The sequence below is a fragment of the Periplaneta americana genome, unplaced genomic scaffold (assembly GCF_040183065.1).
Source record: "Periplaneta americana isolate PAMFEO1 unplaced genomic scaffold, P.americana_PAMFEO1_priV1 scaffold_23, whole genome shotgun sequence".
In the NCBI taxonomy this organism is placed as follows: Eukaryota; Metazoa; Arthropoda; class Insecta; order Blattodea; family Blattidae; genus Periplaneta; species Periplaneta americana.
In genome coordinates this window covers 946,859-1,018,947 of record NW_027185504.1, presented here as the reverse complement: position 1 = coordinate 1,018,947, position 72,089 = coordinate 946,859, and positions in this window count along the sequence as shown.

The following is a 72,089-nucleotide window of genomic DNA, read 5'->3' as shown; positions in this document are numbered from 1 at the left end:
TGGCGCGTGACGTCACCTGTCCGTCGTGGCTCCTGTTGCTTACATGCGGTTCACGTTTCGCCACCGAAGAATGTCTTGAATTCTCGTAGCCTAGGGCACATACAGTACATGAGTTCAAGTACCACAATGATTAAATTAAGATAATAGTTTACACACTCACAAAAGAGTTTTCAGTTACGACATCTCTAACTTCAATTTTCATATCAACTTTGCTTTCCTTTTTAATCATCACTTGAGATACGTTTGAATGTGACTATTTACATATCTGCGTTAGGCAGAGTAACCTTCAAAACTATATTAAATGCTATTATTACTCTGTATCAAATTAATTCTAAGCTTAGTGATATGTTTTATCTCATTATTCAAAATGTTTCAAAATCTATATACATGTTACAGTTAACTCGAGCAACAAATACAAATAAATTTTACAAGTGCCATTTTCAGCTTTGGCATCTTCAGACGAGCTTTATGCTCTACTTAATATTATACAGTATACTTAGAGTTTTTCGTGGAATGAGCGATATCACGTCGAAGGTCGCTCAGATCCGATGACACAAGCTTCCTCAGCTTCCTCTGGCTAGACAGTCCGGCTGAGAAGCTGAAAACATCATTACATGTGGGGAACGAGAGTGTAAATCTCGTCCCCATATTTCATTAGGTCACTTCCTTATGACAACAATAACACAATCTGCTATCAAATAGGTTAACAAATGTTTCTATTTCGCAATCCATAGCGAGGTGAAGTTGGTTGGTTTCTCTGTTCGACTGTTTCATTACTCACACTGGGAGCATTAACTGAGTTTGGGTCGAACTCGTGGTCTGGTTCAGTAGAACTGTGTGCCTGGGGAGGATCACGTGATCTCGCAAGAGGGATTTCGTCCTCGGACTCAAAGTCTTCATCTCTCCCTACTCTACCTCTTAACTCGCTCAGTGGCATCTCATCTTCCGACGCCCACGCGTTTTCTGCCATCGATCCTGGCGTTTCACTAACTATCTCTTCACCTTGGGGTTCGCTGTTCGATTCCACTGACAGGGGTTCTTCATAATTCTCCCAATAATGCGTGTACATACTTTCAGTATTACTTTCGGTAGGGTGACTGTCGTCATCCTGCTCATCTATTCTACCAGGACACAACTTTAACCTATTCACATGAACTACCTGTGTTCTACCGTCTCCGTATCGAATGCGGTAATTGACTTCATTTAGTCTTTCTACTATCTCAACGGGGCCTGTCCACGGTTTAGCTAGTTTCTTTGTTACTCCTTTCTTCAATACTGTGCTATGTATGAATACTTTGTCTCCTACTTCGAATGTTTGTCTTGTTGTACTGCCTCGCTTGCGTTGTCTTACTCTGCTTTAGTCGATCTCTAATCACTTTATAGGCCCTCTCTAGCTTCTTGGCTAGGCCAACTACAGGGTCGGATTCTATAGTTTCTCTCGGAAATTTTGGACTGATATCGACTGGGAATGGCAGAGGCATTTCCCTGCCATACAAGAGAAAGAAAGGGGAGTAGCCGGTCACTGAGTGAGGTGTACTTCTGTACGCCATTTGTACAATGGCTATCCATTTATCCCAGTCTCTTTGGTCTTTACGCACAAAGTGCGACTTCATGGCCGTGAACGTTTGATGACTACGTTCAACTAGTCCATTCGCTATGGGGTGATACGGACTTGTCTGTATTTTCTTTATGCGTAGCAATTTGCAAACTTCCTTGAACAATGTACGTATGTATTTATTCACACTGCAATGGGTATATACCCGGTGGTAGTGGTAACTAATTACACTCAATAATGACAATAATAAACTTATTAATTAAAAATACAATTAATAATTCTAATAATTAATAATAATAATAACAACAACAGGGAATATACTAAATTAAATGAAACGATCACTTAATATAACATTTGAAATATTCTAATTTGTATCTGAAAACTAAGATCGAACTAAAACCCACGAGTATGATATGTTCATATCTGCACAAGTACCTTTCAACATTACACTCATTTCGCTGTCAACTCACTCACTGCACTGCAACTACGGCACATACATTTCACTGATTCTATCCTGATTTCACTAACACTTCAAAAACATTTCACTGTTCAAATTCTTTGCACTGCCACTATAAACTATAAAGCTTCAATGACAGGAACACGTTTCACTTACACAGCACACTTCACTGACACGACATACTTCTTCACTGATACAACACACTTCACTGACACGACATACTTTTTCACTGATACAACACTTCAATAACAACATATCATTTACACCCTTTAACTACTGTGTATAATTACCGTCAATAACAACATATCATTTACACCCTTTATCTACTGTGTATAATTACCGTCTATTAGTAAGGTCCTTAAGCCTATTTTTAAATGCATTTTTGGTTGTTGGTAAAGCCTTTAGTAAGTCTGCAGGTAAAGCATTCCAGTCCCTGATAGTACGATTGAGAAAAGAAAACTTTCCAGTGTCCGTCCTCTGCCTTCTTTCCCTCAATTTATATGAGTGGTCGTTCCTTGAAGAGTAATTTGGCGGCTGCAACCTATTTTTTATTTCTCACAAAATTTCTGCCTTGATCAGTTAATACTTGTTTAGGGGTTCCATGACGAGCAATTATTTTCGTAACAAATTCTGTAGCTACAGTTTCCGCAGATTGGTCCGGTATCGGAATAGCTTCACTCCAATTCGTGAAGGCATCCATGAAGGTCAATAGTGGTTTATGGAAATGGACCAAGGATGTCCATGCTAACGAATTCAAAGGGTTTCACCACTTCACCGAACTCCTGAAGAGGGCTACAGGGTGTTTTCCTGTTTTTCTTTCGCAACATGACATGCAATTCGCAACATAATTTTCCACGTCTGATCTCATACCTGGCCAATAGAAACGTCGACTTATTAGGTCATAGGTCTGCCTTTGACCTTTGTGTGCACCAATTGGTGAATCATGATATGTCTTTAGTATAGTCGATCTCATTGGTTTAGGTACTACCAAACAAGGTTCACGGTCGTTTTAGATTCGAAACAAAACCCCATTGTCATCTAATTTAAACTGATTTGTGTTATTCAACCATTGCGCGTATTGTGGTTCGGCAATCTGTAGATTTCGAACGGATTGAGGTCCCGTCTCGTCGACCTTAACAAAGGGTACTTCATGAATTCTAGACAGAGCATCAGCGTTCTGATGTTTCTTTCCTGGTTTGTACTGAACCTGAAAATTAAATTCAGACAATCTGAGAGTCCATCGGAGCAGTCTCGAACTCGGCTCCTTGAGACTCATTAACCAACGAAGAGCTGCATGATCGGTCACTGCGGTGAACTCGTGACCGTATAGGTAACACCTAAAGTACTTTGTAGCCCATACTAGAGCTAATAGCTCACGTCCTGTGGTGGAATAGTTCCTTTCAGATTTCTGTAGTACTCGTGAGGCATATGCAATTGGATGCTCTTCTCCTGTCTTTTGAGATAAAACGGCTCCTAGCGCAGTTCCTGATGCGTCTGTCGCTAGTATAAATGGTTTACTGAAATGGGGATATTTCAGGATCGGTTCACTACACAGTGCTTCTTTCAACGTTCTAAATGCATTTTCCTGTGTTATGGTCCAAACAAATGTAGCGTCCTTTCTTGTGAGATCTGACAAGGGTTTAGCAATTTCAGCAAAGTTAGCGACATGTCTACGGTAATAGCCTGCTAGACGAAGGAATGATCGTATTTGTTTCGCGTTTTTCGGAACTGGAAATGTTTTTACTGCTTGAATTTTCTCTGGATCGGGACGTACTCCTCTAGAGTCCACTACATGACCTAAGTACTCGATTTCGGGTACTGCAAAAGTACATTTTAGGGGATGTGCTTTCAGATTCGCGTCTCTTAAGCGCTGCAAAATTCCTTTCAATCTCTCTGCGTGTTCCTCTATTGTTGAACTGTAGACAATGACGTCATCAATATAAACAAATGCTGATACGCCTTTTAAGCCTGCTAAGTCTTTGAAAAGTACTCGGGGTTCCTACTAGACCAAACGCCATTATATTGTATTCAAACGTTCCCATCGGTGTACCGAAAGCAGTTTTCTCTTTATATTTTTTCTCAATTTCGACTTGCCAAAAGCCATCGAATATATCAATTTTGCTGAAGTACTTAGTACCAGATAAACTTTCAAGTGTTTCTACGATATTAGGGAGTGGATATGAATCGCCATGGGTAGCAGAATGTAGGCCTCTGAAATCAGTACAAAATCGCATTTGCTCGCTTCCATCAGGTGAGTTCTTTGGGACTAGAACTATGGGTGTGCTCCACGGGCTGGCAGACGGTCTGATTATGTTCTTATCTAGCATATCCTGTAACGTATCCTTGACTACCTTTTTATACTTGTGCGGCCACCTATAGGGCGTTTTCTTGATCGGTAGGGCATCTCCTACGTTAATCCTGTGTTTCACCTTACTGGTGCACCCTAATTCATTTTGTGTAGGATCCTGGAAAACATCTCTGTATTCGTGAAGAACTTCTCTTATTATTACTTGATCCGTTTCGCTCAAATGGTCTAAGCTGATAGATTCTACAATATTCTCTGAGTTTTCTCTTACTGCACTTACAACATCACGATGGGGACTTTTCGTCTGTTCTTGTGGTGAGGCATCACTAGTTGGGTACTCAATTTCTCCTAATATTAGTCTCTTATGCACTAGTATTTCTTCTCCCGTACAATTTATGACTTTCACAGGGACTGACTGACTCTCACTTGGCTCGATTTCATTAAGGGTTCTAGCAACATATACACCATTTATTCCGAAACTCGCCGGCTCGAGAATAATCGGAATTTTGTCTTCAAACGTCTTCGTATTTCTCTTATTGGAACCTACCCCTACTCTGGTGGTATTTCCATTGACTCGTCCTAAGAGCACTACTTCGCTTCTTGGCGGTATAATAGCTTCCTTGCTATTTCGAACAATCACGCCTCGGGATTTAGATTTAGGATTTGGGTCTGTCCTAAGACATTTTGACTTTTCCCCTCTCACAGTGTCCTACTTGATGCGACGGACTCAAATTCTGCGTCTGCTGCGCTCGAGTCATTGACATATTTTGGGCGGCCGTCCCAACGTCGATAACGCCTATCTTTTCGTGACATGCGGATTCGTTTGTCACATTTATAACCCAGCCTTCCTTCGTCTTCAACCTTCGGCTTCCTACATCGAGGATACAACTATGTTTCTGTAGAAAATCTAGACCTAGCAATCCACCTACTTCCGGGCCTGCATTTATTGGACACACTAGATAACTATGCGGGATCCCTACCGCATTTATAAATTCTAATTCAAGATCTTGGGTTCCCTTTACCTCAAGACTCTTCCCTGTAATACTTATAGCCCTTTTATCAGTATTATTTATCGGATTCCTTGCTAACCCTGGTCGGACGATTGATATGGTTGCCCCTGTATCTACTAACCACTTAATTACCTTCCCGTTTACCCTTGCTATGGCTAGGAGTCCTGCCACGCGTGAACTGGTAATGGGGGGAGTGCAAGCGGATGGTTGTATTGCCTTGACGTTACGGGGTTTGGAGCCAAGGCATCCCCGTTTCCCTGGTCTCTTGCTATATGACCCCTTTTTTCTGCAAGAATAACACACTATATTATCCCTGCGAAATCCATATGCAGCACCTCTATTTCTATTGGTGTCTCTGCGCTGCTGGTGACGCGGGGTGGAAAGTGACTTTTCCTCACGGCAATTTTCAGTCATGTGCCCGTTGCATTGACATTTGTGACAGAATTTATGCTCTGCTACTACGAATACATTGCGATGACTTGTTTCCTGTCTCGCTTCGTTCGTCGCGGTGACGGCTAACTCTACAGCGTCTTTCATATTCTTCGGCCTTCCTAACCGAACATATTTACCTACTTCCCCTCTTAACCCTGCTACGTATGCGGCTTACAATCGACGTTCCGCCTCTTCTGTGAGGACGCGTCGTTCTAACGGGTCCCTTGTCTCTTTCAAAGTTTTTTAGCTGAGAGCTTTAATCCTATCCGCAAATGCTTCCGGACTTTCCTTTTCCTTTTATGCAGCTGTTTGTAGCTCTACATATCAGAAATTATACGGCATTTTTCCCCTAAATCTCTCCTCAAACGCGGCTCTAATGTCTGCGAAGTTGGCGCCATCTTGAGTAAGATCCGGTCTACTTTGCAAAAAGTCGAATGCGGGTCCTGCTAATTTAAGTCTCAGTATGTATTTCTTATCTTCGTCACTTAAATTTCCAAATCGCGCGGCAGCGTCAATATTATTGAAAAATTCATAAACCGGTAAGCTATTTGGTAAGCCTGTCCATTCTTTCAACGCGGTAGCTGGAGATAGATCTTTAGTTCTCCGCTGTGTTCGCAAAGCCTCTACTTCGCTTTGTAATCTAACAATGGCGTTTTCGAAATTGTGCGCCATTTTGTTTTACTAGAGAGAATCAGTCACTAACCGCCACACGCAAATTGTTACGTAGCACCATATTACACATTATAGCACACACTTCTTATAAAATAACTTTACTAAACACATTATTATCAGCCTGAATTAAATAGACATCATTATTCAGTAGTTTCCCTTGTATCCTGATAGACAGCTGCATATTAAATAGAACGCGTCTATAAGCACTTCGCGTCGTATCCCGCTTCTGAACAACTTAGGTCGCACTGATTGCTAGCTAGTCTTCTGCTCATTCTCGTCAGGATTTGCGACGATTTTGCTGGAATTTTGCGCTTATTACTGGGGAAAATGCGGGAATGCTACAGTTACAACGGGGGGCCTCTCAGCCACTTCGTTTTTCTTGTGTACAATAAAGTCAATTTTGAAGGTCAAAATGGTTTTTTTTTTTCAAATTTGCCGGCATCTCCCGTCCAAAACACAGGGATAGAGAGTTGTCTTTTATACTGAAAATTGACTTCGACGAGCTCTGTTAAAACCTAGATCATACATGTAAAAGATTAGTCATCTGCTACATATTTGATGTAGGATTCAACGCACTCATCGGCATTGTTACAACTATGCGTAGTGCGGAGTTATGGCGAATAGTATGTTGGCGGAATAGTGGTTGAAGCAGTTCCCCCTTTTTTTTTTTTTTTTGTCGAAAATCAGAAAGTGTTCCAGAATGCCATTTTGATATCGAGTAAGAAGTAAATCTAGAGGTAATGAAGAGCCGCATCCCGTTCCTCGGTAAAGGCCACCATTTCCGGAATTAAAAACTCAAATATTTCAGGTACCGAAGAAATTGGGCTAGAGAAAATTGCGACGGATTTCCTCGATTTTTGAAGCGATTACTAAAGAAGCTGCGGGGATTGCAACAGATAAAAGGACGGGTCTCTCTGCCGCATTGTTCTCCTTGTGTACAAAGAATAATATTTGGAATATCAAAATGACAATTATTTTTAAATTTGCCGGAATCTCCCGTTCAAATGCGTGGAGACAGAGAGTTTTCTTTTATTCTGAAGACAAAGTTCGGCGATCTGTATTCAACTCACTCATCGGCCTTGTTCTAGCTATACGTACCGCGGAGTTATGGCGGCTATGATGCCGGCGGAATGGTAATTTACCCTCCAATTTTTTTCTCCAAAATCATAGAGTGTTCGCGATTGCCATAATCCAAGAGGGAATACAGGGCCGCATCCCGTTAATTAGTATGGCCATTATATCCGGAATTAGAGATTCAAATATTTTAGTTACCGATATAAAAAAATTGGAGCCAGAAAGACGTTAAGAGAAATTTTTCCTGGAATTTTGCGGTTATTACTGGGGAAAATGCGGGAATGCTACAGTTAAAAGGGGGGCCTCTGAGCCACTTCGTTTATCTTGTGTAGAAAAATGTCAATTTTGAAGGTCAAAATGACCTTTTTTTTTTTTAAATTTGCCGGCATCTTCCGTCCAAACGCGCAGGGATAGAGAGTTATCTTTTATACTGAAAATAGGGTTCGACGAGCTCTGTTAAAACCTAGATCATATATGTAAGAGATAAGTCCGAGTGATTTTGGCGGTTCTCTTGAAGCTGGAGTCATCTGCTACATATATGATGTAGGATTCAACACACTCATCGGCATTTTTCCAACTATGCGTACTGCGGAGTTATGGCGAATAGTATGTCGGCGGAATAGTGGTTGAAGCCGTTCCCCTTTTTTTTTTTTTTGTCGAAAATCAGAAAGTGTTCCAGAGTGCCATTTTGATGATATCGTGTAAAAATTAAATCAAGGAGTAATGCAGAGCCGCTACCCGTTCCTCGGTGAGGCCATTATTTCCGGAATTAAAAACTCAAATATTTCAGGGAACGAAGAAAATGGGCTAGAGAAAATTGCGACGGATTTCCTCGATTTTCGAAGTGATTACTAGCGAAGATGAGGGGATTGCAACAGATAAAAGGACGGGTCTATACGCCGCATTGTTCTCCTTGTGTACACAGAATAATATTTGGAATATCAAAATGACCATTATTTTTAAATTTGCCGGAATCTCCCGTCCAAATGCGTGACGACAGTGAGTTTTCTTTTATACTGAAGACAAAGTTCGGCGAGCTGTATTCAACTCATTCATGGGCCTTGATCTAGCTATACGTACCGCGGAGTTGTGGCGGCTATAATGTCGCGGAATGGTGATTTACCCTCCAATATTTTTCTCGAAAATCATAAAGTGTTCGCGATTGCCATTATCCAAGAGGGAATACAGGGCCGCATCTTGTTAATCAGTATAGCCATTATTTCCGGAATTAGAGATTCAAATATTTAAGTTACCGGTACCCAAAAATTGGGGCTAGAAAGACATTGCGTCAAATTTGCTGGAATTTTGCGGTTATTACTGGGGAAAATGCGGGAATGCTACAGTTAAAAGGGGGGCATCTGAGCAACTTCGTTTATCTTATGTAGAAAAATGTCAATTTTGAAGGTCAAAATTACTTTTTTTTTTTTTTCAAATTTGCCGGGATCTCCCGTCCAAACGCGCAGGGATAGAGAGTTATTTTTATACTGAAAATAGGGTTCGACGAACTCTGTTAAAACCTAGATCATATATGTAAGAGATAAGTCCGAGTGTTTTTGGCGGTTCTCTTGAAGCTGCAGTCATCTGCTACATATATGATGTAGGATTCAACGCACTCATCGGCATTTTTCCAACTATGCGTACTGCGGAGTTATGGCGAATAGTATGTCGACGGAATAGTGGTTGAAGCCGTTCCCCCTTTTTTTTTTGTCGAAAATCAGAAAGTGTTCCAGAATGCCATTTTGATCATATCGTGTAAGAAGTGAATCAAGGGGTAATGCAGAGCCGCATCCCGTTCCTCGGTGAGGCCATTATTTCCGGAATTAGAAACTCAAATATTTCAGGGAACGAAGAAAATGGGCTAGAGAAAATTGCGACGGATTTCCTCGATTTTTGAAGTGATTACTAGCAAAGATGAGGGGATTGCAACAGATAAAAGGACGGGTCTATCTGTCGCATTGTTCTCCTTGTGTACAAAGAATAATATTTGGAATATCAAAATGACCATTATTTTTAAATTTGCCGGAATCTCCCGTCCAAATGCGTGACGACAGAGAGATTTCTTTTATACTGAAGACAGAGTTCGGCAAGCTCTATTTAACTCACTCATCGGCTTTGTTCTAGCTATATGTACCGCGGAGTTATGGCTGCTAAAATGTTGGCGGAATGGTGAATTACCCTCCAATTTTTTTCTCGAAAATCATAAAGTGTTCGCGATTGCCATAATCCAAGAGGGTATACAGGGCCGCATCCCGTTAATCAGTATGGCCATTATATCCGGAATTAGAGATTCAAATATTTTAGTTACCGCTATAAAAAAATTGGAGCTAGAAAGACGTTAAGAGAAATTTTTCCTGGAATTTTGCGGTGATTACTGGGGAAAATGCGGGAATGCTACAGTTAAAAGGGGGGCCTCTGAGCCACTTCGTTTATCTTGTGTAGAAAAATGTCAATTTTAGAAGGTCAAAATGACCTTTTTTTTTTTTAAATTTGCCGGCATCTCCCGTCCAAACGCGCAGGGATAGAGAGTTATCTTTTATACTGAAAATAGGGTTCGACGAGCTCTGTTAAAACCTAGATCATATATGTAAGAGAAGTCCGAGTGATTTTGGCGGTTCTCTTGAAGCTGGAGTCATCTGCTACATATATGATGTAGGATTCAACGCACTCATCGGCATTTTTCAAACTATGCGTAGTGCGGAGTTATGGCGAATAGCATGTCGTCGGATTAGTGGTTGAAGCCGTTCCCCTTTTTTTTTGTCGAAAATCAAAAAGTGTTCCTGAGTGCCATTTTGATGATATCGTGTAAAAATTAAATCAAGGAGTAATGCAGAGCCGCTACCCGTTCCTCGGTGAGGCCATTATTTCCGGAATTAAAAACTCAAATATTTCAGGGAACGAAGAAAATGGGCTAGAGAAAACTGCGACGGATTTCCTCGATTTTTGAAGTGGTTACTAGCGAAGATGAGGGGATTGCAACAGATAAAAGGACGGGTCTATACGCCGCATTGTTCTCCTTGGTTACACAGAATAATTTTTGAAATATCAAAATGACCATTATTTTTAAATTTGCCGGAATCTCCCGTCCAAATGCGTGGCGACAGAGAGTTTTCTTTTATACTGAAGACAAAGTTCGGCGAGCTGTATTCAACTCATTCATGGGCCTTGATCTAGCTATACGTACCGCGGAGTTATGGCGGCTATAATATCGCGGAATGGTGATTTACCCTCCAATTTTTTTCTCGAAAATAAAAGTGTTCGCGATTGCCATTATCCAAGAGGGAATATAGGGCCGCATCCGGATAATCAGTATGGCCATTATTTCCGGAATTAGATATTAAAATATTTTAGTTACCGGTACCCATAAATTGGGCCTAGAAAGACATTGCGACAAATTTGCTGGAATTTTGCGGTTATTACTGGGGAAAATGCGGGAATGCCACAGTTAAAAGGGGGGCCTCTGAGCCACTTCGTTTATCTTGTGTAGAAAAATGTCAATTTTGAAGGTCAAAATCACCATTTTTTTTTTCAAATTTGCCGGCATTTCCCGTCCAAACGCGCAGGGATAGACAGTTAATTTTATACTGAAAATAGGGTTCGACGAGCTCTGTTAAAACCTAGATCATATATGTAACAGACAAGACCGAGTGATTTTGGCGGTTCTCTTGAAGCTGGAGTTATCTGATACATATATGATGTAGGATTCAACGCACTCATCGGCATTTTTCCAACTATGCGTACTGCGGAGTTATGGCGAATAGCATGTCGGCGGAATAGTGGTTGAAGCCGTTGCCCTTTTTTTGTCGAAAATCAGGAAGTGTTCCATAATGCCATTTTGATGATATTGTGTAAGGAGTAAATCAAGAGGTAATGCAGAACCGCATCCAGTTCCTCGGTGAGGTTATTATTTCCGGAATTAGAAACTCAAATATTTCAGACACCGAAGAAAATTGCCTAGAGATAATTGCGACGGATATCCTGGATTTTTGAAGTGATTACTAGCGAAGATGAGGGGATTGCAACAGATAAAAGGACGGGTCTCTCTGCCGCATTGTTCTCCTTGTGTACAAAGAATAATATTTGGAATATCAAAATGACCATTATTTTTAAATTTGCCGGAATCTTCTGTCCAAATGCGTGGCGAAAGAGAGTTTTCTTTTATACTGAAGACAGAGTTCGGCCAGCTGTATTCTACTCATTCATCGGCCTTGTTCTAGCTATACGTACCGCGGAGTTATGGCGGCTATAATATCGGCGGAATGCTGATTTACCCTCCAATATTTTTCTCGAAAATCAAAGTGTTCGCGATTGCCATTATCGAAGAGGGAATATAGAGCCGCATCCCGTTAATCAGTATGGCCATTATTTCCGGAATTAGAGATTCAAATATTTTAGTTACCGCTACACAAAAATTGGGTCTAGAAAGACGTTAAGAAAAATTTGCTGGAATTTTGCGGTTATTACTGGGGAAAATGCGGGAATGCTACAGGTAAAAGGGGGCCTCTGAGCCACTTCGTTTATCTTGTGTAGAAAAATGTCAATTTTGAAGGTCAAAATGACTTTTTTTTTTTAAATTTGCCGGGATCTCCCGTCCAAACGCGCAGGGATAGAGAGTTATTTTTATACTGAAAATAGGGTTCGACGAGCTCTGTTAAAACCTAGATCATATATGTAAGAGATAAGTCCGAGTGATTTTGGCGGTTCTCTTGAAGCTGGAGTCATCTGCTACATATATGATGTAGGATTCAACGCACTCATCTGCATTTTTTCAACTATGCATACTGCGGAGTTATGATGAATAGTAAGTCGGCGGAATAGTGGTTGAAGCCGTTCGCCTTTTTTTTTTTTTTTTTGTCGAAAATCAGAAAGTGTTCCAGAATGCCATTTTGATGATATCATGTTAGAAGTAAATCAAGGGGTAATGCAGAGCCGCTACCCGTTCCTCGGTTAGGCCATTATTTCCGGAATTCGAAACTCAAATATTTCAGTGACCGAAGAGAATGGGCTAGAAAAAATTGCGACGGATTTCCTCGATTTTTGAAGTGATTACTAGCGAAGAAGAGGGGATTGCAACAGATAAAGGACGGGTCTCTCTGCCGCATTGTTCTCCTTGTGTACAAAGAATAATATTTGGAATATCAACATGACCATTATTTTTAATTTTGCCGGAATCTCCCGTCCAAATGCGTGGCGAGATTGATTTCTTTTACACTGAAGACACAGTTCGGCGAGCTGTATTCAACTCACTCATCGGCCTTGTTCTAGCTATACGTACCGAGGTGTTAAGGCGGCTATAATGTCGGCGGAATGGTGATTTACCCTCCAATTTTTTTCTCGAAAATCATAAAGTGTTCGCGAATGCCATTATCCAAGAGGGAATACTTGGCCGCATCCCGTTAATCAGTATGGCCATTATTTCCGGAATTAGATATTCAAATATTATAGTTACCGGTACCCAAAAATTGGGGCTTGAAAGACGTTGGGACAAACTTGCTGGGATTTTGTGGTTATTACTGGGGAAAATGCGGGAATGCTAGAGTGAAAATGGGGGCCTCTGAGCCACTTCGTTTATCTTGTGTAGAAAAATAACAATTTTGAAGGTCAAAATGACCATTTTTTTTTTTCAAATTTCCCGGCATCTACCGTCCAAACGCGCAGGGATGGAGAGTTAACCTTTATAATGAAAATAGGGTTCGACGAGGTCTGTTAAAACCTAGATCATATATGTAAGAGATAAGTCCGAGTGATTTTGGCGGTTCTCTTGAAGCTGCAGTCATCTGCTACATATATGATGTAGGATTCAACGCACTCATCGGCATTTTTTCAACTATGCGTACTGCGGAGTTATGATGAATAGTAAGTCGGCGGAATAGTGGTTGAAGCCGTTCGCCTTTTTTTTTTTTTTTTTGTCGAAAATCAGAAAGTGTTCCAGAATGCCATTTTGATGATATCATGTTAGAAGTAAATCAAGGGGTAATGCAGAGCCGCTACCCGTTCCTCGGTGAGGCCATTATTTCCAGAATTAGAAACTCAAATATTTCAGGGACGGAAGAAAATGGGCTAGAAAAAATTGCGACGGATTTCCTCGATTTTTGAAGTGATTACTAGCGAAGATGAGGCGATTACAACAGTTAAAAGACGGGTGTCTCTGCCGCATTGTTCTCCTTGTGTGCAAAGAATAATATTTGGAATATCAAAATGACCATTATTTATAAATTTGCCGGAATCTCCCGTCCAAATGCGTGGCGAGATAGTTTTCTTTTACATTGAAGACACAGTTCGGCGAGCTGTATTCAACTCACTCATCGGCCTTGTTCTAGCTATACGTACCGCGGAGTTATGGCGGCTATAATGTCGGCGGAATGGTGATTTACCCTCCAATTTTTTTCTCGAAAATCATATAGTGTTCGCGATTGCCATTATCCAAGAGCGAATACAGGGCCGCATTCCGTTAATCAGTATGGCCATTATTTCCGGAATTAGATATTCAAATATTATAGTTACCGGTACCCAAAACTTGGGGCTAGAAAGACGTTGCGACAAATTTGCTGGAATTTTGCGGTTATTACTGGGGAAAATGCGGGAATGCTACAGTTAAAAGAGGGGACTCTGAGCCACTTCGTTAATCTTGTGTAGAAAAATTACAATTTTGAAGGTCAAAATGACCATTTTTTTTTTCAAATTTCCCGGCATCTCCCGTCCAAACGCGCAGGGATAGAGAGTTAACTTTTATATTGAAGATAGGGTTCGACGAGCTCTGTTAAAACCTAGATCATATATGTAAGAGATAAGTCCGAGTGATTTTGGCGGTTCTCTTGAAGCTGGAGTCATCTGCTACATATATGATGTAGGATTCAACGCACTCATCGGCATTTTTTCAACTATGCGTACTGCGGAGTTATGATGAATAGTAAGTCGGCGGAATAGTGGTTGAAGCCGTTCGATTTTTTTTTTTTTTGTCGAAAATCAGAAAGTGTTCCAGAATGCCATTTTGATGATATCATGTTAGAAGGAAATCAAGGGGTAATGCAGAGCCGCATCCCGTTCCTCGGTTAGGCCATTATTTCCGGAATTAGAAACTCAAATATTTCAGGGACCGAAGAAAATGGGCTAGAAAAAATTGCGACGGATTTCCTCGATTTTTGAAGTGATTACTAGCGAAGATGAGGGGATTGCAACAGATAAAGGACGGGTGTCTCTGCCGCATTGTTCTCCTTGTGTACAAAGAATAATATTTGGAATATCAAAATGACCATTATTTTTAAATTTGCCGGAATGTCCCGTCCAACTGCGTGGCAACAGAGAGTTTTCTTTTATACTGAATACAGAGTTCGGCGAGCTGTATTCAACTCACTCATCGGCCTTGTTCTAGCTACACGTACAGCGGAGTTGTGGCGGCTATAATGTCGGCGGAATGGTGATTTACCCTCCAATTTTTTTCTCGAAAATCATAGAGTGTTCGCGATTGCCAGTATCCAAGAGGGAATACAGGGCCGCATTCCGTTAATCAGTATGGCCATTATTTCCGGAATTAGATATTCAAATTTTTTAGTTACCGGTACCCAAAAATTGCGGCTAGAAAGACATTGCGACAAATTTGCTGGAATTATGCGGTTACTACTGGGGAAAATGCGGGAATGCTACAGTTAAAAGGGGGCCTCTGAACCACTTCGTTTATCTTGTGTAAAAAAATGTCAATTTTGAAGGTCAAAATGACAATTTTTTTTTTTTAATTTTTTGGCATCTCCCGTCCAAACGCGCAGGGATAGAAATTTATCTTTTATAATGAAAATAGGGTTCGACGAGCTCTGCTAAAACTTAGATCATATATGTAAGAGATAATTCCGAGTGATTTTGGCGGTTCTCTTGAAGCTGGAGTCATCTGCTACATATATGATGTAGGATTCAACGCACTCATCGGCATTTTTTCAACTATGCGTACTGCGGATTTATGGCGAATAGTATGTCGACGGAATAGTGGTTGAAGCCGTTCCCTTTTTCTTTTTTTTCGAAAATCAGAAAGTGTTCCAGAATGCCATTATGGTGATATCGTGTTAGAAGTAAATCAAGGGGTAATGCACAGCCGCATCCCGTTTTAATGAGAGGCCATTATTTCCGGAATTAGAATATAAAATATTTGCGAGACCGAAAGAAATAGGCTAGAGAAAATTGCGACGGATTTCCTCGATTTTTGAAGTGTTTACTAGCGAAGATGAGGCGATTACAACAGATAAAAGACGGGTGTCTCTGCCGCATTGTTCTCCTTGTGTGCAAAGAATTATATTTGGAATTTCAAAATGACCATTATTTTAAATTTTGCCGGAATCTCCCGTCCAAATGCGTGGCGAGATAGTTTTCTTTTACACTGAAGACACAGTTCGGCGACCTGTATTCAACTCACTCATCGGCCTTGCTCTAGCTACACGTACCGCGTAGTTATGGCGGCAAAAATGTCGGCGGAATGGTGTTTTACCCTCCAATTTTTTTCTCGAAAATCATAAAGTGTTCGCGATTGCCATTATCCAAGAGCGAATACAGGGCCGCAATCCGTTAATCAGTATGGCCATTATTTCCGGAATTAGATATTCAAATATTATAGTTAGCGGGACCCAAAACTTGGGGCTAGAAAGACGTTGCGACAAATTTGCTGGAATTTTGCGGTTATTACTGGGGAAAATGCGGGAATGCTACAGTTAAAAGGGGGGACTCTGAGCCACTTCGTTTATCTTGTGTAGAAAAATTACAATTTTGAAGGTCAAAATGACCATTTTTTTTTTCAAATTTCCCGGCATCTCCCGTCCAAACGCGCAGGGTTAGAGAGTTAACTTTTATACTGAAAATAGGGTTCGACGAGCTCTGTTAAAACCTAGATCATATATGTAAGAGATAAGTCCGAGTGATTTTGGCGGTTCTCTTGAAACTGGAGTGATCTGCTACATATATGATGTAGGATTCAACGCACTCATCGGCATTTTTTCAACTATGCGTACTGCGGAGTTATGATGAATAGTTTGTCGGCGGAATAGTGGTTGTAGCCGTTCGATTTTTTTTTTTGTCGAAAATCAGAAAGTGTACGAGAATGCCATTTTGATTATATCATGTTAGAAGTAAATCAAGGGGTAATGCAGAGCCGCATCCCGCTCCTCGGTTAGGCCATTATTTCCGGAATTAGAAACTCAAATATTTCAGGGACCGAAGAAAATGGGCTAGAAAAAATTGCGACGGATTTCCTCGATTTTTGAAGTGATTACTAGCGAAGATGAGGGGATTGCAACAGATAAAGGACGGGACTCTCTGCCGCATTGTTCTCCTTGTGTACAAAGAATAATATTTGGAATATCAAAATGACCATTATTTTTAAATTTGCCGGAATCTCCCGTCCAACTGCGTGGCAACAGAGAGTTTTCTTTTATACTGAATACAGAGTTCGGCGAGCTGTATTCAACTCACTCATCGGCCTTGTTCTAGCTACACGTACAGTGGAGTTGTGGCGGCTATAATGTCGGCGGAATGGTGATTTACCCTCCAATTTTTTTCTCGAAAATCATAAAGTGTTCGCGATTGCCATTATCCAAGAGGGAATACAGGGCCGCATTCCGTTAATCATTATGGCCATTATTTCCGGAATTAGAGATTCAAATATTTTAGTTACCGGTACCCAAAAATTGGTGCTAGAAAGACGTTGCGACAAATTTGCAGGAATTTTGCGTTTATTACTGGGGAAAATGCGGGAATGCTATAGTTAAAAGGGGAGCCTCTGAGCCACTTCGTTTATCTTGTGTAGAAAAATGTCAATTTTGAAGGTCAAAATGACCATTTTTTTTTTTTAATTTTTTGGCATCTCCCGTCAAAACGCGCAGGGATAGAGAGTTATCTTTTATACTGATAATAGGGTTCGACGAGCTCTGTTAAAACCTAGATCATATATGTAAGGGATAAGTCCGAGTGATTTTGGCGGTTCTCTTGAAGCTGGAGTCATCTGCTACATATATGATGTAGGATTCAACGCACTCATCGGCATTTTTTCAACTATGCGTACTGCGGAGTTATGGCGAATAGTATGTCGGCGGAATAGTGGTTGAAGCCGTTCCCTTTTTCTTTTCTGTCGAAAATCGGAAAGTGTTCCAGAATGCCATTATGGTGATATCGTGTTAGAAGTAAATCAAGGGGTAATGCACAGCCGCATCCCGTTTTTCTGTGAGGCCATTATTTCCGTAATTAGAAACTCAAATATTTCATGGACCGAAAAAAATAGGCTAGAGAAAATTGCGACGGATTTCCTCGATTTTTGAAGTGATTACTGGCGAAGGTGAGGGGATTACAACAGATAAAAGACGGGTGTGTCTGCCGCATTGTTCTCCTTGTGTGCAAAGAATAATATTTGGAATATCAAAATGACCATTATTTTTAAATTTGCCGGAATCTCCCGTCCAAATGCGTGGCGAGATAGTTTTCTTTTACACTGAAGACACAGTTCGGCGACCTGTATTCAACTCACTCATCGGCCTTGCTCTAGCTACACGTACCGCGGAGTTATGGCGGCAAAAATGTCGGCGGAATGGTGTTTTACCCTCCAATTTTTTTCTCGAAAATCATAAAGTGTTCGCGATTGCCATTATCCAAGAGGGAATACAGGGCCGCATCCCTTTAATCAGTATGGCCATTATTTCCGGAATTAGATATTCAAATATTATAGTTACCGGTACCCAAAAATTGGGGCTAGAAAGACGTTGCGAGAAATTTGCTGGAATTTTGCGGTTATTACTGGGGAAAAAGCAGGAATGCTACAGTTAAAAGGGGGGCATCTGAGCCACTTCGTTTATCTTGTGTAGAAAAATGACAATTTTGAAGTTCAAAATGACCATTTTTTTTTTCAAATTTCCCGGCATCTCCCGTCCAAACGCGCAGGGATAGAGAGTTAACTTTTATACTGAAAATAGGGTTCGACGAGCTCTGTTAAAACCTAGATCATATATGTAAGAGATAAGTCCGAGTGATTTTGGCGGTTCTCTTGAAGCTGGAGTCATCTGCTACATATATGATGTAGGATTCAACGCACTCATCGGCATTTTTCCAACTATGCGTACTGCGGAGTTATGACGAATAGTATGTCGGCGGAATAGAGGTTGAAGCCGTTCCCCTTTTTTTTTTTTTTGTCGAAATTCAGAAAGTGTTCCAGATTGCCATTTTGATGATATCGTGTTAGAAGTAAATCATGGGGTAATGCAGAGCCGCATCCCGTTCCACGGTGAGGCCATTATTTCCGGAATCAGAAACTCAAATATTTCAGGGACCGAAGAAAAAGGTCTAGAGAAAATTGCGACAGATATCCTCGATTTTTGAAGTGATTACTAGCGAAGATGAGGGGATTGCAACAGATAAAAGGACGGGTCTCTCTGCCGCATTGTTCTCCTTGTGTACAAAGAATAATATTTGGAATATCAAAATGACCATTATTTTTAAATTTGCAAGAATCTCCCGTCCAAATGCGTGGCGAGATAGTTTTCTTTTAAACTGAAGACAGAGTTCGGCGAGCTGTATTCAACTCACTCATCGGCCTTGTTATAGCTATACGTCCCGCGAAGTTATGGCGGCTATAATGTCGGCGGATTGGTGATTTACCCTCCAATTTTTTTCTCGAAAAACATAAAGTGTTCGCGATTGCCATTATCCAAGAGGGAATACAGGGCCGCATTCCGTTAATCAATATGGCCATTATTTCCGGAATTAGAGATTCAAATATTTTGGTTACCGGTACCCAAAAATTGGTGCTAGTAAGATGTTGCGACAAATTTGCTGGAATTTTGCGGTTATTACCGGGGAAAATGCGGGAATGCAATAGTTAAAAGGGGGGCCTCTGAGCCACTTCGTTTATCTTGTGTAGAAAAATGTCAATTTTGAAGGTAAAAATGACCATTTTTTTTTAAATTTTTTGGCATCTCCCGTCAAAACGCGCAGGGATAGAGAGTTATCTTTTATACTGATAATAGGGTTCGACGAGCTCTGTTAAAACCTACATCATATATGTAAGAGATAAGTCCGAGTGATTTTGGCGCTTCTCTTGAAGCTGGAGTCATCTGCTACATATATGATGTAGGATTCAACGCACTCATCGGCATTTTTTCAACTATGCGTACTGCGGAGTTATGGCGAATAGTATGTCGGCGGAATAGTGGTTGAAGCCGTTCCCTTTTTCTTTTTTGTCGAAAATCGGAAAGTGTTCCAGAATGCCATTATGGTGATATCGTGTTAGAAGTAAATCAAGGGGTAATGCACAGCCGCATCCCGTTTTTCTGTGAGGCCATTATTTCCGTAATTAGAAACTCAAATATTTCAAGGACCGAAAAAAATAGGCTACAGAAAATTGCGACGGATTTCCTCGATTTTTGAAGTGATTACTGGCGAAGGTGAGGGGATTACAACAGATAAAAGACGGGTGTCTCTGCCGATTTGTTCTCCTTGTGTGCAAAGAATAATATTTGGAATATCAAAATGACCATTATTTTTAAATTTGCCGGAATCTCCCGTCCAAATGCGTGGCGAGATAGTTTTCTTTTACACTGAAGACACAGTTCGGCGCCCTGTATTCAACTCACTCATCGGCCTTGCTCTAGCTATACGTACCGCGTAGTTATGGCGGCAAAAATGTCGGCGGAATGGTGTTTTACCCTCCAATTTTTTTCTCGAAAATCATAAAGTGTTCGCGATTGCCATTATCCAAGAGGGAATACAGGGCCGCATCCCGTTAATCAGTATGGCCATTATTTCCGGAATTAGATATTCAAATATTATAGTTACCGGTACCCAAAAATTGGGGCTAGAAAGACGTTGCGAGAAATTTGCTGGAATTTTGCGGTTATTACTGGGGAAAAAGCGGGAATGCTACAGTTAAAAGTGGGACATCTGAGCCACTTCGTTTATCTTGTGTAGAAAAATGTCAATTTTGAAGGTCAAAATGACCATTTTTTTTTAATTTTTTGGCATCTCCCGTCAAAACGCGCAGGGATAGAGAGATATCTTTTATACTGAAAATAGGGTTCGACGAGCTCTCTTAAAACCTAGATCATATATGTAAGAGATAAGTCCGAGTGATTTTGGCGGTTCTCTTGAAGCTGGAGTCATCTGCTACATATATGATGTAGGATTCAACGCACTCATCGGCATTTTTTCAACTATGCGTACTGCGGAGTTATGGCGAATAGTCTGTCGGCGGAATAGTGGTTGAAGCCGTTCCCTTTTTCGTTTTTGTCGAAAATCGGAAAGTGTTCCAGAATGCCATGATGGTGATATCGTGTTAGAAGTAAATCAAGGGGTAATGCACAGCCGCATCCCGTTTTTCTGTGAGGCCATTATTTCCGTAATTAGAAACTCAAATATTTCAGGGACCGAAAAAAATAGGCTAGAGAAAATTGCGACGGATTTCCTCGATTTTTGAGGTGATTACTGGCGAAGATGCGGGGATTACAACAGATAAAAGACGGGTGTCTCTGCCGCATTGTTCTCCTTGTGTGCAAAGAATAATATTTGGAATTTCAAAATGACCATTATTTTTAAATTTGCCGGAATCTCCCGTCCAAATGCGTGGCGAGATAGTTTTCTTTTAAACTGAAGACAGAGTTCGGCGAGCTGTATTCAACTCACTCTTCGGCCTTGTTATAGCTATACGTCCCGCGAAGTTATGGCGGCTATAATGTCGGCGGATTGGTGATTTACCCTCCAATTTTTTTCTCGAAAATCATAAAGTGTTCGCGATTGCCATTATCCAAGAGGGAATACAGGGCCGCATCCCGTTAATCAGTATGGCCATTATTTCCGGAATTAGAGATTCAAATATTATAGTTACCGGTACCCAAAAATTGGGGATAGCGAGACATTGCAGGAAATTTTCTGGAATTTTGCAGTTATTACTAGGGAAAATGCGGGAATGCTACAGTTAAAAGGGGGGCCTCTGAGCCACTTCGTTTATCTTGTGTAGAAAAATGTCAATTTTGAAGGTCAAAATGACCATTTTTTTTTTAATTTTTTGGCATCTCCCGTCAAAACGCGCAGGGATAGAGAGTTATCTTTTATACTGATAATAGGGTTCGACGAGCTCTGTTAAAACCTAGATCATATATGTAAGAGATAAGTCCGAGTGATTTTGGCGGTTCTCTTGAAGCTGGAGTCATCTGCTACATATATGATGTAGGATTCAACGCACTCATCGGCATTTTTTCAACTATGCGTACTGCGGAGTTATGGCGAATAGTATGTCGGCGGAATAGTGGTTGAAGCCGTTCCCTTTTTCTTTTTTGTCGAAAATCGGAAAGTGTTCCAGAATGCCATTATGGTGATATCGTGTTAGAAGTAAATCAAGGGGTAATGCACAGCCGCATCCCGTTTTTCTGTGAGGCCATTATTTCCGTAATTAGTAACTCAAATATTTCATGGACCGAAAAAATAGGCTAGAGAAAATTGCGACGGATTTCCTCGATTTTTGAAGTGATTACTGGCGAAGGTGAGGGGATTACAACAGATAAAGGACGGGTGTCTCTGCCGCATTGTTCTCCTTGTGTGCAAAGAATAATATTTGGAATATCAAAATGACCATTATTTTTAAATTTGCCGGAATCTCCCTTCCAAATGCGTGGCGAGATAGTTTTCTTTTACACTGAAGACACAGTTCGGCTACCTGTATTCAACTCACTCATCAGAAAAAAGGACGGGTCTCTCTGCCGCATTGTTCTCCTTGTGTACAAAGAATAATATTTGGAATATCAAAATGACCATTATTTTTAAATTTGCAAGAATCTCCCGTCTAAATGCGTGGCGACAGAGGTTTCTTTTAAACTGAAGACAGAGTTCGGCGAGCTATATTCAACTCACTCATCGGCCTTGTTCTAGCTATAACTTCAGCGGAGTTGTGGCGGCTATATTGTCGGCGGAACTGTGATTTACCCTCCAATTTTTTTCTCGAAAATCATAAAGTGTTCGCGATTGCCATTATCCAAGAAGGAATACAGGGCCGCACACCGTTAGTCAGTATGGCCATTATTTCCGGAATTAGATATTCAAAAATTATAGTTACCGGTAGCCAAAAATTGGGGCTAGAAAGGAATTGCGTCAAATTTGCTAGAATTTTGCGGTTATTACTGGGGAAAATGCGGGATTGCTACAGTTAAAGGGGGTCCTCTGTGCCACTTCGTTTATCTTGTGTAGAAAAATGTCAATTTTGAAGGTCAAAATGACCATTTTTTTTTTTTAATTTTTTGGCATCTCCCGTCAAAACGCGCAGGGATAAGGAGTTAACATTTATACTGAAAATAGGGATCGACGAGCTCTGTTAAAACCTAGATCATACATGTAAGAGATAAGTCCGAGTGATTTTGGCGGTTCTCTTGAAGCTGGAGTCATCTGCTACATATATGATGTAGGATTCAACGCACTCATCGGCATTTTTTCAACTATGCGTACTGGGGAGTTATGATGAATAGTAAGTCGGCGGAGTAGTAGTTGAAGCTGTTCCCTTTTTCTTTTTTGTCGAAAATCAGAACGTGTTCGAGAATGCCAGTTTGATGATATCGTGTTAGAAGTAATCAAGGGGTAATGCAGAGCCGCATCCCGTTCCTCGGTTAGGCAATTATTTCCGGAATTAGAACCTCAAATATTTCAGGGACCGAAGAAAAAGGGATAGAGAAAATTGCGACGGATATCCTCGATTTTTGAAGTGATTACTAGCGAAGATGAGGGGATTGCAACAGATAAAAGGACGGGGCTCTCTGCCGCATTGTTCTCCTTGTGTACAAAGAATAATATTTGGAATATCAAAATGACCATTATTTTTAAATTTGCCAGAATCTCCCGTCCAACTGCGAGCCAACAGAGAGTTTTCTTTTATACTGAATACAGAGTTCGGCGAGCTGTATTCAACTCACTCATCGGCCTTGTTCTAGCTATACGTACAGCGGGGTTGTGGCGGCTATATTGTCGGCGGAACTGTGATTTACCCTCCAATTTTTTTCTCGAAAATCATAATGTGTTCGCGATTGCCATTATCCAAGAGGGAATACAGGGCCGCATTCCGTTAATCAGTATGGCCATTATTTCCGGAATTAGAGACACAAATATTTTAGTTACCGGTACCCAAAAATTGGGGCTAGAAAGAAATTGCGTCAAATTTGCTAGAATTTTGCGGTTATTACTGGGGAAAATGCGGGATTGCTACAGTTAAAGGGGGGGCCTCTGAGCCACTTCGTTTATCTTGTGTAGAAAAATGTCAATTTTGAAGGTCAAAATGACCATTTTTTTTTTTAATTTTTTGGCATCTCCCGTCAAAACGCGCAGGGATAAAGAGTTAACTTTTATACTGAAAATAGGGATCGACGAGCTCTGTTAAAACCTAGATCATACATGTAAGAGATAAGTCCGAGTGATTTTGGCGGTTCTCTTGAAGCTGGAGTCATCTGCTACATATATGATGTAGGATTCAACGCACTCATCGGCATTTTTTCAACTCTGCGTACTGCGGAGTAATGATGAATAGTAAGTCGGCGGAATAGTGGTTGAAGCCGTTCGCCTTTTTTTTTTTTTGTCGAAAATCAGAACGTGTTCCAGAATGCCATTTTGATGATATCGTGTTAGAAGTAATCAAGGGGTAATGCAGAGCCGCATCCCGTTCCTCGGTTAGGCAATTATTACCGGAATTAGAAACTCAAATATTTCAGGGACCGAAGAAAATTGGCTAGAGAAAATTGCGTCGGATTTCCTCGATTTTTGAAGTGATTACTAGCGAAGATGAGGGGATTGCAACAGATAAAGGACGGGTCTCTCTGCCGAATTGTTCTCCTTGTGTACAAAGAATATCATTTGGAATATCAAAATGACCATTATTTTTAAATTTGCCGGAATCTCCCGTCCAACTGCGTACCAACAGAGAATTTTCTTTTATATTGAATACAGAGTTCGACGAACTGTATTCAACTCACTCATCGGCCTTGTTCTAGCTACACGTACAGCGGAGTTGTGGCGGCTATAATGTCGGCGGAACTGTGATTTACCCTCCAATTTTTTTCTCGAAAATCATAAAGTGTTCGCGGTTGCCATTATCCAAGAGGGAATACAGGGCCGCATTCCGTTAATCAGTATGGCCATTATTTCCGGAATTAGAGATTCAAATATTTTAGTTACCGGTACCCAAAAATTGGGGCTAGAAAGAAATTGCGTCAAATTTGCTGGAATTTTGCGGTTATTACTGGGGAAAATGCGGGATTGCTACAGTTATAGGGGGGGCCTCTGTGCCACTTCGTTTACCTTGTGTAGAAAAATGTCAATTTTGAAGGTCAAAACGACCTTTTTTTTTTTTTTAATTTTTTGGCATCTCCCGTCAAAACGCGCAGGGATAGAGAGTTATCTTTTATACTGATAATAGGGTTCGACGAGATCTGTTAAAACCTAGATCATATATGCAAGAGATAAGTCCGAGTGATTTTGGCGGTTCTCTTGAAGCTGGAGTCATCTGCTACATATATGATGTAGGATTCAACGCACTCATCGGCATTTTTTCAACTATGCGTACTGCGGAGTTATGGCGAATAGTATGTCGGCGGAATAGTGGTTGAAGCCGTTCCCTTTTTCTTTTTTGTCGAAAATCGGAAAGTGTTCCAGAATGCCATTATGGTGATATCGTGTTAGAAGTAAATCAAGGGGTAATGCACAGCCGCATCCCGTTTTTCTGTGAGGCCATTATTTCCGTAATTAGAAACTCAAATATTTCATGGACCGAAAAAAATAGGCTAGAGAAAATTGCGACGGATTTCCTCGATTTTTGAAGTGATTACTGGCGAAGGTGAGGGGATTACAACAGATAAAAGACGGGTGTGTCTGCCGCATTGTTCTCCTTGTGTGCAAAGAATAATATTTGGAATATCAAAATGACCATTATTTTTAAATTTGCCGGAATCTCCCGTCCAAATGCGTGGCGAGATAGTTTTCTTTTACACTGAAGACACAGTTCGGCGACCTGTATTCAACTCACTCATCGGCCTTGCTCTAGCTATACGTACCGCGGAGTAATGGCGGCAAAAATGTCGGCGGAATGGTGTTTTACCCTCCAATTTTTTTCTCGAAAATCATAAAGTGTTCGCGATTGCCATTATCCAAGAGTGAATACAGGGCCGCATCCCGTTAATCAGTATGGCCATTACTTCCGGAATTAGATATTCAAATATTATAGTTACCGGTACCCAAAAATTGGGGCTAGGAAGACGTTGCGACAAATTTGCTGGAATTTTGCGGTTATTACTGGGGAAAAAGCGGGAATGCTACAGTTAAAAGCGGGGCATCTGAGCCACTTCGTTTATCTTGTGTAGAAAAATGACAATTTTGAAGGTCAAAATGACCATTTTTTTTTTTCAAATTTCCCGGCATCTCCCGTCCAAACGCGCAGGGATAGAGAGTTAACTTTTATACTGAAAATAGGGTTCGACGAGCTCTGTTAAAACCTAGATCATATATGTAAGAGATAAGTCCGAGTGATTTTGGCGGTTCTCTTGAAGCTGGAGTCATCTGCTACATATATGATGTAGGTTTCAACGCACTCATCGGCATTTTTCCAACTATGCGTACTGCGGAGTTATGACGAATAGTATGTCGGCGGAATAGTGGTTGAAGCCGTTCCCCTTTTTTTTTTTTTTTTTTTTGTCGAAATTCAGGAAGTGTTCCAGATTGCCATTTTGATGATATCGTGTTAGAAGTAAATCAATGGGTAATGCAGAGCCGCATCCCGTCCCTCGGTGAGGCCATTATTTCCGGAATTAGAAACTCAAATATTTCAGGGACCGAAGAAAAAGGGCTAGAGAAAATTGCAACGGATATCCTCGATTTTTGAAGTGATTACTAGCGAAGATGAGGGGATTGCAACAGATAAAAGACGGGTCTCTCTGCCGCATTGTACTCCTTGTGTACAAAGAATAATATTTGGAATAACAAAATGACCATTATTTTTAAATTTGCCAGAATCTCCCGTCTAAATGCGTGGCGACAGAGGTTTCTTTTAAACTGAAGACAGAGTTCGGCGAGCTGTATTCAACTCACTCATCGGCCTTGTTCTAGCTATACCTTCAGCGGAGTTGTGGCGGCTATATTGTCGGCGGAACTGTGATTTACCCTCCAATTTTTTTCTCGAAAATCATAAAGTGTTCGCGATTGCCATTATCCAAGAGGGAATACAGGGCCGCATCCCGTTAATCAGTATGGCCATTATTTCCGGAATTAGAGACTCAAATATTTTAGTTACCGGTACCCAAAAATTGGGGCTAGAAAGAAATTGCGTCAAATTTGCTAGAATTTTGCGGTTATTACTGAGGAAAATGCGGGATTGCTACAGTTAAAGGGGGGGGGCCTCTGTGCCACTTCGTTTATCTTGTGTAGAAAAATGTCAATTTTGAAGGTCAAAATGACCATTTTTTTTTTTTCAAATTTCCCGGCATCTCCCGTCCAAACGCGCAGGGATAAAGAGTTGACTTTTATACTGAAAATAGGGATCGACGAGCTCTGTTAAAACCTAGATCATATATGTAAGAGATAAGTCCGAGTGATTTTGGCGGTTCTCTTGAAGCTGGAGTCATCTGCTACATATATGATGTAGGATTCAACGCACTCATCGGCATTTTTCCAAATATGCGTACTGCGGAGTTATGACGAATAGTATGTCGGCGGAATAGTGGTTGAAGCCGTTCCCCCCCCTTTTTTTTGTCGAAATTCAGAAAGTTTTCCAGATTGCCATTTTGATGATATCGTGTTAGAAGTAAATCAAGGGGTAATGCAGAGCCGCATTCCGTTCCTCGGTGGGGCCATTATTTCCGGAATTAGAAACTCAAATATTTCAGGGACCGAGGAAAAAGGGCTAGAGAAAATTGCGACGGATATCCTCGATTTTTGAAGTGATTACTAGCGAAGATGAGGGGATTGCAACAGATAAAAGGACGGGTCTCTCTGCCGCATTGTTCTCCTTGTGTACAAAGAATAATATTTGGAATATCTAAATGACCATTATTTTTAAATTTGCCAGAATCTCCCGTCTAAATGCGTGGCGACAGAGGTTTCTTTTAAACTGAAGACAGAGTTCGGCGAGCTGTATTCAACTCACTCTTCGGCCTTGTTCAAGCTATACGTACCGCGGAGTTATGGCGGCAAAAATGTCGGCGGAATGGTGTTTTACCCTCCAATTTTTTTCTCCAAAATCATAGAGTTTTCGCGATTGCCATTATCCAAGAGGGAATACAGGGCCGCATTCCGTTAATCAATATGGCCATTATTTCCGGAATTAGAGATTCAAATATTTTAGTTACCGGTACCCAAAAATTGGTGCTAGAAAGACGTTGCGACAAATTTGCTGGAATTTTGCGGTTATTACTGGGGAAAATGCGGGAATGCTACAGTTAAAAGGGGGGCCTCTGAGCCACTTCGTTTATCTTGTGTAGAAAAATGACAATTTAGAAGGTCAAAATGACCATTTTTTTTTTCAAAATTCCCGGCATCTCCCGTCCAAACGCGCAGGGATAAAGAGTTAACTTTTATACTGAAAATAGGGATCGGCGAGCTCTGTTAAAACCTAGATCATATATGTAAGAGATAAGTCCGAGTGATTTTGGCGGTTCTCTTGAAGCTGGAGTCATCTGCTACATATATGATGTAGGATTCAACGCACTCATCGGCATTTTTTCAACAATGCGTACTGCGGAGTTATGATGAATAGTAAGTCGGCAGAATAGTGGTTGAAGCCGTTCGCCTTTTTTTTTTTTTTTTCGAAAATCAGAACGTGTTCCAGAATGCCAATTTAATGATATCGTGTTAGAAGTATTCAAGGGGTAATGCAGAGCCGGATCCCGTTCCTCGGTTAGGCAATTATTTCCGGAATTAGAAACTCAAATATTTCAGGGACCGAAGAAAATGGGCTAGAGAAAATTGCGTCGGATTTCCTCGATTATTGAAGTGATTACTAGCGAAGATGAGGGGATTGCAACAGATAAAGGACGGGTCTCTCTGCCGCATTGTTCTCCATATGTACAAAGAATATAATTTGGAATATCAAAATGACCATTATTTTTAAATTTGCCGGAATCTCCCGTCCAACTGCGTGCCAACAGAGAGTTTTCTTTTATACTGAATACAGACTTCGGCGAGCTGTATTCAACTCACTCATCGGCCTTGTTCTAGCTACACGTAGAGCGGAGTTGTGGCGGCTATAATGTCGGCGGAACTGTGATTTACCCTCCAATTTTTTTCTCGAAAATCATAAAGTGTTCGCGATTGCCATTATCCAAGAGGGAATACAGGAAGCATTCCGTTAATCAGTATGGCCATTATTTCCGGAATTAGAGATTCAAATATTTTAGTTACCGGTACCCAAAAATTGGGGCTAGAAAGAAATTGCGTCAAATTTGCTGGAATTTTGCGGTTATTACTGGGGAAAATGCGGGATTGCTACAATTATAGGGGGGGGCCTCTGTGCCACTTCGTTTATCTTGTGTAGAAAAATGTCAATTTTGAAGGTCAAAATGACCATTTTTTTTTTTTTTTTATTTTTTGGCATCTCCCGTGAAAACGCGCAGGGATAGAGAGTTATCTTTTATTCTGATAATAGGGTTCGACGAGCTCTGTTAAAACCTAGATCATATATGTAAGAGATAAGTCCGAGTGATTTTGGCGGTTCTCTTGAAGCTGGAGTCATCTGCTACATATATTATGTAGGATTCAACGCACTCATCGGCATTTTTTCAACTATGCGTACTGCGGAGTTATGGCGAATAGTATGTCGGCGGAATAGTGGTTGAAGCCGTTCCCTTTTTCTTTTTTGTCGAAAATCGGAAAGTGTTCCAGAATGCCATTATGGTGATATCGTGTTAGAAGTAAATCAAGGGGTAATGCACAGCCGCATCCCGTTTTTCTGTGAGGCCATTATTTCCGTAATTAGAAACTCAAATATTTCATGGACCGAAAAAAATAGGCTAGAGAAAATTGCGACGGATTTCCTCGATTTTTGAAGTGATTACTGGCGAAGGTGAGGGGATTACAACAGATAAAAGACGGGTGTCTCTGCCGCATTGTTCTCCTTGTGTGCAAAGAATAATATTTGGAATATCAAAATGACCATTATTTTTAAATTTGCCGGAATCTCCCGTCCAAATGCGTGGCGAGATAGTTTTCTTTTACACTGAAGACACAGTTCGGCGACCTGTATTCAACTCACTCATCGGCCTTGCTCTAGCTACACGTACCGCGGAGTTATGGCGGCAAAAATGTCGGCGGAATGGTGTTTTACCCTCCAATTTTTTTCTCGAAAATCATAAAGTGTTCGCGATTGCCATTATCCAAGAGGGAATACAGGGCCGCATCCCGTTAATCAGTATGGCCATTATTTCCGGAATTAGATATTGAAATATTATAGTTACCGGTACCCAAAAATTGGGGCTAGAAAGACGTTGCGAGAAATTTGCTGGAATTTTGCGGTTATTACTGGGGAAAAAGCGGGAATGCTACAGTTAAAAGTGGGACATCTGAGCCACTTCGTTTATCTTGTGTAGAAAAATGACAATTTTGAAGGTCAAAATGACCATTTTTTTTTTCAAATTTCCCGGCATCTCCCGTCCAAACGCGCAGGGATAGAGAGTTAACTTTTATACTGAAAATAGGGTTCGACGAGCTCTGTTAAAACCTAGATCATATATGTAAGAGATAAGTCCGAGTGATTTTGGCGGTTCTCTTGAAGCTGGAGTCATCTGCTACATATATGATGTAGGATTCAACGCACTCATCGGCATTTTTCCAACTATGCGTACTGCGGAGTTATGACGAATAGTATGTCGGCGGAATAGTGGTTGAAGCCGTTCCTCTTTTTTTTTTTTTGTCGAAATTCAGAAAGTGTTCCAGATTGCCATTTTGATGATATCGTGTTAGAAGTAAATCATGGGGTAATGCAGAGGCGCATCCCGTTCCTCGGTGAGGCCATTATTTCCGGAATTAGAAACTCAAATATTTCAGGGACCGAAGAAAAAGGTCTAGAGAAAATTACGACAGATATCCTCGATTTTGAAGTGATTACTAGCGAAGATGAGGGGATTGCAACAGATAAAAGGACGGGTCTCTCTGCCGCATTGTTCTCCTTGTGTACAAAGAATAATATTTGGAATATCAAAATGACCATTATTTTTAAATTTGCAAGAATCTCCCGTCCAAATGCGTGGCGAGATAGTTTTCTTTTAAACTGAAGACAGAGTTCGGCGAGCTGTATTCAACTCACTCATCGGCCTTGTTCTAGCTATACCTTCAGCGGAGTTGTGGCGGCTATATTGTCGGCGGAACTGTGATTTACCCTCCAATTTTTTTTCTCGAAAATCATAAAGTGTTCGCGATTGCCATTATCCAAGAGGGAATACAGGGCCGCATTCCGTTAATCAGTATGGCCATTATTTCCGGAATTAGAGACTCAAATATTTTAGTTACCGGTACCCAAAAATTGGGGCTAGAAATAAATTGCGTCAAATTTGCTAGAATTTTGCGGTTATTACTGGGGAAAATGCGGGATTGCTACAGTTAAAGGGGGGGCCTCTGTGCCACTTCGTTTATCTTGTGTAGAAAAATATCAATTTTGAAGGTCAAAATGACCATTTTTTTTTTTAATTTTTTGGCATCTCCCGTCAAAACGCGCAGGGATAGAGAGTTATCTTTTATACTGAAAATAGGGTTCAACGAGCTCTGTTAAAACCTAGATCATATATGTAAGAGATAAGTCCGAGTGATTTTGGCGGTTCTCTTGAAGCTGGAGTCATCTGCTACATATATGATGTAGGATTCAACGCACGCAACGGCATTTTTTCAACTATGCGTACTGCGGAGTTATGGCGAATAGTATGTCGGCGGAATATTGGTTGAAGCCGTTCCCTTTTTCTTTTTTGTCGAAAATCGGAAAGTGTTCCAGTATGCCATTATGGTGATATCGTGTTAGAAGTAAATCAAGGGGTAATGCACAGCCGCATCCCGTTTTTCTGTGAGGCCATTATTTCCGTAATTAGAAACTCAAATATTTCAGGGACCGAAAAAATAGGCTAGAGAAAATTGCGACGGATTTCCTCGTATTTGAAGTGATTACTGGCGAAGATGAGGGGATTACAACATATAAAAGACGGGTGTCTCTGCCGCATTGTTCTCCTTGTGTGCAAAGAATAATATTTGGAATATCAAAATGACCATTATTTTTAAATTTGCCAGAATCTCCCGTCCTAATGCGTGGCGACAGAGAGCTTTCTTTTATACTGAAGACAGAGTTCGGCGAGCTGTATTCAACTCACTCATCGGCCTTGTTCTAGCTATACGTCCCGCGGAGTTATGGCGGCTAAAATGTCGGCGGATTGGTGATTTACCCTCCAATTTTTTTCTCGAAAATCATAAAGTGTTCGCGATTGCCATTATCCAAGGGGGAGTACAGGGCCGCATTCCGTTAATCAGTATGGCCATTATTTCCGGAATTAGAGATTCAAATATTTTATTTACCGGTACCCAAAAATTGGGGCTAGAAAGACGTTGCGACAAATTTGCTGGAATTTTGCGGTTATTACTGGGAAAATGCGGGAATGCTACAGTTAAAAGGGGGGCCTCTGAGCCACTTCGTTTATCTTGTGTAGAAAAATGTCTATTTTGAAGGTCAAAATGACCATTTTTTTTTTTTAATTTTTTGGCATCTCCCGTCAAAACGCGCAGGGATAGAGAGTTATCTTTTATACTGATAATAGGGTTCGACGAGCTCTGTTAAAACATAGATCATATATGTAAGAGATAAGTCCGAGTGATTTTGGCGGTTCTCTTGAAGCTGGAGTCATCTGCTACATATATGATGTAGGATTCAACGCACTCATCGGCATTTTTTCAACTATGCGTACTGCGGCGTTTTGGCGAATAGTATGTCGGCGGAATAGTGGTTGAAGCCGTTCCCTTTTTCTTTTTTGTCGAAAATCGGAAAGTGTTCCAGAATGCCAATATGGTGATATCGTGTTAGAAGTAAATCAAGGGGTAATGCACAGCCGCATCCCGTTTTTCTGTGAGGCCATTATTTCCGTAATTAGAAACTCAAATATTTCATGGACCGAAAAAAAATAGGCTAGAGAAAATTGCGACGGAATTCCTCGATTTTTGAAGTGATTACTGGCGAAGGTGAGGGGATTACAACAGATAAAAGACGGGTGTCTCTGCCGCATTGTTCTCCTTGTGTGCAAAGAATAATATTTGGAATATCAAAATGACCATTATTTTTAAATTTGCCGGAATCTCCCGTCCAAATGCGTGGCGAGATAGTTTTCTTTTACTCTGAAGACACAGTTCGGCGACCTGTATTCAACTCACTCATCGGCCTTGCTCTAGCTATACGTACCGCGGAGTTATGGCGGCAAAAATGTCGGCGGAATGGTATTTTAACCTCCAATTTTTTTCTCCAAAATCATAGAGTTTTCGCGATTGCCATTATCCAAGAGGGAATACAGGGCCGCATCCCGTTAATCAGTATGGCCATTATTTCCGGAATTAGAGATTCAAATATTTTAGTTACCGGTACCCAAAAATTGGTGCTAGAAAGACATGCGACAAATTTGCAGGAATTTTGCGGTTATTACTGGGGAAAATGCGGGAATGCTATAGTTAAAAGGGGGGCCTCTGAGCCACTTCGTTTATCTTGTGTAGAAAAATGTCAATTTTGAAGGTCAAAATGACCATTTTTTTTTTAATTTTTTGGCATCTCCCGTCAAAACGCGCAGGGATAGAGAGTTATCTTTTATACTGATAATAGGGTTCGACGAGCTTTGTTAAAACCTAGATCATATATGTAAGAGATAAGTCCGAGTGATTTTGGCGATTCTCTTGAAGCTGGAGTCATCTGCTACATATATTATGTAGGATTCAACGCACTCATCGGCATTTTTTCAACTATGCGTACTGCGGAGTTATGGCGAATAGTATGTCGGCGGAATAGTGGTTGAAGCCGTTCCCTTTTTCTTTTTTGTCGAAAATCGGAAAGTGTTCCAGAATGCCATTATGGTGATATCGTGTTAGAAGTAAATCAAGGGGTAATGCACAGCCGCATCCCGTTTTTCTGTGAGGCCATTATTTCCGTAATTAGAAACTCAAATATTTCATGGACCGAAAAAAATAGGCTAGAGAAAATTGCGACGGATTTCCTCGATTTTTGAAGTGATTACTGGCGAAGGTGAGGGGATTACAACAGATAAAATACGGGTGTCTCTGCCGCATTGTTCTCCTTGTGTGCAAAGAATAATATTTGGAATATCAAAATGACCATTATTTTTAAATTTGCCGGAATCTCCCGTCCAAATGCGTGGCGAGATAGTTTTCTTTTACACTGAAGACACAGTTCGGCGACCTGTATTCAACTCACTCATCGGCCTTGCTCTAGCTATACGTACCGCGGAGTTATGGCGGCAAAAATGTCGGCGGAATGGTGTTTTACCCTCCAATTTTTTTCTCCATAATCATAGAGTTTTCGCGATTGCCATTATCCAAGAGGGAATACAGGGCCGCATTCCGTTAATCAGTATGGCCATTATTTCCGGAATTAGAGATTCAAATATTTTAGTTACCGGTACCCAAAAATTGGTGCTAGAAAGACGTTGCGACAAATTTGCTGGAATTTTGCGGTTATTACTGGGGAAAATGCGGGAATGCTACAGTTAAAAGGGGGGCCTCTGAGCCACTTCTTTTATCTTGTGTAGAAAAATGACAATTTAAAAGGTCAAAATGACCATTTTTTTTTTCAAATTTCCCGGCATCTCCCGTCCAAACGCGCAGGGATAGAGAGTTAACTTTTATACTGAAAATAGGGTTCGACGAGCTCTGTTAAAACCTAGATCATATATGTAAGAGATAAGTCCGAGTGATTTTGGCGGTTCTCTTGAAGCTGGAGTCATCTGCTACATATATGATGTAGGATTCAACGCACTCATCGGCATTTTTCCAACTATGCGTACTGCGGAGTTATGACGAATAGTATGTCGGCGGAATAGTGGTTGAAGCCGTTCCCCTTTTTTTTTTTTTTGTCGAAATTCAGAAAGTGTTCCAAATTGCCATTTTGATGATATCGTGTTAGAAGTAAAACATGGGGTAATGCAGAGCCGCAACCCGTACCTCGGTGAGGCCATTATTTCCGGAATTAGAAACTCAAATATTTCAGGGACCGAAGAAAAAGGTCTAGAGAAAATTACGACGGATATCCTCGATTTTTGAAGTGATTACTAGCGAAGATGAGGGGATTGCAACAGATAAAAGGACGGGTCTCTCTGCCGCATTGTTCTCCTTGTGTACAAAGAATAATATTTGGAATATCAAAATGACCATTATTTTTAAATTTGCCAGAATCTCCCGTCCAACTGCGAGCCAACAGAGAGTTTTCTTTTATACTGAATACAGAGATCGGCGAGCTGTATTCAACTCACTCATCGGCCTTGTTCTAGCTATACGTACAGCGGGGTTGTGGCGGCTATATTGTCGGCGGAACTGTGATTTACCCTCCAATTTTTTTCTCGAAAATCATAATGTGTTCGCGATTGCCATTATCCAAGAGGGAATACAGGGCCGCATTCCGTTAATCAGTATGGCCATTATTTCCGGAACTAGAGATTCAAATATTTTAGTTACCGGTACCCAAAAATTGGGGCTAGAAAGAAATTGCGTCAAATTTGCTAGAATTTTGCGGTTATTACTGGGGAAAATGCGGGATTGCTACAGTTAAAGGGGGGGCCTCTGTGCCACTTCGTTTATCTTGTGTAGAAAAATGTCAATTTTGAAGGTCAAAATGACCATTTTTTTTTTAAATTTTTGGCATCTCCCGTCAAAACGCGCAGGGATAGAGAGTTATCTTTTATACTGAAAATAGGGTTCAACGAGCTCTGTTAAAACCTAGATCATATATGTAAGAGATAAGTCCGAGTGATTTTGGCGGTTCTCTTGAAGCTGGAGTCATCTGCTACATATATGATGTAGAATTCAACGCACTCATCGGCATTTTTTCAACTATGCGTACTGCGGAGTTATGGCGAATAGTATGTCGGCGGAATAGTGGTTGAAGCCGTTCCCTTTTTCTTTTTTGTCGAAAATCGGAAAGTGTTCCAGAATGCCATTATGGTGATATCGTGTTAGAAGTAAATCAAGGGGTAATGCACAGCCGCATCCCGTTTTTCTGTGAGGCCATTATTTCCGTAATTAGAAACTCAAATATTTCAGGGACCGAAAAAAATAGGCTAGAGAAAATTGCGACTTATTTCCTCGATTTTTGAAGTGATTACTGGCGAGGATGAGGGGATTACAACATATAAAAGACGGGTGTCTCTGCCGCATTGTTCTCCTTGTGTGCAAAGAATAATATTTGGAATATCAAAATGACCATTATTTTTAAATTTGCCGGAATCTCCCGTCCAAATGCGTGGCGACAGAGAGATTTCTTTTATACTGAAGACAGAGTTCGGCGAGCTGTATTCAACTCACTCATCGGCCTTGTTCTAGCTACACGTACCGCGGAGTTATGGCGGCTATAATGTCGGCGGAATGGTGATTTACCCTCCAATTTTTTTCTCGTAAATCATAAAATGTTCGCGATTGCCATTACCCAAGAGGGAATACAGGGCCGCATCCCGTTAATCAGTATGGCCATTATTTCGGGAATTAGAGATTCAAATATTTTAGTTACCGGTATCCAAAAATTGGGGCTAGAAAGACGTTGCGAGAAATTTCCTGGAATTTTGCGGTTATTACTGGGGAAAATGCGGGAATGCTACAGTTAAAAGGGGGGCCTCTGAGCCACTTCGTTTATCTTGTGAAGAAAAATGTCAATTTTGAAGGTCAAAATTACTTTTTTTTTTTTCAAATTTGCCGGGATCTCCCGTCCAAACGCGCAGGGATAGAGAGTTATTTTTATACTGAAAATAGGGTTCGACGAGCTCTGTTAAAACCTAGATCATATATGTAAGAGATAAGTCCGAGTGATTTTGGCGGTTCTCTTGAAGCTGGAGTCATCTGCTACATATATGATGTAGGATTCGACGCACTCATCGGCATTTTTCCAAATATGCGTACTGCGGAGTTATGACGAATAGTATGTCGGCGGAATAGTGGTTGAAGCCGTTCCCCCCCCTTTTTTTTTGTCGAAATTCAGAAAGTTTTCCAGATTGCCATTTTGATGATATCGTGTTAGAAGTAAATCAAGGGTAATGCAGAGCCGCATTCCGTTCCTCGGTGGGGCCATTATTTCCGGAATTAGAAACTCAAATATTTCAGGGACCGAGGAAAAAGGGCTAGAGAAAATTGCGACGGATATCCTCGATTTTTGAAGTGATTACTAGCGAAGATGAGGGGATTGCAACAGATAAAAGGACGGGTCTCTCTGCAGCATTGTTCTCCTTGTGTACAAAGAATAATATTTGGAATATCAAAATGACTATTATTTTTAAATTTGCCAGAATCTCCCGTCTAAATGCGTGGCGACAGAGGTTTCTTTTAAACTGAAGACAGAGTTCGGCGAGCTGTATTCAACTCACTCATCGGCCTTGTCCTAGCTATACGTCCCGCGAAGTTATGGCGGCTATAATGTCGGCGGATTGGTGATTTACCCTCCAATTTTTTTCTCGAAAATCATAAAGTGTTCGCGATTGCCATTATCCAAGAGGGAATACAGGGCCGCATTCCATTAATCAATATGGCCATTATTTCCGGAATTAGAGATTCAAATATTTTAGTTACCGGTACCCAAAAATTGGTGCTAGAAAGACGTTGCGACAAATTTGCTGGAATTTTGCGGTTATTACCGGGGAAAATGCGGGAATGCAATAGTTAAAAGGGGAGCCTCTGAGCCACTTCGTTTATCTTGTGTAGAAAAATGTCAATTTTGAAGGTCAAAATGACCATTTTTTTTTAAATTTGCTGGCATCTCCCGTCCAAACGCGCAGGGATAGAGAGTTATCTTTCATACTGAAAATTGGGTTCGACGAGCTCTGTTAAATCCCAGATCATATATGTAAGAGATAAGTCCGAGTGATTTTGGCGGTTCTCTTGAAGCTGGAGTCATCTGCTACATATATGATGTAGGATTCAACGCACTCATCGGCATTTTTCCAACTATGCGTACTGCGGAGTTATGACGAATAGTATGTCGGCGGAATAGTGGTTGAAGCCGTTCCCCTTTTTTTTTTTTGTCAAAAATCAGAAAGTGTTCCAGTTTGCCATTTTGATGATATCGTGTTAGAAGTAAATCAAGGAGTAATGCAGAGCCGCATCCCGTTCCTCGGTGAGGCCATTATTTCCGGAATTAGAAACTCAAATATTTCAGGGACCGAAGAAAAAGGGCTAGAGAAAATTGCGACGAATATCCTCGATTTTTGAAGTGATTACTAGCGAAGATGAGGGGATTGCAACAGATAAAAGGTCGGGTCTCTCTGCCGCATTGTTCTCCTTGTGTACAAAGAATAATATTTGGAATATCAAAATGACCATTATTTTTAAATTTGCAAGAATCTCCCGTCTAAATGCGTGGCGACAGAGGTTTCTTTTAAACTGAAGACAGAGTTCGGCGAGCTGTATTCAACTCACTCATCGGCCTTGTTCTAGCTATACCTTCAGCGGAGTTGTGGCGGCTATATTTTCGGCGGAACTGTGATTTACCCTCCAATTTTTTTCTCGAAAATCATAAAGTGTTCGCGATTGCCATTATCCAAGAGGGAATACAGGGCGGCATTCCGTTAATCAGTATGGCCATTATTTCCGGAATTAGAGACTCAAATATTTTAGTTACCGGAACCCAAAAACTGGGGCTAGAAAGAAATTGCGTCAAATTTGCTAGAATTTTGCGGTTATTACTGGGGAAAATGCGGGATTGCTACAGTTAAAGGGGGGGCCTCTGTGCCACTTCGTTTATCTTGTGTAGAAAAATGTCAATTTTGAAGGTCAAAATGACCATTTTTTTTTTTAAATTTTTGGCATCTCCCGTCAAAACGCGCAGGGATAGAGAGTTATCTTTTATACTGAAAATAGGGTTCAACGAGCTCTGTTAAAACCTAGATCATATATGTAAGAGATAAGTCCGAGTGATTTTGGCGGTTCTCTTGAAGCTGCAGTCATCTGCTACATATATGATGTAGAATTCAACGCACTCATCGGCATTTTTTCAACTATGCGTACTGCGGAGTTATGGCGAATAGTATGTCGGCGGAATAGTGGTTGAAGCCGTTCCCTTTTTCTTTTTTGTCGAAAATCGGAAAGTGTTCCAGAATGCCATTATGGTGATATCGTGTTAGAAGTAAATCAAGGGGTAATGCACAGCCGCATCCCGTTTTTCTGTGAGGCCATTATTTCCGTAATTAGAAACTCAAATATTTCAGGGACCGAAGAAAATGGGCTAGAAAAAATTGCGACGGATTTCCTCGATTTTTGAAGTGATTACTAGCGAAGATGAGGCGATTACAACAGATAAAAGACGGGTGTCTCTGCCGCATTGTTCTCCTTGTGTGCAAAGAATAATATTTGGAATATCAAAATGACCATTATTTATAAATTTGCCGGAATCTCCCGTCCAAATGCGTGGCGAGATAGTTTTCTTTCACACTGAAGACACAGTTCGGCGAGCTGTATTGAACTCACTCATCGGCCTTGTTCTAGCTATACGTACCGCGGAGTTATGGCGGCTATAATGTCGGGGGAATGGTGATTTACCCTCCAATTTTTTTCTCGAAAATCATAAAGTGTTCGCGATTGCCATTATCCAAGAGCGAATACAGGGCCGCATTCCGTTAATCAGTATGGCCATTATTTCCGGAATTAGATATTCAAATATTATAGTTACCGGTACCCAAAACTTGGGGCTAGAAAGACGTTGCGACAAATTTGCTGGAATTTGGCGGTTATTACTGGGGAAAATGGGGGAATGCTACAGTTAAAAGAGGGGACTCTGAGCCACTTCGTTTATCTTGTGTAGAAAAATTACAATTTTGAAGGTCAAAATGACCATTTTTTTTTCAAATTTCCCGGCATCTCCCGTCCAAACGCGCAGGGATAGAGAGTTAACTTTTATACTGAAAATAGGGTTCGACGAGCTCTGTTAAAACCTAGATCATATATGTAAGAGATAAGTCCGAGTGATTTTGGCGGTTCTCTTGAAGCTGGAGTTATCTGCTACATATATGATGTAGGATTCAACGCACTCATCGGCATTTTTTCAACTATGCGTACTGCGGAGTTATGATGAATAGCAAGTCGGCGGAATAGTGGTTGAATCCGTTCGATTTTTTTTTTGTCGAAAATCAGAAAGTGTTCCAGAATGCCATTTTGATGATATCATGTAAGAAGTAAATCAAGGGGTAATGCAGAGGCGCATCCCGTTCCTCGGTTAGGCCATTATTTCCGGAATTAGAAACTCAAATATTTCAGGAACCGAAGAAAATGGGCTAGAAAAAATTGCGACGGATTTCCTCGATTTTTGAAGTGATTACTAGCGAAGATGAGGGGATTGCAACAGATAAAGGACGGGTCTCTCTGCCGCATTGTTCTCCTTGTGTACAAAAAATAATATTTGGAATATCAAAATGACCATTATTTTTAAATTTGCCGGAATCTCCCGTCCAACTGCGTGGCAACAGAGAGTTTTCTTTTATACTGAATACAGAGTTCGGCGAGCTGTATTCAACTCACTCATCGGCCTTGTTCTAGCTACACGTACAGCGGAGTTGTGGCGGCTATAATGTCGGCGGAATGGTGATTTACCCTCCAATTTTTTTCTCGAAAATCATAAAGTGTTCGCGATTGCCAGTATCCAAGAGGGAATACAGGGCCGCATTCCGTTATTCAGTATGGCCATTATTTCCGGAATTAGATATTCAAATATTTTAGTTACCGGTACCCAAAAATTGCGGCTAGAGAGACATTGCGACAAATTTGCTGGAATTATGCGGTTACAACTGGGGAAAATGCGGGAATGCTACAGTTAAAAGGGGGCCTTTGAACCACTTCGTTTATCTTGTGTAAAAAAATGTCAATTTTGAAGGTCAAAATGACCATTTTTTTTTTTTTTATTTTTTGGCATCTCCCGTGAAAACGCGCAGGGATAGAGAGTTATCTTTTATTCTGATAATAGGGTTCGACGAGCTCTGTTAAAACCTAGATCATATATGTAAGAGATAAGTCCGAGTGATTTTGGCGGTTCTCTTGAAGCTGGAGTCATCTGCTACATATATTATGTAGGATTCAACGCACTCATCGGCATTTTTTCAACTATGCGTACTGCGGAGTTATGGCGAATAGTATGTCGGCGGAATAGTGGTTGAAGCCGTTCCCTTTTTCTTTTTTGTCGAAAATCGGAAAGTGTTCCAGAATGCCATTATGGTGATATCGTGTTAGAAGTAAATCAAGGGGTAATGCACAGCCGCATCCCGTTTTTCTGTGAGGCCATTATTTCCGTAATTAGAAACTCAAATATTTCATGGACCGAAAAAAATAGGCTAGAGAAAATTGCGACGGATTTCCTCGATTTTTGAAGTGATTACTGGCGAAGGTGAGGGGATTACAACAGATAAAAGACGGGTGTCTCTGCCGCATTGTTCTCCTTGTGTGCAAAGAATAATATTTGGAATATCAAAATGACCATTATTTTTAAATTTGCCGGAATCTCCCGTCCAAATGCGTGGCGAGATAGTTTTCTTTTACACTGAAGACACAGTTCGGCGACCTGTATTCAACTCACTCATCGGCCTTGCTCTAGCTACACGTACCGCGGAGTTATGGCGGCAAAAATGTCGGCGGAATGGTGTTTTACCCTCCAATTTTTTTCTCGAAAATCATAAAGTGTTCGCGATTGCCATTATCCAAGAGGGAATACAGGGCCGCATCCCGTTAATCAGTATGGCCATTATTTCCGGAATTAGATATTCAAATATTATAGTTACCGGTACCCAAAAATTGGGGCTAGAAAGACGTTGCGAGAAATTTGCTGGAATTTTGCGGTTATTACTGGGAAAAAGCGGGAATGCTACAGTTAAAAGTGGGACATCTGAGCCACTTCGTTTATCTTGTGTAGAAAAATGACAATTTTGAAGGTCAAAATGACCATTTTTTTTTTCAAATTTCCCGGCATCTCCCGTCCAAACGCGCAGGGATAGAGAGTTAACTTTTATACTGAAAATAGGGTTCGACGAGCTCTGTTAAAACCTAGATCATATATGTAAGAGATAAGTCCGAGTGATTTTGGCGGTTCTCTTGAAGCTGGAGTCATCTGCTACATATATGATGTAGGATTCAACGCACTCATCGGCATTTTTCCAACTATGCGTACTGCGGAGTTATGACGAATAGTATGTCGGCGGAATAGTGGTTGAAGCCGTTCCTCTTTTTTTTTTTTTTGTCGAAATTCAGAAAGTGTTCCAGATTGCCATTTTGATGATATCGTGTTAGAAGTAAATCATGGGGTAATGCAGAGGCGCATCCCGTTCCTCGGTGAGGCCATTATTTCCGGAATTAGAAACTCAAATATTTCAGGGACCGAAGAAAAAGGTCTAGAGAAAATTACGACAGATATCCTCGATTTTGAAGTGATTACTAGCGAAGATGAGGGGATTGCAACAGATAAAAGGACGGGTCTCTCTGCCGCATTGTTCTCCTTGTGTACAAAGAATAATATTTGGAATATCAAAATGACCATTATTTTTAAATTTGCCAGAATCTCCCGTCCAACTGCGAGCCAACAGAGAGTTTTCTTTTATACTGAATACAGAGTTCGGCGAGCTGTATTCAACTCACTCATCGGCCTTGTTCTAGCTATACGTACAGCGGGGTTGTGGCGGCTATATTGTCGGCGGAACTGTGATTTACCCTCCAATTTTTTTCTCGAAAATCATAATGTGTTCGCGATTGCCATTATCCAAGAGGGAATACAGGGCCGCATTCCGTTAATCAGTATGGCCATTATTTCCGGAACTAGAGATTCAAATATTTTAGTTACCGGTACCCAAAAATTGGGGCTAGAAAGAAATTGCGTCAAATTTGCTAGAATTTTGCGGTTATTACTGGGGAAAATGCGGGATTGCTACAGTTAAAGGGGGGGCCTCTGTGCCACTTCGTTTATCTTGTGTAGAAAAATGTCAATTTTGAAGGTCAAAATGACCATTTTTTTTTTAAATTTTTGGCATCTCCCGTCAAAACGCGCAGGGATAGAGAGTTATCTTTTATACTGAAAATAGGGTTCAACGAGCTCTGTTAAAACCTAGATCATATATGTAAGAGATAAGTCCGAGTGATTTTGGCGGTTCTCTTGAAGCTGCAGTCATCTGCTACATATATGATGTAGAATTCAACGCACTCATCGGCATTTTTTCAACTATGCGTACTGCGGAGTTATGGCGAATAGTATGTCGGCGGAATAGTGGTTGAAGCCGTTCCCTTTTTCTTTTTTGTCGAAAATCGGAAAGTGTTCCAGAATGCCATTATGGTGATATCGTGTTAGAAGTAAATCAAGGGGTAATGCACAGCCGCATCCCGTTTTTCTGTGAGGCCATTATTTCCGTAATTAGAAACTCAAATATTTCAGGGACCGAAAAAAATAGGCTAGAGAAAATTGCGACTTATTTCCTCGATTTTTGAAGTGATTACTGGCGAGGATGAGGGGATTACAACATATAAAAGACGGGTGTCTCTGCCGCATTGTTCTCCTTGTGTGCAAAGAATAATATTTGGAATATCAAAATGACCATTATTTTTAAATTTGCCGGAATCTCCCGTCCAAATGCGTGGCGACAGAGAGATTTCTTTTATACTGAAGACAGAGTTCGGCGAGCTGTATTCAACTCACTCATCGGCCTTGTTCTAGCTACTCGTACCGCGGAGTTATGGCGGCTATAATGTCGGCGGAATGGTGATTTACCCTCCAATTTTTTTCTCGTAAATCATAAAATGTTCGCGATTGCCATTACCCAAGAGGGAATACAGGGCCGCATCCCGTTAATCAGTATGGCCATTATTTCGGGAATTAGAGATTCAAATATTTTAGTTACCGGTATCCAAAAATTGGGGCTAGAAAGACGTTGCGAGAAATTTCCTGGAATTTTGCGGTTATTACTGGGGAAAATGCGGGAATGCTACAGTTAAAAGGGGGGCCTCTGAGCCACTTCGTTTATCTTGTGAAGAAAAATGTCAATTTTGAAGGTCAAAATTACTTTTTTTTTTTTTTCAAATTTGCCGGGATCTCCCGTCCAAACGCGCAGGGATAGAGAGTTATTTTTATACTGAAAATAGGGTTCGACGAGCTCTGTTAAAACCTAGATCATATATGTAAGAGATAAGTCCGAGTGATTTTGGCGGTTCTCTTGAAGCTGGAGTCATCTGCTACATATATGATGTAGGATTCGACGCACTCATCGGCATTTTTCCAAATATGCGTACTGCGGAGTTATGACGAATAGTATGTCGGCGGAATAGTGGTTGAAGCCGTTCCCCCCCCTTTTTTTTTGTCGAAATTCAGAAAGTTTTCCAGATTGCCATTTTGATGATATCGTGTTAGAAGTAAATCAAGGGTAATGCAGAGCCGCATTCCGTTCCTCGGTGGGGCCATTATTTCCGGAATTAGAAACTCAAATATTTCAGGGACCGAGGAAAAAGGGCTAGAGAAAATTGCGACGGATATCCTCGATTTTTGAAGTGATTACTAGCGAAGATGAGGGGATTGCAACAGATAAAAGGACGGGTCTCTCTGCAGCATTGTTCTCCTTGTGTACAAAGAATAATATTTGGAATATCAAAATGACTATTATTTTTAAATTTGCCAGAATCTCCCGTCTAAATGCGTGGCGACAGAGGTTTCTTTTAAACTGAAGACAGAGTTCGGCGAGCTGTATTCAACTCACTCATCGGCCTTGTCCTAGCTATACGTCCCGCGAAGTTATGGCGGCTATAATGTCGGCGGATTGGTGATTTACCCTCCAATTTTTTTCTCGAAAATCATAAAGTGTTCGCGATTGCCATTATCCAAGAGCGAATACAGGGCCGCATTCCGTTAATCAGTATGGCCATTATTTCCGGAATTAGATATTCAAATATTATAGTTACCGGTACCCAAAACTTGGGGCTAGAAAGACGTTGCGACAAATTTGCTGGAATTTGGCGGTTATTACTGGGGAAAATGGGGGAATGCTACAGTTAAAAGAGGGGACTCTGAGCCACTTCGTTTATCTTGTGTAGAAAAATTACAATTTTGAAGGTCAAAATGACCATTTTTTTTTCAAATTTCCCGGCATCTCCCGTCCAAACGCGCAGGGATAGAGAGTTAACTTTTATACTGAAAATAGGGTTCGACGAGCTCTGTTAAAACCTAGATCATATATGTAAGAGATAAGTCCGAGTGATTTTGGCGGTTCTCTTGAAGCTGGAGTTATCTGCTACATATATGATGTAGGATTCAACGCACTCATCGGCATTTTTTCAACTATGCGTACTGCGGAGTTATGATGAATAGTAAGTCGGCGGAATAGTGGTTGAATCCGTTCGATTTTTTTTTTGTCGAAAATCAGAAAGTGTTCCAGAATGCCATTTTGATGATATCATGTAAGAAGTAAATCAAGGGGTAATGCAGAGGCGCATCCCGTTCCTCGGTTAGGCCATTATTTCCGGAATTAGAAACTCAAATATTTCAGGAACCGAAGAAAATGGGCTAGAAAAAATTGCGACGGATTTCCTCGATTTTTGAAGTGATTACTAGCGAAGATGAGGGGATTGCAACAGATAAAGGACGGGTCTCTCTGCCGCATTGTTCTCCTTGTGTACAAAAAATAATATTTGGAATATCAAAATGACCATTATTTTTAAATTTGCCGGAATCTCCCGTCCAACTGCGTGGCAACAGAGAGTTTTCTTTTATACAGAATACAGAGTTCGGCGAGCTGTATTCAACTCACTCATCGGCCTTGTTCTAGCTACACGTACAGCGGAGTTGTGGCGGCTATAATGTCGGCGGAATGGTGATTTACCCTCCAATTTTTTTCTCGAAAATCATAAAGTGTTCGCGATTGCCAGTATCCAAGAGGGAATACAGGGCCGCATTCCGTTATTCAGTATGGCCATTATTTCCGGAATTAGATATTCAAATATTTTAGTTACCGGTACCCAAAAATTGCGGCTAGAGAGACATTGCGACAAATTTGCTGGAATTATGCGGTTACAACTGGGGAAAATGCGGGAATGCTACAGTTAAAAGGGGGCCTTTGAACCACTTCGTTTATCTTGTGTAAAAAAATGTCAATTTTGAAGGTCAAAATGACCATTTTTTTTTTAATTTTTTGGCATCTCCCGTCCAAACGCGCAGGGATAGAGAGTTATCTTTTATACTGAAAATAGGGTTCGACGAGCTCTGCTAAAACTTAGATCATATATGTAAGAGATAAGTCCGAGTGATTTTGGCGGTTCTCTTGAAGCTGGAGTCATCTGCTACATATATGATGTAGGATTCAACGCACTCATCGGCATTTTTCCAACTATGCGTACTGCGGAGTTATGACGAATAGTATGTCGGCGGAATAGTGGTTGAAGCCGTTCGATTTTTTTTTTTTTTGTCGAAAATCAGAAAGTGTTCCAGAATGCCATTTTGATGATATCATGTTAGAAGTAAATCAAGGGGTAATGCAGAGCCGCATCCCGTTCCTCGGTGAGGCCATTATTTCCAGAATTAGAAACTCAAATATTTCAGGGACCGAAGAAAATGGGCTAGAAAAAATTGCGACGGATTTCCTCGATTTTTGAAGTGATTACTAGCGAAGATGAGGCGATTACAACAGATAAAAGACGGGTGTCTCTGCCGCATTGTTCTCCTTGTGTGCAAAGAATAATATTTGGAATATCAAAATGACCATTATTTATAAATTTGCCGGAATCTCCCGTCCAAATGCGTGGCGAGATAGTTTTCTTTCACACTGAAGACACAGTTCGGCGAGCTGTATTGAACTCACTCATCGGCCTTGTTCTAGCTATACGTACCGCGGAGTTATGGCGGCTATAATGTCGGGGGAATGGTGATTTACCCTCCAATTTTTTTCTCGAAAATCATAAAGTGTTCGCGATTGCCATTATCCAAGAGCGAATACAGGGCCGCATTCCGTTAATCAGTATGGCCATTATTTCCGGAATTAGATATTCAAATATTATAGTTACCGGTACCCAAAACTTGGGGCTAGAAAGACGTTGCGACAAATTTGCTGGAATTTTGCGGTTATTACTGGGGAAAATGGGGGAATGCTACAGTTAAAAGAGGGGACTCTGAGCCACTTCGTTTATCTTGTGTAGAAAAATTACAATTTTGAAGGTCAAAATGACCATTTTTTTTTTCAAATTTCCCGCCATCTCCCGTCCATACGCGCAGGGATAGAGAGTTAACTTTTATACTGAAAATAGGGTTCGACGAGCTCTGTTAAAACCTAGATCATATATGTAAGAGATAAGTCCGAGTGATTTTGGCGGTTCTCTTGAAGCTGGAGTTATCTGCTACATATATGATGTAGGATTCAACGCACTCATCGGCATTTTTTCAACTATGCGTACTGCGGAGTTATGATGAATAGTAAGTCGGCGGAATAGTGGTTGAATCCGTTCGATTTTTTTTTTGTCGAAAATCAGAAAGTGTTCCAGAATGCCATTTTGATGATATCATGTAAGAAGTAAATCAAGGGGTAATGCAGAGGCGCATCCCGTTCCTCGGTTAGGCCATTATTTCCGGAATTAGAAACTCAAATATTTCAGGAACCGAAGAAAATGGGCTAGAAAAAATTGCGACGGATTTCCTCGATTTTTGAAGTGATTACTAGCGAAGATGAGGGGATTGCAACAGATAAAGGACGGGTCTCTCTGCCGCATTGTTCTCCTTGTGTACAAAAAATAATATTTGGAATATCAAAATGACCATTATTTTTAAATTTGCCGGAATCTCCCGTCCAACTGCGTGGCAACAGAGAGTTTTCTTTTATACTGAATACAGAGTTCGGCGAGCTGTATTCAACTCACTCATCGGCCTTGTTCTAGCTACACGTACAGCGGAGTTGTGGCGGCTATAATGTCGGCGGAATGGTGATTTACCCTCCAATTTTTTTCTCGAAAATCATAAAGTGTTCGCGATTGCCAGTATCCAAGAGGGAATACAGGGCCGCATTCCGTTATTCAGTATGGCCATTATTTCCGGAATTAGATATTCAAATATTTTAGTTACCGGTACCCAAAAATTGCGGCTAGAGAGACATTGCAACAAATTTGCTGGAATTATGCGGTTACAACTGGGGAAAATGCGGGAATGCTACAGTTAAAAGGGGGCCTTTGAACCACTTCGTTTATCTTGTGTAAAAAAATGTCAATTTTGAAGGTCAAAATGACCATTTTTTTTTTAATTTTTTGGCATCTCCCGTCCAAACGCGCAGGGATAGAGAGTTATCTTTTATACTGAAAATAGGGTTCGACGAGCTCTGCTAAAACTTAGATCATATATGTAAGAGATAAGTCCGAGTGATTTTGGCGGTTCTCTTGAAGCTGGAGTCATCTGCTACATATATGATGTAGGATTCAACGCACTCATCGGCATTTTTTCAACTATGCGTACTGCGGAGTTATGGCGAATAGTATGTCGACGGAATAGTGGTTGAAGCCGTTCCCTTTTTCTTTTTTGTCGAAAATCAGAAAGTGTTCCAGAATGCCTTTATGGTGATATGGTGTTAGAAGTAAATCAAATGGTAATGCACAGCCGCATCCAGTTTTAATGTGAGGCCATTATTTCCGGAATTAGAAAATCAAATATTTGCGGGACCGAAAGAAATAGGCTAGAGAAAATTGCGACGGGTTTCCTCGATTTTTTAAGTGTTTACTAGCGAAGATGAGGCGATTACAACAGATAAAAGACGGGTGTCTCTGCCGCATTGTTCTCCTTGTGTGCAAAGAATAATATTTGGAATATCAAAATGACCATTATTTTTAAATTTGCCGGAATCTTCCGTCCAAATGCGTGGCGAGATAGTTTTCTTTTACACTGAAGACACAGTTCGGCGAGCTGTATTCAACTCACTCATCGGCCTTGTTCTAGCTATACGTACCGCGGAGTTGTGGCGGCTATATGTCGGCGGGAAGGTGATTTACCCTCCAATTTTTTTCTGGAAAATCATAAAGTGTTCGCGATTGCCATTATCCAAGAGGGAATACAGGGCCTCATCCCGTTAATCAGTATGGCCATTATTTTCGGAATTAGAGATTCAAATATTTTAGTTACCGGTACACAAAAATTTGGGGCTAGAGAGACATTGCGAGAAATTTGCTGGAATTTTGCGGTTATCACTAGGGAAAATGCGGGAATGCTACAGTTAAAAGGGGGGCCTCTGAGCCACTTCGTTTATCTTGTGTAGAAAAATGACAATTTAGAAGGTCAAAATGACCATTTTTTTTTTCAAATTTCCCGGCATCTCCCGTCCAAACGCGCAGGGATAGAGAGTTAACTTTTATACTGAAAATAGGGTTCGACGAGCTCTGTTAAAACCTAGATCATATATGTAAGAGATAAGTCCGAGTGATTTTGGCGGTTCTCTTGAAGCTGGAGTCATCTGCTACATATATGATGTAGGATTCAACGCACTCATCGGCATTTTTCCAACTATGCGTACTGCGGAGTTATGACGAATAGTATGTCGGCGGAATAGTGGTTGAAGCCGTTCCCCTTTTTTTTTTTTTTTTGTCGAAATTCAGAAAGTGTTCCAAATTGCCATTTTGATGATATCGTGTTAGAAGTAAATCATGGGGTAATGCAGAGCCGCATCCCGTACCTCGGTGAGGCCATTATTTCCGGAATTAGAAACTCAAATATTTCAGGGACCGAAGAAAAAGGTCTAGAGAAAATTACGACGGATATCCTCGATTTTTGAAGTGATTACTAGCGAAGATGAGGGGATTGCAAAAGATAAAAGGACGGGTCTCTCTGCCGCATTGTTCTCCTTGTGTACAAAGAATAATATTGGGAATATCAAAATGACCATTATTTTTAAATTTGCCAGAATCTCCCGTCCAACTGCGAGCCAACAGAGAGTTTTCTTTTATACTGAATACAGAGTTCGGCGAGCTGTATTCAACTCATTCATCGGCCTTGTTCTAGCTATACGTACAGCGGGGTTGTGGCGGCTATATTGTCGGCGGAACTGTGATTTACCCTCCAATTTTTTTCTCGAAAATCATAATGTGTTCGCGATTGCCATTATCCAAGAGGGAATACAGGGCCGCATTCCGTTAATCAGTATGGCCATTATTTCCGGAACTAGAGATTCAAATATTTTAGTTACCGGTACCCAAAAATTGGGGCTAGAAAGAAATTGCGTCAAATTTGCTAGAATTTTGCGGTTATTACTGGGGAAAATAAGGGATTGCTACAGTTAAAGGGGGGGCCTCTGTGCCACTTCGTTTATCTTGTGTAGAAAAATGTCAATTTTGAAGGTCAAAATGACCATTTTTTTTTTAATTTTTTGGCATCTCCCGTCAAAACGCGCAGGGATAGAGAGATATCTTTTATACTGAAAATAGGGTTCGACGAGCTCTGTTAAAACCTAGATCATATATGTAAGAGATAAGTCCGAGTGATTTTGGCGGTTCTCTTGAAGCTGGAGTCATCTGCTACATATATGATGTAGGATTCAACGCACTTATCGGCATTTTTTCAACTATGCGTACTGCGGAGTTATGGCGAATAGTATGTCGGCGGAATAGTGGTTGAAGCCGTTCCCTTTTTCTTTTTTGTCGAAAATCGGAAAGTGTTCCAGAATGCCATTATGGTGATATCGTGTTAGAAGTAAATCAAGGGGTAATGCACAGCCGCATCCCGTTTTTCTGTGAGGCCATTATTTCCGTAATTAGAAACTCAAATATTTCAGGGACCGAAAAAAATAGGTTAGAGAAAATTGCAACGGATTTCCTCGATTTTTGAAGTGATTACTGGCGAAGATGAGGGGATTACAACAGATAAAAGACGGGTGTCTCTGCCGCATTGTTCTCCTTGTGTGCAAAGAATAATATTTGGAATCTCAAAATGACCATTATTTTTAAATTTGCCGGAATCTCCCGTGGAAATGCGTGGCGACAGAGCTTTCTTTTATAATGAAGACAGAGTTCGGCGAGCTGTATTCAACTCACTCATCGGCCTTGTTCTAGCTACACGTACCGCGGAGATATGGCGGCTATAATGTCGGCGGAATGGTGATTTACCCTCCAATTTTTTTCTCGAAATTCATAAAGTGTTCGCGATTGCCATTATCCAAGAGGGAATACAGGGCCGCATCCCGTTAATCAGTATGGCCATTATTTCCGGAATTGGAGATTCAAATATTATAGTTACCGGTACCCAAAAATTGGGGCTAGCGAGACATTGCAGGAAATTTGCTGGAATTTTGCGGTTATTACTAGGGAAAATGCGGGAATGCTACAGTTAAAAGGGGGGCCTCTGAGCCACTTCGTTTATCTTGTGTAGAAAAATATCAATTTTGAAGGTCAAAATGAACATTTTCTTTTTTCAAATTTGCTGGCATCTCCCGTCCAAACGCGCAGGGATAGAGAGTTATCTTTCATACTGAAAATTGGGTTCGACGAGCTCTGTTAAATCCCAGATCAAATATGTAAGAGATAAGTCCGAGTGATTTTGGCGGTTCTCTTGAAGCTGGAGTCATCTGCTACATATATGATGTAGGATTCAACGCACTCATCGGCATTTTTCCAACTATGCGTACTGCGGAGTTATGACGAATAGTATGTCGGCGGAATAGTGGTTGAAGCCGTTCCCCTTTTTTTTTTTGTCAAAAATCAGAAAGTGTTCCAGTTTGCCATTTTGATGATATCGTGTTAGAAGTAAATCAAGGAGTAATGCAGAGCCGCATCCCGTTCCTCGGTGAGGCCATTTTTTTCCGGAATTAGAAACTCAAATATTTCAGGGACCGAAGAAAAAGGTCTAGAGAAAATTGCGACGGATATCCTCGATTTTTGAAGTGATTACTAGCGAAGATGAGGGGATTGCAACAGATAAAAGGTCGGGTCTCTCTGCCGCATTGTTCTCCTTGTGTACAAAGAATAATATTTGGAATATCAAAATGACCATTATTTTTAAATTTGCAAGAATCTCCCGTCTAAATGCGTGGCGACAGAGGTTTCTTTTAAACTGAAGACAGAGTTCGGCGAGCTGTATTCAACTCACTCATCGGCCTTGTTCTAGCTATACCTTCAGCGGAGTTGTGGCGGCTATATTTTCGGCGGAACTGTGATTTACCCTCCAATTTTTTTCTCGAAAATCATAAAGTGTTCGCGATTGCCATTATCCAAGAGGGAATACAGGGCGGCATTCCGTTAATCAGTATGGCCATTATTTCCGGAATTAGAGACTCAAATATTTTAGTTACCGGAACCCAAAAACTGGGGCTAGAAAGAAATTGCGTCAAATTTGCTAGAATTTTGCGGTTATTACTGGGGAAAATGCGGGATTGCTACAGTTAAAGGGGGAGCCTCTGTGCCACTTCGTTTATCTTGTGTAGAAAAATGTCAATTTTGAAGGTCAAAATGACCATTTTTTTTTAAATTTTTTGGCATCTCCCGTCAAAACGCGCAGGGATAGAGAGTTATCTTTTATACTGATAATAGGGTTCGACGAGCTCTGTTAAAACCTAGATCATATATGTAAGAGATAAGTCCGAGTGATTTTGGCGGTTCTCTTGAAGCTGGAGTCATCTGCTACATATATGATGTAGGATTCAACGCACTCATCGGCATTTTTTCAACTATGCGTACTGCGGAGTTATGGCGAATAATATGTCGACGGAATAGTGGTTGAAGCCGTTCCCTTTTTCTTTTTTGTCGAAAATCAGAAAGTGTTCCAGAATGCCTTTATGGTGATATGGTGTTAGAAGTAAATCAAATGGTAATGCACAGCCGCATCCAGTTTTAATGTGAGGCCATTATTTCCGGAATTAGAAAATCAAATATTTGCGGGACCGAAAGAAATAGGCTAGAGAAAATTGCGACGGGTTTCCTCGATTTTTTAAGTGTTTACTAGCGAAGATGAGGCGATTACAACAGATAAAAGACGGGTGTCTCTGCCGCATTGTTCTCCTTGTGTGCAAAGAATAATATTTGGAATATCAAAATGACCATTATTTTTAAATTTGCCGGAATCTCCCGTCCAAATGCGTGGCGAGATAGTTTTCTTTTACACTGAAGACACAGTTCGGCGAGCTGTATTCAACTCACTCATCGGCCTTGTTCTAGCTATACGTACCGCGGAGTTGTGGCGGCTATATGTCGGCGGGAAGGTGATTTACCCTCCAATTTTTTTCTGGAAAATCATAAAGTGTTCGCGATTGCCATTATCCAAGAGGGAATACAGGGCCTCATCCCGTTAATCAGTATGGCCATTATTTTCGGAATTAGAGATTCAAATATTTTAGTTACCGGTACACAAAAATTTGGGGCTAGAGAGACATTGCGAGAAATTTGCTGGAATTTTGCGGTTATTACTAGGGAAAATGCGGGAATGCTACAGTTAAAAGGGGGGCCTCTGAGCCACTTCGTTTATCTTGTGTAGAAAAATTACAATTTTGAAGGTCAAAATGACCATTTTTTTTTTTCAAATTTCTGGCATCTCCCGTCCAAACGCGCAGGGATAGAGAGTTATCTTTCATAGTGAAAATAGGGTTCGACGAGCTCTGTTAAATCCAAGATCATAAATGTAAGAGATAAGTCCGAGTGATTTTGGCGGTTCTCTTGAAGCTGGAGTCATCTGCTACATATATGATGTAGGATTCAACGCACTCATCGGCATTTTTTCAACTATGCTTACTGCGGAGTTATGGCGAATAGTATGTTGGCGGAATAGTGGTTGAAGCCGTTCCCTTTTTCTTTTTTGTCGAAAATCGGAAAGTGTTCCAGAATGCCATTATGGTGATATCGTGTTAGAAGTAAATCAAGGGGTAAAGCACAGCCGCATCCCGTTTTTCTGTGAGGCCATTATTTCCGTAATTAGAAACTCAAATATTTCATGGACCGAAAAAAATAGGCTAGAGAAAATTGCGACGGATTTCCTCGATTTTTGAAGTGATTACTGGCGAAGGTGAGGGGATTACAACAGATAAAATACGGGTGTCTCTGCCGCATTGTTCTCCTTGTGTGCAAAGAATAATATTTGGAATATCAAAATGACCATTATTTTTAAATTTGCCGGAATCTCCCGTCCAAATGCGTGGCGACAGAGTTTTCTTTTATACTGAAGACAGAGTTTGGCGAGCTGTATTCAACTCACTCATCGGCCTTGTTCTAGCTACACGTACCGCGGAGTTATGGCGGCTATAATGTCGGCGGAATGGTGATTTACCCTCCAATTTTTTTCTCGAAAATCATAAAGTGTTCGCGATTGCCATTATCCAAGAAGGAATACAGGGCCGCATCCCGTTAGTCAGTATGGCCATTATTTCCGGAATTAGAGATTCAAATATTTTAGTTACCGGTACCCAAAAATTGGGGCTAGAAAGAAATTGCGTCAAATTTGCTGGAATTTTGCGGTTATTACTGGGGAAAATGCGGGAATGCCACAGTTAAAAGGGGGGCCTCTGAGACACTTCGTTTATCTTGTGTAGAAAAATGACAATTTTGTAGGTCAAAATGAAAAATTTTTTTTTTTTTTCAAATTTCCCGGCATCTCCCGTCCAAACGCGCAGGGATAGAGAGTTAACTTTTATACTGAAAATAGGGATCGACGAGCTCTGTTAAAACCTAGATCATATATGTAAGAGATAAGTCCGAGTGATTTTGGCGGTTCTCTTGAAGCTGGAGTCATCTGCTACATATATGATGTAGGATTCAACGCACTCATCGGCATTTTTTCAACTATGCGTACTGCGGAGTTATGGCGAATAGTATGTCGGCGGAATAGTGGTTGAAGCCGTTCCCTTTTTCTTTTTTGTCGAAAATCGGAAAGTGTTGCAGAATGCCATTATGGTGATATCGTGTTAGAAGTAAATCAAGGGGTAATGCACAGCCGCATCCCGTTTTTCTGTGAGGCCATTATTTCCGGAATTAGAAACTCAAATATTTCAGGGACCGAAGAAAATGGGCTAGAGAAAATTGCGACGGATTTCCTCGATTTTTGAAGTGATTACTAGCGAAGATGAGGGGATTACAACAGATCAAGGACGGGTCTCTCTGCCGCATTGTTCTCCTTGTGTACAAAGAATAATATTTGGAATATCATAATGACCATTTTTTTAAATTTGCCGGAATCTCCCGTCCAACTGCGTGGCAACAGAGAGTTTTCTTTTATACTGAATACAGAGTTCGGCGAGCTGTATTCAACTCACTCATCGGCCTTGTTCTAGCTACACGTACAGCGGAGTTATGGCGGCTATAATGTCGGCGGAATGGTGATTTACCCTCCAATTTTTTTCTCGAAAATCATAAAGTGTTCGCGATTGCCATTATCCAAGAGGGAATACAGGGCCGCATTCCGTTAATCAGTATGGCCATTATTTCCGGAATTAGAGATTCAAATATTTTAGTTACCGGTACCCAAAATTGGGGCTAGAAAGAAATTGCGTCAAATTTGCTGGAATTTTGCGGTTATTACTGGGGAAAATGCGGGATTACTACAGTTAAAGGGGGGCCTCTGTGGCACTTCGTTTATCTTGTGTAGAAAAATGTCAATTTTGAAGGTCAAAATGACCATTTTTTTTTTAATTTTTGGCAACTCCCGTCAAAACGCGCAGGGATAAAGAGTTATCTTTTATACTGAAAATATGGTTCGACGAGGTCTGTTAAAACCTAGATCATATATGTAAGAGATAAGTCCGAGTGATTTTGGCGGTTCTCTTGAAGCTGGAGTCATCTGCTACATATATGATGTAGGATTCACCGCACTCATCAGCATTTTTCCAACTATGCGTACTGCGGAGTTATGACGAATAGTATGTCGGCGGTATAGTGGTTGAAGCCGTTCCCCCCCTTTTTTTTTGTCGAAATTCAGAAAGTTTTCCAGATTGCCATTTTGATGATATCGTGTTAGAAGTAAATCAAGGGGTAATGCAGAGCCGCATCCCGTTCCTCGGTGGGGCCATTATTTCCGGAATTAGAAACTCAAATATTTCAGGGACCGAAGAAAAAGGGCTAGAGAAAATTGCAACGGATATCCTCGATTTTTGAAGTGATTACTAGCGAAGATGAGGGGATTGCAACAGATAAAAGGACGGGTCTCTCTGCCGCATTGTTCTCCTTGTGTACAAAGATTAATATTTGGAATATCAAAATGACCATTATTTTTAAATTTGCCAGAATCTCCCGTCCAAATGCGTGGCGAGATAGTTTTCTTTTACAATGAAGACACAGTTCGGCGAGCTGTATTCAACTCACTCATCGGCCTTGTTCTAGCTATACCTTCAGCGGAGTTGTGGCGGCTATATTTTCGGCGGAACTATGATTTACCCTCCAATTTTTTTCTCGAAAATCATAAAGTGTTCGCGATTGCCATTATCCAAGAGCGAAAACAGGGCCGCATTCCGTTAATCAGTATGGCCATTATTTCCGGAATTAGATATTCAAATATTATAGTTACCGGTACCCAAAACTTGGGGCTAGAAAGACGTTGCGACAAATTTGCTGGAATTTTGCGGTTATTACTGGGGAAAATGCGGGAATTCTACAGTTAAAAGGGAGGCATCTGAGCCACTTCGTTTATCTTGTGTAGAAAAATGACAATTTTGAAGGTCAAAATGACCATTTCTTTTTTTTCAAATTTCCCGGCATCTCCCGTCCAAACGCGCAGGGATAGAGAGTTAACTTTTATACTGAAAATAGGGTTCGACGAGCTCTGTTAAAACCTAGATCATATATGTAAGAGATAAGTCCGAGTGATTTTGGCGGTTCTCTTGAAGCTGGAGTCATCTGCTACATATATGATGTAGGATTCAACGCACTCATCGGCATTTTTCCAAATATGCGTACTGCGGAGTTATGACGAATAGTATGTCGGCGGAATAGTGGTTGAAGCCGTTCCCCCCCCTTTTTTTTTTCGAAATTCAGAAAGTTTTCCAGATTGCCATTTTGATGATATCGTGTTAGAAGTAATCAAGGGGTAATGCAGAGCCGCATCCCGTTCCTCGGTTAGGCAATTATTTCCGGAATTAGAAACTCAAATATTTCAGGGACCGAAGAAAATGGGCTACAGAAAATTGCGTCGGATTTCCTCGATTATTGAAGTGATTACTAGCGAAGATGAGGGGATTGCAACAGATAAAGGACGGGTCTCTCTGCCGCATTGTTCTCCTTGTGTACAAAGAATATCATTTGGAATATCAAAATGACCATTATTTTTAAATTTGCCGGAATCTCCCGTCCAAATGCGTGGCGAGATAGTTTTCTTTTACACTGAAGACACAGTTCGGCGACCTGTATTCAACTCACTCATCGGCCTTGCTCTAGCTATACGTACCGCGGAGTTATGGCGGCAAAAATGTCGGCGGAATGGTGTTTTACCCTCCAATTTTTTTCTCGAAAATCATAAAGTGTTCGCGATTGTCATTATCCAAGAGGGAATACAGGGCCGCATTCCGTTAATCAGTATGGCCATTATTTGCGGAATTAGATATTCAAATATTATAGTTACCGGTACGCAAAACTTGGGGCTAGAAAGACGTTGCGAGAAATTTGCTGGAATTTTGCGGTTATTACTGGGGAAAAAGCGGGAATGCTACAGTTAAAAGGGTGGCATCTGAGCCACTTCGTTTATCTTGTGTAGAAAAATGACAATTTTGAAGGTCAAAATGACCATTTTTTCTTTTGTCAAATTTCCCGGCATCTCCCGTCCAAACGCGCAGGGATAGAGAGTTAACTTTTATACTGAAAATAGGGTTCGACGAGCTCTGTTAAAACCTGGATCATATATGTAAGAGATAAGTCCGAGTGATTTTGGCGGTTCTCTTGAAGCTGGAGTCATCTGCTACATATATGATGTAGGATTCAACGCACTCATCGGCATTTTTCCAACTATGCGTACTGCGGAGTTATGACGAATAGTATGTCGGCGGAATAGTGGTTGAAGCCGTTCCCCTTTTTTTTTTTTTTGTCGAAATTCAGAAAGTGTTCCAGATTGCCATTTTGATGATATCGTGTTAGAAGTAAATCAAGGGGTAATGCAGAGCCGCATCCCGTTCCTCGGTGAGGCCATTATTTCCGGAATTATAAACTCAAATATTTCAGGGACCGAAGAAAAAGGGCTAGAGAAAATTGCAACGGATATCCTCGATTTTTGAAGTGATTACTAGCGAAGATGAGGGGATTGCAACAGATAAAAGGACGGGTCTCTCTGCCGCATTGTTCTCCTTGTGTACAAAGAATAATATTTGGAATAACAAAATGACCATTATTTTTAAATTTGCCAGAATCTCCCGTCTAAATGCGTGGCGACAGAGGTTTCTTTTACTCGGTTTCTGATTTACCCTCCAATTTTTTTCTCGAAAATCATAAAGTGTTCGCGATTGCCATTATCCAAGAGGGAATACAGGGCCGCATTCCGTTAATCAGTATGGCCATTATTTCCGGAATTAGAGACTCAAATATTTTAGTTACCGGTACCCAAAAATTGGGGCTAGAAAGAAATTGCGTCAAATTTGCTAGAATTTTGCGGTTATTACTGGGGAAAATGCGGGATTGCTACAGTTAAAGGGGGGGCCGACGGATATCCTCGATTTTTGAAGTGATTACTAGCGAAGATGAGGGGATTGCAACAGATAAAAGGACGGGTCTTTCTGCCGCATTGTTCTCCTTGTGTACAAACAATAATATTTGGAATATCAAAATGACCATTATTTTTAAATTTGCCAGAATCTCCCGTCTAAATGCGTGGCGACAGAGGTTTCTTTTAAACTGAAGAAAGAGTTCGGCGAGCTGTATTCATCTCACTCATCGGCCTTGTTCTAGCTATACGTACCGCGGAGTTATGGCGGCTATAATGTCGGCGGATTGGTGGTTTACCCTCCAATTTTTTTCTCGAAAATCATAAAGTGTTCGCGATTGCCATTATCCAAGAGGGAATACAGGGCCTCATTCCGTTAATCAATATGGCCATTATTTCCGGAATTAGAGGTTCAAATATTTTAGTTACCGGTACCCAAAAATTGGTGCTAGAAAGACGTTGCGACAAATTTGCTGGAATTTTGCGGTTATTACTGGGGAAAATGCGGGAATGCTATAGATAAAAGGGGGGCCTCTGAGCCACTTCGTTTATCTTGTGTAGAAAAATGTCAATTTTGAAGGTCAAAATCACCATTTTTTTTTAATTTTTTGGTATCTCCCGTCAAAACGCGCAGGGATAGAGAGTTATCTTTTATACTGATAATAGGGTTCGACGAGCTCTGTTAAAACCTAGATCATATATGTAAGAGAAAAGTCCGAGTGATTTTGGCGGTTCTCTTGAAGCTGGAGTCATCTGCTACATATATGATGTAGGATTCAACGCACTCATCGGCATTTTTTCAACTATGCGTACTGCGGAGTTATGGCGAATAGTATGTCGGCGGAATAGTGGTTGAAGCCGTTCCCTTTTTCTTTTTTGTCGAAAATCGGAAAGTGTTCCAGAATGCCATTATGGTGATATCGTGTTAGAAGTAAATCAAGGGGTAATGCACAGCCGCATCCCGTTTTTCTGTGAGGCCATTATTTCCGTAATTAGAAACTCAAATATTTCATGGACCGAAAAAAATAGGCTAGAGAATATTGCGACGGATGTCCTCGATTTTTGAAGTGATTACTGGGGAAGGTGAGGGGATTACAACAGATAAAAGACGGGTGTCTCTGCCGCATTGTTCTCCTTGTGTGCAAAGAATAATATATGGAATATCAAAATGACCATTATTTTTAAATTTGCAGGAATCTCCCGTCCAAATGCGTGGCGAGATAGTTTTCTTTTACACTGAAGACACAGTTCGGCGACCTGTATTCAACTCACTCATCGGCCTTGCTCTAGCTATACGTACCGCGGAGTTATGGCGGCAAAAATGTCGGCGGAATGGTGTTTTACCCTCCAATTTTTTTCTCCAAAATCATAGAGCTTTCGCGATTGCCATTATCCAAGAGGGAATACAGGGCCGCATTCCGTTAATCAATATGGCGATTATTTCCGCAATTAGAGATTCAAATGTTTTAGTTACCGGTACCCAAAAATTGGTGCTAGAAAGACGTTGCGACAAATTTGCTGGAATTTTACGGTTATTACTGGGGAAAATGCGGGAATGCTACAGTTAAAAGGGGGGCCTCTGAGCCACTTCGTTTATCTTGTGTAGAAAAATGACAATTTTGAAGGTCAAAATGACCATTTTTTTTTTTAAATTTCCCGGCATCTCCCGTCCAAACGCGCAGGGATAAAGAGTTAACTTTTATACTGAAAATAGGGATCGACGAGCTCTGTTAAAACCTAGATCATATATGTAAGAGATAAGTCCGAGTGATTTTGGCGGTTCTCTTGAAGGTGGATTCATCTGCTACATATATGATGTAGGATTCAACGCACTCATCGGCATTTTTTCAACTATGCGTACTGCGGAGTTATGATGAATAGTAAGTCGGCGGAATAGTGGTTGAAGCCGTTCGCCTTTTTTTTTTTTGTCGAAAATCAGAACGTGTTCCAGAATGCCATTTTGATGATATCGTGTTAGAAGTAATCAAGGGGTAATGCAGAGCCGCATCCCGTTCCTCGGTTAGGCAATTATTTCCGGAATTAGAAACTCAAATATTTCAGGGACCGAAGAAAATGGGCTAGAGAAAATTGCGTCGGATTTCCTCGATTATTGAAGTGATTACTAGCGAAGATGAGGGGATTGCAACAGATAAAGGACGGGTCTCTCTGCCGCATTGTTCTCCTTGTGTACAAAGAATAATATTTGGAATATCAAAATGACCATTATTTTTAAATTTGCCGGAATCTCCCGTCCAACTGCGTGCCAACAGAGAGTTTTCTTTTATACTGAATACAGAGTTCGGCGAGCTGTATTCAACTCACTCATCGGCCTTGTTCTAGCTACACGTACAGCGGAGTTGTGGCGGCTATAATGTCGGCGGAACTGTGATTTACCCTCCAATTTTTTTCTCGAAAATCATAAAGTGTTCGCGATTGCCATTATCCAAGAGGGAATACAGGGCCGCATTCCGTTAATCAGTATGGCCATTATTTCCGGAATTAGAGATTCAAATATTTTAGTTACCGGTACCCAAAAATTGGGGCTAGAAAGAAATTGCGTCAAATTTGCTGGAATTTTGCGGTTATTACTGGGGAGAATGCGGGATTGCTACAGTTATAGGGGGGGGCCTCTGTGCCACTTCGTTTATCTTGTGTAGAAAAATGTCAATTTTGAAGGTCAAAATGACCATTTTTTTTTTTTAATTTTTTGGCATCTCCCGTCAAAACGCGCAGGGATAGAGAGTTATCTTTTATACTGATAATAGGGTTCGACGAGCTCTGTTAAAACCTAGATCATATATGTAAGAGATAAGTCCGAGTGATTTTGGCGGTTCTCTTGAAGCTGGAGTCATCTGCTACATATATGATGTAGGATTCAACGCACTCATCGGCATTTTTTCAACTATGCGTACTGCGGGGTTATGGCGAATAGTATGTCGGCGGAATAGTGGTTGAAGCCGTTCCCTTTTTCTTTTTTGTCGAAAATCGGAAAGTGTTCCAGAATGCCATTATGGTGATATCGTGTTAGAAGTAAATCAAGGGGTAATGCAAAGCCGCATCCCGTTTTTCTGTGAGGCCATTATTTCCGTAATTAGAAACTCAAATATTTCATGGACCGAAAAAAATAGGCTAGAGAAAATTGCGACGGATTTCCTCGATTTTTGAAGTGATTACTGGCGAAGGTGAGGTGATTACAACAGATAAAAGACGGGTGTCTCTGCCGCATTGTTCTCCTTGTGTGCAAAGAATAATATTTGGAATATCAAATTGACCAATATTTTTAAATTTGCCGGAATTCCCCGTCCAAATGCGTGGCGAGATAGTTTTCTTTTACACCGAAGACACAGATCGGCGACCTGTATTCAACTCACTCATCGGCCTTGCTCTAGCTATACGTACCGCGGAGTTATGGCGGCAAAAATGTCGGCGGAATGGTGTTTTACCCTCCAATTTTTTTCTAGAAAATCATAAATTGTTCGCGATTGCCATTATCCAAGAGGGAATACAGGGCCGCATCCCGTTAATCAGTATGGCCATTATTTCCGGAATTAGATATTCAAATATTATAGTTACCGGTACCCAAAAATTGGGGCTAGAAAGACGTTGCGAGAAATTTGCTGGAATTTTGCGGTTATTACTGGGGAAAAAGCGGGAATGCTACAGTAAAAAGGGGGGCATCTGAGCCACTTCGTTTATCTTGTGTAGAAAAATGACAATTTTGAAGGTCAAAATGACCATTTTTTTTTTCAAATTTCCCGGCATCTCCCGTCCAAACGCGCAGGGATAGAGAGTTAACTTTTATACTGAAAATAGGGTTCGACGAGCTCTGTTAAAACCTAGATCATATATGTAAGAGATAAGTCCGAGTGATTTTGGCGGTTCTCTTGAAGCTGGAGTCATCTGCTACATATATGATATAGGATTCAACGCACTCATCGGCATTTTTCCAACTATGCGTACTGCGGAGTTATGACGAATAGTATGTCGGCGGAATAGTGGTTGAAGCCGTTCCCCCTTTTTTTTTTGTCGAAATTCAGAAAGTATTCCAGATTGCCATTTTGATGATATCGTGTTAGAAGTATATCATGGGGTAATGCAGAGCCGCATCCCGTTCCTCGGTGAGGCCATTATTTCCGGAATTAGAAACTCAAATATTTCAGGGACCGAAGAAAAAGGTCTAGAGAAAATTGCGACGGATATCCTCGATTTTTGAAGTGATTACTAGCGAAGATGAGGGGATTGCAACAGATAAAAGGACGGGTCTCTCTGCCGCATTGTTCTCCTTGTGTACAAAGAATAATATTTGGAATATCAAAATGACCATTATTTTTAAATTTGCAAGAATCTCCCGTCTAAATGCGTGGCGACAGAGGTTTCTTTTAAACTGAAGACAGAGTTCGGCGAGCTATATTGAACTCACTCATCGGCCTTGTTCTAGCTATAACTTCAGCGGAGTTGTGGCGGCTATATTTTCGGCGGAACTGTGATTTACCCTCCAATTTTTTTCTCGAAAATCATAAAGTGTTCGCGATTGATATTATCCAAGAGGGAATACAGGGCCGCATTCCGTTAATCAGTATGGCCATTATTTCCGGAATTAGAGACTCAAATATTTTAGTTACCGGTACCCAAAAATTGGGGCTAGAAAGAAATTGCGTCAAATTTGCTAGAATTTTGCGGTTATTACTGGGGAAAATGCGGGATTGCTACAGTTAAAGGGGGGGCCTCTGTGCCACTTCGTTTATCTTGTGTAGAAAAATGTCAATTTTGAAGGTCTAAATGACCATTTTTTTTTTAATTTTTTGGCATCTCCCGTCAAAACGCGCAGGGATAGAGAGTTATCTTTTATACTGAAAATAGGGTTCAACGAGCTCTGTTAAAACCTAGATCATATATGTAAGAGATAAGTCCGAGTGATTTTGGCGGTTCTCTTGAAGCTGGAGTCATCTGCTACATATATGATGTAGGATTCAACGCACTCATCGGCATTTTTTCAACTATGCGTACTGCGGAGTTATGGCGAATAGTATGTCGGCGGAATAGTGGTTGAAGCCGTTCCCTTTTTCTTTTTTGTCGAAAATCGGAAAGTGTTCCAGAATGCCATTATGGTGATATCGTGTTAGAAGTAAATCAAGGGGTAATGCACAGCCGCATCCCGTTTTTCTGTGAGGCCATTATTTCCGTAATTAGAAACTCAAATATTTCAGGGACCGAAAAAAATAGGCTAGAGAAAATTGCGACGGATTTCCTCGATTTTTGAAGTGATTTCTGGCGAAGATGAGGGGATTACAACATATAAAAGACGGGTGTCTCTGCCGCATTGTTCTCCTTGTGTGCAAATGATAATATTTGGAATATCAAAATGAACATTATTTTTAAATTTGCCGGAATCTCCAGTCCAAATGCGTCGCGACAGAGAGCTTTCTTTTATACTGAAGACAGAGTTCGGCGAGCTGTATTCAACTCACTCATCGGCCTTGTCTAGCTACATGTACCGCGGAGTTATGACGGCTATAATGTCGGCGGAATGGTGATTTACCCTCCAATTTTTTTCTCGAAAATCATAAAGTGTTCGCGATTGCCATTATCCAAGAGGGAATACAGGGCCGCATCCCGTTAATCAGTATGGCCATTATTTCCGGAATTAGAGATTCAAATATTTTAGTTACCGGTACCCAAAAATTGGGGCTAGAGAGACATTGCAGGATATTTGCTGGAATTTTGCGGTTATTACTAGGGAAAATGCGGGAATGCTACAGTTAAAAGGGGGGCCTCTGAGCCACTTCGTTTATCTTGTGTAGAAAAATGTCAATTTTGAAGGTCAAAATGACCATTTTTTTTTTTTAATTTTTTGGCATGTCCCGTCAAAACGCACAGGGATAGAGAGTTATCTTTTATACTGATAATAGGGTTCGACGAGCTCTGTTAAAACCTAGATCATATATGTAAGAGATAAGTCCGAGTGATTTTGGCGGTTCTCTTGAAGCTGGAGTCATCTGCTACATATATGATGTAGGATTCAACGCACTCATCGGCATTTTTTCAACTATGCGTACTGCGGAGTTATGGCGAATAGTATGTCGGCGGAATAGTGGTTGAAGCCGTTCCCTTTTTCTTTTTTGTCGAAAATCGGAAAGTGTTCCAGAATGCCATTATGGTGATATCGTGTTAGAAGTAAATCAAGGGGTAATGCACAGCCGCATCCCGTTTTTCTGTGAGGCCATTATTTCCGTAATTAGAAACTCAAATATTTCATGGACCGAAAAAAATTGGCTAGAGAAAATTGCGACGGATTTCGTCGATTTTTGAAGTGATTACTGGCGAAGGTGAGGGGATTACAACAGATAAAAGACGGGTGTCTCTGCCGCATTGTTCTCCTTGTGTGCAAAGAATAATATTTGGAATATCAAAATGACCATTATTTTTAAATTTGCCGGAATCTCCCGTCCAAATGCGTGGCGAGATAGTTTTCTTTTACACCGAAGACACAGTTCGGCGACCTGTATTCAACTCACTCATCGGCCTTGCTTTAGCTATACGTTCCGCGGAGTTATGGCGGCAAAAATGTCGGCGGAATGGTATTTTACCCTCCAATTTTTTTCTCCAAAATCATAGAGTTTTCGCGATTGCCATTATCCAAGAGGGAATACAGGGCCGCATCCCGTTAATCAGTATGGCCATTATTTCCGGAATTAGAGATTCAAATATTTTAGTTACCGGTACCCAAAAATTGGGGCTAGAAAGACGTTGCGACAAATTTGCTGGAATTTTGCGGTTATTACTGGGGAAAATGCGGGAAGGCTACAGTTAAAAGGGGGGCCTCTGAGCCACTTCGTTTATCTTGTGTAGAAAAATGAGAATTTTGAAGGTCAAAATGACCATTTTTTTTTTTCAAATTTCCCGGCATCTCCCGTCCAAACGCGCAGGGATAGAGAGTTAACTTTTATACTGAAAATAGGGATCGACGAGCTCTGTTAAAACCTAGATCTTATATGTAAGAGATAAGTCCGAGTGATTTTGGCGGTTCTCTTGAGGCTGGAGTCATCTGCTACATATATGATGTAGGATTCAACGCACTCATCGGCATTTTTCCAAATATGCGTACTGCGGAGTTATGACGAATAGTATGTCGGCGGAATAGTGGTTGAAGCCGTTCCCCCCCCTTTTTTTTGTCGAAATTCAGAAAGTTTTCCAGATTACCATTTTGATGATATCGTGTTAGAAGTAAATCAAGGGGTAATGCAGAGCCGCATTCCGTTCCTCGGTGGGGCCATTATTTCCGGAATTAGAAACTCAAATATTTCATGGACCGAAAAAAAAGGGCTAGAGAAAATTGCGACGGATATCCTCGATTTTTGAAGTGATTACTAGCGAAGATGAGGGGATTGCAACAGATAAAAGGACGGGTCTCTCTGCCGCATTGTTCTCCTTGTGTACAAAGAATAATATTTGGAATATCAAAAATACCATTATTTTTAAATTTGCCAGAATCTCCCGGCTAAATGCGTGGCGACAGAGGTTTCTTTTAAACTGAAGACAGAGTTCGGCGAGCTGTATTCAACTCACTCATCGGCCTTGTTCTAGCTATACGTCCCGCGGAGTTATGGCGGCTATAATGTCGGCGGATTGGTGATTTACCCTCCAATTTTTTTCTCGAAAATCATAAAGTGTTCGCGATTGCCATTATCCAAGAGGGAATACAGGGCCGCATTCCGTTAATTTATATGGCCATTATTTCCGGAATTAGAGATTCAAATATTTTAGTTACCGGTACCCAAAAATTGGTGCTAGAAAGACGTTGCGACAAATTTGCTGGAATTTTGCGGTTATTACTGGGGAAAATGCGGGAATGCTATAGTTAAAAGGGGGGCCTCTGAGCCACTTCGTTTATCTTGTGTAGAAAAATGTCAATTTTGAAGGTCAAAATGACCATTTTTTTTTTAATTTTTTGCCATCTCCCGTCAAAACGCGCAGGGATAGAGAGTTATCTTTTATACTGATAATAGGGTTCGACGAGCTCTGTTAAAACCTAGATCATATATGTAAGAGATAAGTCCGAGTGATTTTGGCGGTTCTCTTGAAGCTGGAGCCATCTGCTACATATATGATGTAGGATTCAACGCACTCATCGGCATTTTTTCAACTATGCGTACTGCGGAGTTATGGCGAATAGTATGTCGGCGGAATAGTGGTTGAAGCCGTTCCCTTTTTCTTTTTGTCGAAAATCGGAAAGTGTTCCAGAATGCCATTATGGTGATATCGTGTTAGAAGTAAATCAAGGGGTAATGCACAGCCGCATCCCGTTTTTCTGTGAGGCCATTATTTCCGTAATTAGAAACTCAAATATTTCATGGACCGAAAAAAATAGGCTAGAGAAAATTGCGACGGATTTCCTCGATTTTTGAAGTGATTACTGGCGAAGGTGAGGGGATTACAACAGATAAAAGACGGGTGTCTCTGCCGCATTGTTCTCCTTGTGTGCAAAGAATAATATTTGGAATATCAAAATGACCATTATTTTTAAATTTTCCGGAATCTCCCGTTCAAATGCGTGGCGAGATAGTTTTCTTTTACACTGAAGACACAGTTCGGCGACCTGTATTCAACTCACTCATCGGCCTTGCTCTAGCTATACGTACCGCGGAGTTATGGCGGCAAAAATGTCGGCGGAATGGTGTTTTACCCTCCAATTTTTTTCTCCAAAATCATAGAGTTTTCGCGATTGCCATTATCCAAGAGGGAATACAGGGCCGCATTCCGTTAATCAGTATGGCCATTATTTCCGGAATTAGAGATTCAAATATTTTAGTTACCGGTACCCAAAAATTGGGGCTAGAATGACGTTGCGACAAATTTGCTGGAATTTTGCGATTATTACTGGGGAAAATGCGGGAATGCTACAGTTAAAAGGGGGGCCTCTGAGCCACTTCGTTTATCTTGTGTAGAAAAATGACAATTTTGAAGGTCAAAATGACCATTTTTTTTTTTCAAATTTCCCGGCATCTCCCGTCCAAACGCGCAGGGATAAAGAGTTAACTTTTATACTGAAAATAGGGATCGACGAGCTCTGTTAAAACCTAGATCATTTATGTTAGAGATAAGTCCGAGTGATTTTGGCGGTTCTCTTGAAGCTGGAGTCATCTGCTACATATATGATGTAGGATTCAACGCACTCATCGGCATTTTTTCAACTATGCGTACTGCGGAGTTATGATGAATAGTAAGTCGGCAGAATAGTGGTTGAAGCCGTTCGCCTTTTTTTTTTTTTTTTTTTTTGTCGAAAATCAGAACGTGTTCCAGAATGCCATTTTGATGATATCGTGTTAGAAGTATTCAAGGGGTAATGCAGAGCCGGATCCCGTTCCTCGGTTAGGCAATTATTTCCGGAATTAGAAACTCAAATATTTCAGGGACCGAAGAAAATGGTCTAGAGAAAATTGCGGTGGATTTCCTCGATTATTGAAGTGATTACTAGCGAAGATGAGGGGATTGCAACAGATAAAGGTCGGGTCTCTCTGCCGCATTGTTCTCCATATGTACAAAGAATATAATTTGGAATATCAAAATGACCATTATTTTTAAATTTGCCGGAATCTCCCGTCCAACTGCGTGCCAACAGAGAGTTTTCTTTTATACTGAATACAGAGTTCGGCGAGCTGTATTCAACTCACTCATCGGCCTTGTTCTAGCTACACGTAGAGCGGAGTTGTGGCGGCTATAATGTCGGCGGATTGGTGATTTACCCTCCAATTTTTTTCTCGAAAATCATAAAGTGTTCGCGATTGCCATTATCCAAGAGGGAATACAGGAAGCATTCCGTTAATCAGTATGGCCATTATTTCCGGAATTAGAGATTCAAATATTTTAGTTACCGGTACCCAAAAATTGGGGCTAGAAAGAAATTGCGTCAAATTTGCTGGAATTTTGCGGTTATTACTGGGGAAAATGCGGGATTGCTACAATTATAGGGGGGGGCCTCTGTGCCACTTCGTTTATCTTGTGTAGAAAAATGTCAATTTTGAAGGTCAAAATGACCATTTTTTTTTTTAATTTTTTGGCATCTCCCGTCAAAACGCGCAGGGATAGAGAGTTATCTTTTATTCTGATAATAGGGTTCGACGAGCTCTGTTAAAACCTAGATCATATATGTAAGAGATAAGTCCGAGTGATTTTGGCGGTTCTCTTGAAGCTGGAGTCATCTGCTACATATATTATGTAGGATTCAACGCACTCATCGGCATTTTTTCAACTATGCGTACTGCGGAGTTATGGCGAATAGTATGTCGGCGGAATAGTGGTTGAAGCCGTTCCCTTTTTCTTTTTTGTCGAAAATCGGAAAGTGTTCCAGAATGCCATTATGGTGATATCGTGTTAGAAGTAAATCAAGGGGTAATGCACAGCCGCATCCCGTTTTTCTGTGAGGCCATTATTTCCGTAATTAGAAACTCAAATATTTCATGGACCGAAAAAAATAGGCTAGAGAAAATTGCGACGGATTTCCTCGATTTTTGAAGTGATTACTGGCGAAGGTGAGGGGATTACAACAGATAAAAGACGGGTGTCTCTGCCCCATTGTTCTCCTTGTGTGCAAAGAATAATATTTGGAATATCAAAATGACCATTATTTTTAAATTTGCCGGAATCTCCCGTCCAAATGCGTGGCGAGATAGTTTTCTTTTACACAGAAGACACAGTTCGGCGACCTGTATTCAACTCACTCATCGGCCTTGCTCTAGCTATACGTACCGCGGAGTTATGGCGGCAAAAATGTCGGCGGAATGGTGTTTTACCCTCCAATTTTTTTCTCGAAAATCATAAAGTGTTCGCGATTGCCATTATCCAAGAGGGAATACAGGGCCGCATCCCGTTAATCAGTATGGCCATTATTTCCGGAATTAGATATTCAAATATTATAGTTACCGGTACCCAAAAATTGGGGCTAGAAAGACGTTGCGAGAAATTTGCTGGAATTTTGCGGTTATTACTGGGGAAAAAGCGGGAATGCTACAGTTAAAAGGGGGACATCTGAGCCACTTCGTTTATCTTGTGTAGAAAAATGACAATTTTGAAGGTCAAAATGACCATTTTTTTTTTCAAATTTCCCGGCATCTCCCGTCCAAACGCGCAGGGATAGAGAGTTAACTTTTATACTGAAAATAGGGTTCGACGAGCTCTGTTAAAACCTAGATCATATATGTAAGAGATAAGTCCGAGTGATTTTGGCGGTTCTCTTGAAGCTGGAGTCATCTGCTACATATATGATGTAGGATTCAACGCACTCAACGGCATTTTTTCAACTATGCGTACTGCGGAGTTATGGCGAATAGTATGTCGGCGGAATAGTGGTTGAAGCTTTTCCCTTTTTCTTTGTTGTCGAAAATCGGAAAGTGTTCCAGAATGCCATTATGGTGATATCGTGTTAGAAGTAAATCAAGGGGTAATGCACAGCCGCATCCCGTTTTTCTGTGAGGCCATTATTTCCGTAATTAGAAACTCAAATATTTCAGGGACCGAAAAAAATAGGCTAGAGAAAATTGCGACGGATTTCCTCGTATTTGAAGTGATTACTGGCGAAGATGAGGGGATTACAACATATAAAAGACGGGTGTCTCTGCCGCATTGTTCTCCTTGTGTGCGAAGAATAATATTTGGAATATCAAAATGACCATTATTTTTAAATTTGCCAGAATCTCCCGTCCTAATGCGTGGCGACAGAGAGCTTTCTTTTATACTGACGACAGAGTTCGGCGAGCTGTATTCAACTCACACATCGGCCTTGTTCTAGCTATACGTCCCGCGGAGTTATGGCGGCTAAAATGTCGGCGGATTGGTGATTTACCCTCCAATTTTTTTCTCGAAAATCATAAAGTGTTCGCGATTGCCATTATCCAAGGGGGAATACAGGGCCGCATTCCGTTAATCAGTATGGCCATTATTTCCGGAATTAGAGATTCAAATATTTTATTTACCGGTACCCAAAAATTGGGGCTAGAAAGACGTTGCGACAAATTTGCTGGATTTTTGCGGTTATTACTGGGAAAATGCGGGAATGCTACAGTTAAAAGGGGGGGCCTCTGAGCCACTTCGTTTATCTTGTGTAGAAAAATGTCAATTTTGAAGGTCAAAATGACCATTTTTTTTTTTAATTTTTTGGCATCTCCCGTCAAAACGCGCAGGGATAGAGAGTTATCTTTTATACTGATAATAGGGTTCGACGAGCTCTGTTAAAACCTAGATCATATATGTAAGAGATAAGTCCGAGTGATTTTGGCGGTTCTCTTGAAGCTGGAGTCATCTGCTACATATATGATGTAGGATTCAACGCACTCATCGGCATTTTTTCAACTATGCGTACTGCGGAGTTATGGCGAATAGTATGTCGGCGGAATAGTGGTTGAAGCCGTTCCCTTTTTCTTTTTTGTCGAAAATCGGAAAGTGTTCCAGAATGCCATTATGGTGATATCGTGTTAGAAGTAAATCAAGGGGTAATGCACAGCCGCATCCCGTTTTTCTGTGAGGCCATTAATTCCGTAATTAGAAACTCAAATATTTCATGGACCGAAAAAAATAGGCTAGAGAAAATTGCGACGGATTTCCTCGATTTTTGAAGTGATTACTGCCGAAGGTGAGGGGATTACAAACAGATAAAATACGGGTGTCTCTGCCGCATTGTTCTCCTTGTGTGCAAAGAATAATATTTGGAATATCAAAATGACCATTATTTTTAAATTTGCCGGAATCTCCCGTCCAAATGCGTGGCGAGATAGTTTTCTTTTCCACAGAAGACACAGTTCGGCGACCTGTATTCAACTCACTCATCGGCCTTGCTCTAGCTATACGTACCGCGGAGTTATGGCGGCAAAAATGTCGGCGGAATGGTGTTTTACCCTCCAATTTTTTTCTCCAAAATCATAGAGTTTTCGCGATTGCCATTATCCAAGAGGGAATACAGGGCCGCATTCCGTTAATCAGTATGGCCATTATTTCCGGAATTAGAGATTCAAATATTTTAGTTACCGGTACCCAAAAATTGGTGCTAGAAAGACGTTGCGACAAATTTGCTGGAATTTTGCGGTTATTACTGGGGAAAATGCGGGAATGCTACAGTTAAAAGGGGGGCCTCTGAGCCACTTCGTTTATCTTGTGTAGAAAAATGACAATTTAGAAGGTCAAAATGACCATTTATTTTTTCAAATTTCCCGGCATCTCCCGTCCAAACGCGCAGGGATAGAGAGTTAACTTTTATACTGAAAATAGGGTTCGACGAGCTCTGTTAAAACCTAGATCATATATGTAAGAGATAAGTCCGAGTGATTTTGGCGGTTCTCTTGAAGCTGGAGTCATCTGCTACATATATGATGTAGGATTCAACGCACTCGTCGGCATTTTTCCAACTATGCGTACTGCGGAGTTATGACGAATAGTATGTCGGCGGAATAGTGGTTGAAGCCGTTCCCCTTTTTTTTTTTTTGTCGAAATTCAGAAAGTGTTCCAAATTGCCATTTTGATGATATCGTGTTAGAAGTAAATCATGGGGTAATGCAGAGCCGCATCCCGTACCTCGGTGAGGCCATTATTTCCGGAATTAGAAACTCAAATATTTCAGGGACCGAAGAAAAAGTTCTAGAGAAAATTACGACGGATATCCTCGATTTTTGAAGTGATTACTAGCGAAGATGAGGGGATTGCAACAGATAAAAGGACGGGTCTCTCTGCCGCATTGTTCTCCTTGTGTACAAAGAATAATATTGGGAATATCAAAATGACCATTATTTTTAAATTTGCCAGAATCTCCCGTCCAACTGCGAGCCAACAGAGAGTTT